This window comes from Ctenopharyngodon idella, chromosome 8 (genome assembly GCF_019924925.1).
Source record: "Ctenopharyngodon idella isolate HZGC_01 chromosome 8, HZGC01, whole genome shotgun sequence".
Lineage (NCBI taxonomy): Eukaryota > Metazoa > Chordata > Actinopteri > Cypriniformes > Xenocyprididae > Ctenopharyngodon > Ctenopharyngodon idella.
The window spans coordinates 11,731,723-11,803,811 of NC_067227.1; the positions used below are offsets into that span (position 1 = coordinate 11,731,723).

Sequence of the window (72,089 nt, forward strand, 5' to 3'; positions counted from 1 at the left end):
TCATAAAATGGAAATACTCAATAAAGTAGGCTAACTACGTTACTTCAGATGGTTGAATGGTTGGATTCCACAACTGGTAAAATAAAACATATATAAGACAATACAACATTTACTGTAGGAGCCATACAATTTACTGGTGACTTAATCTAAAAAACTGTTCTATTGCGCTTCTGATTTGGCAGTGAAATTCGCCGATTTTGGGTGCGTAAGATGTGAAGGATTCTATGGTCCAGTTAGTATTTTCACCGGAGCGCCATCTAGTGGCTGTTGCCCAAAAAATATTGAAGTGTTGCCTCTTGGGTTCTATACTCTTCTGTTCGCACTGTGCGTACCATGAGAGGGCGCTAATTAATGCCGTTTTTATTTTTTACATAATTTTTAAATTGATTATTAAAAACTTTCTGTGACATATTAAGAAAGCCTGAGAGAATGAGAATAAATAAAGGTGTGCGTTTGTGTGTTGTAAAGTCAAATGTATTTATGTGCGTGCAAGGGTGGGCGTGGGGGATATGGGTGAAAAGAAATCTGATTGGATAGTTTAGTTTAGTCGCTTTTTCCACACATGAAAAATGACATTACAGATAGTAAATGTTTAAAAACAGGCTGTTTAAACGTTTAAAAACATTTTAAACATGTTTAAACGCTCTCTAAAACAGCTAAACTTGATTAACATTTGCAAAAGGCCTAAAACTATTGAGTAGCCTAGGGATGGAGAAATGAAGCCTCTTAAATATTTAAAGCTTTTCTATGAATGTTTCGGGAAAAGTTTCAGAGCATTAAGAGTGTCGAAAACAGTGCCATCTTGTGGCAGGTAAAATTTACAGCAGCCATAAACCCGAGTGCGCTGCTCCGTTGTTTTATCCATTAAGCACAAATAAAAGCCTGACGACGCTAAATGCGTTTTCTGATAATATAATTCACATATTAAATTGTGGCAATAAATTAAATGTAACAACAAAAACAATAATTATAATAATACTAATAATACCTACTGTTTAAGGCAAGTAAATTGTGCTGTTATTTTATTGTTTACAAGACAGAATATATGACAATGTAATATATTTTTTGTTATATAGCCTATTTAAAATGTTAGTAAATGGATTTGAACTTTGTAGTGGTCTGGGTTCAAACATTCCGACACGCAAAGTGAAGCTTTCACGTGACTGTTAAGAAAGTGAAGCTTTGTTGTTCGTTAATCACGTTTCTCTGAAAACAATACGTACACACATTTCGGGACAAAGCCACTCAGAGATAACGTTAAAAAATGTGAATCAGTTTCTCTAAGTGCGTCCACAGGAAAGAGACAGTCGATCAGTCGATTTGGACAGCATTAGCATTAGCATTGATTCAATAGTGTTTGCGGACAGGAAAAAAAAAAGGAGGGGGGTGGGGTGGAGTGCTAGTTCTGTGCGTACCCTGAGATAAAGGATATCGAGTCGGCGACAGCTCCAGATATTTAGCATGCTAGATATTTGTCTGGCGTCAGCGAGGTGTCGGCGATGCATCAGCGGGCCTCTTTGATGCGTTGTTGAGTAGTTCACACATAAAGATTGGTGAGCGCCGATCACTCGCTGATTTCCCCCCCGATCACAGCCTGACCTGTCGGCGAGCTCGTTAACTGGCAAATCGGGCTTAAATCGGGCTTAAAATCCTGTAGTGTAAACTAGGCATTACTTGTAACCGATTTAGCAGATCATTTGTTTCAGATTAAAAATGTCGACACAATGTAGAGTACTTGCTATGTATGTTTGGAGACCAGCAATATATAATTTTAAATATGAATCCATTTTGTTCCGTTCTCTGCTTGTTGATGTCATTATACAGCAAGAATGTTGTGACAGTTGGTCGGTGTTATATTTGCCCCTCCTTCACTCTGATTGGACGGCTGGCTAAAAAGTGACAGTGATGAGCGCAGCGTTTTACCAAAGTCCCTTTAAGACAAGTCATTTCACTCTGAGGCCATCTTTGAAACGCCACTCGTGCAACTCCTATCTCTTTGAAAGGGAAACATCAAATTCTCCAAAGCTGTTTGCCAAGCTTTCGATTAAATTTCATATTTGTAATCACCAATGAAATCTGACAACAACTGTCTAATTTTTTTTTTTTCCAAATGCTTGAATCATAACAAAAAAATGGTATTTTTCAGGCTGGATCAAGCTAATGCGCATGCGCAGACCTAAATGCGCGTCTCTTGTGCCTCATTTCAGAGGCGCGCGTCTGACTGTTTCTATAGAAACCGGTGCTTCTAACAGCCGCTGCAGTGACGCAATGACTTTACCAGTCAGCGATTGGCTTGTAAGGGTGGACCTCCTACAGGGGTTCAGGCTGTAGGGTTGCCGAGTGACTAAAGAAACGTTATCCGCAAGATGGCAGAAAACTGTACATTTCTTGTCTATAACCACCCACTGCAACTTATACCAACGACGGAAATAAGCGCAGTTATAATAGCAAAATATGTGGGAGAGCGTTGCTACAGTGTGACAATATTGTATTGCAATAGGGAGCACATTAATGTTAATACTAAATCAAAACTAGTTAGCACATCATTTGTAATAGAAAGGGTTTAATGACAATATCTGATTATGGTTACACTTAACATAGTTACAAAATAGATGTATGAGATGATAAAATCATATACCATTAATCGTACCCAGCATGTATGTCAAAAGTTACCTGAGAGAGAGAGAGAGTGAAAGAGAAAGAGAGAGAAAGAGAGAGAGAGAGAGAGAGAGAGAGAGAGAGAGAGAGAGGGCCAGAGAGAGTGCCCAAGAAAAGCCAAGAATCAAAGACCCAGAGCAACAGTTACAATCCTCTTTTATCCCTTCCTTGACCATGTGACTGAAACCAAAATATGAGACATTCAAACTGACCAATCAGGAAATTAAAACTTCCCCCACTGTACTAAAGGTGTGACCATTTGTAGACCCCCGATGTACACACATCTTGGCCTACAGGGCTTGATCACTGTCAACACCTTTGAGCCTTCCAAATGGCCCTTGTAGCAAGAGAGAGGGGGTTGAGACAGTAAAGCAAATGTCTTTGTTCATTTTAAAATATCTTTAGATATTTTCAATTCTTACAGGCTGTTATTTAGAAGGCGGGATTTATTCCTCCATATTGCGCGTTGCACTTTCTCCCATTCGAAACAATATGAGTGACACGTCTTGTGTTATTCTGCTTGTTAACTGGCAAATCGGGCTTAAATCGGGCTTAAAATCCTGTAGTGTAAACTAGGCATTACTTGTAACCGATTTAGCAGATCATTTGTTTCAGATTAAAAATGTCGACACAATGTAGAGTACTTGCTATGTATGTTTGGAGACCAGCAATATATAATTTTAAATATGAATCCATTTTGTTCCGTTCTCTGCTTGTTGATGTCATTATACAGCAAGAATGTTGTGACAGTTGGTCGGTGTTATATTTGCCCCTCCTTCACTCTGATTGGACGGCTGGCTAAAAAGTGACAGTGATGAGCGCAGCGTTTTACCAAAGTCCCTTTAAGACAAGTCATTTCACTCTGAGGCCATCTTTGAAACGCCTCTCGTGCAACTCCTATCTCTTTGAAAGGGAAACATCAAATTCTCCAAAGCTGTTTGCCAAGATTTCGATTAAATTTCATATTTGTAATCACCAATGAAATCTGACAACAACTGTCTAATATTTTTTTTTTCCAAATGCTTGAATCATAACAAAAAAATGGTATTTTTCAGGCTGGATCAAGCTAATGTGCATGCGCAGACCTAAATGCGCGTCTCTTGTGCCTCATTTCAGAAGCGCGCGTCTGACTGTTTCTATAGAAACCGGTGCTTCTAACAGCCGCTGCAGTGATGCAATGACTTTACCAGTCAGCGATTGGCTGTTATTTAGAAGGCGGGACTTATTCCGCCATATTGCGCGTTGCACTTTCTCCCATTCGAAACAATATGAGTGACACATCTTGTGTTATTCTATAGTCTTTGGTTTTACTCAAAGTTGAACATTCTTCAACTTGAGGCGACCAGTAAAAAACGGCGAGCTCTCAGCGCTTGAGCTTGAAAAGGATGCTCAGCTCCTCCCTAAAAAAACATTAAAAAACGCAGCTCTCCCATTGAAAACAACTGGAAAAGTACACTAGCCGCTGGAAAAAAACGCTTTGGTGGACACGGAGCCTAGTCTCAGATGGGTGTGTGTAGTGGTGAGTAGGCCTACGGTGCACAATTGCGACCATCCTGCCAATTTTGGGATTTATGGTCTCTGACACCCTTACACTTCGGTGCTCGGATCCATGATTATTTAAATTAGTCACACTGAATAATGTAACAATTCATCAGATTGATAACTTTTTTTTTGTTTTCAAATGAAAGCAGTATGCTGCCTAGCAACACTTGACACTTATCCCTGCACTAATTGGTTGAACAGTTATCTTAGACATCCATCTCATGAACATGAACGAAAAACTGACAACTGGGATTCAGTGTGAGTGAAAATGTCAGTGCAAAAGCTCTTGAGTTGTCATCTTATATTGGCACTGGCTGCATTCCTTGTAGCAGAAAGTGGTAAGTAACATGAGAGGTATCGAAGCAATATAATTAAATATCAACAATAATTTTATTATTATTGTTATGATTGCTAGTAGTAGTAGTAGTAGTAATAGTAGTAGTAGTGGTGGTGGTGGTGCAATATTATCTTAAGAAGGATGACTCTAATGGTGATGGACCTGCTAAGGGAAATATTACTTGACAAGTACTTTTTATAAAGACAAGCATATACTGCAATTGACTGATGTATCCAAGTTCTTCTGTTTCTTTCTTCTTAACATATTTATCTGACATTTTGTTCTCCGTCTACATTCTGTTTCAGCTAATGTATATTACCGATACCGTATGTCAAGATGCATCTACAGCTCCTCTAATATCAGTGACATGGTGTATTTTAACAACTATTACTTCAATAAATATTTATTCATACAATTCGACAGCACTCTGGGGAGGTTTGTGGGGTTTAATGAGTATGGAATGAAACTTGCGGAGATCTGGAACAATGACACCACTGTGCATGAAGAAAGAGCTGTTGTGGACTGGTTCTGCAAAGTTTGTGCTCAAATCTTTGACTCCAATATCTGTGAGAAATCAGGTATGTGGCACAAGATTCTTCTTTCGTTTTTACTGTCAACTTGTAGAGCATATGTTAGTATCTAGAAAATAATTATTAACAAATTTTTGAATCACCAGAAATGGTAAGCATTAAATAGAAGCATTTGAAAAAAATTTTAATTTTAAAAACTTATTGTGAATAAAAATAATTAATATTTACAGGGATTCTTCAATTGACCTTTCTTTTGTCAAATTAACCACACACACACACACACATACACACACACACACTCTTTGGGTTTCCATGTTTTATGGGGACTTTCCTTAGACATAATGATTTTTATACTGTACGTACTGTGTATTTAGGTTGTTGCTCTTCTTGATTCAGTGAAACCGAAGGTTAAGCTCAGTTCAGTGATGCAGGCTGGTGGCAAACATCCAGCAGTGCTGATGTGTAGTGCATATGAATTTTATCCTCCACACATCAAAGTGTCCTGGCTGAGAGATGGTAAACTGATGACCTCTGAAGTGACCTCAACAATGGAGCTGGCTGATGGAGACTGGTACTACCAGATCCACTCTGAGCTAGAGTACACCCCCAAATCTGGAGAGAAGATCTCCTGTATGGTTGAGCATGCCAGCTTCAATAAACCCATGATTTATGACTGGGGTAAGAGGAGATACTCACCTACTCTCATCTTAGTACTACTTTTGTGGACAGCATAATTTGACACACCAGTGTACCCTACAGATCCATCTCTCCCTGAGTCTGAGAGGAATAAAATTGCTATTGGAGCTTCTGGTCTGGTGCTGGGGATCATCATGGCAGCTGCTGGACTCATTTATTACAAGAAGAAATCAACAGGTTAGTGAGAATATTTCAAAATGACATTAGTCTATTTACATCATTCTTGTTAATGCAACATATATAAAATGTAACATATATAAATATTTTTTTTCTTGACAGGGAGGATCCTAGTACCTCATTGATGATGGTATATTTCAAATAAATGCTGATAACTCGTGCACATAATTAATAATTAGGCCTATACATATTTCAGGTCCTCATTCTGACTGCAAGGGGACTGAAGAATGAGGAATGAAGAATGAAGCATTGTCCTTTATGACATAATTATCATACACAATCCTAATTTGCACAATCCTTTAGCTGATGCTTTGTTTCTAAAATTTAAAACAAGGAAAACAACAATGATATAAATATAGCATAAAATCTGATACTTATTTTTTCTTGAAAGCATTGTATGAATATAATATCATATTTGAGTAAGACAATGACAATGAGTCTTTGTTCTCACTAAGTTTGTCTCTATTTGTACACAATAATGTACATAGAAGTAGAGTAGTTTGTTAATGTTGAAACTCATGAGTCTTTGTTGCTATATGCTGTATACATGAAACAACTAAAGCATATCTGATGAACATATTTTACTTCTTTATTTTAAGAAAACTGATTAGAAGTGAATGTGTAAACTTGCATCTAATTGGTCTTAATTTTTAGGAATGACATACTTCTGTGTAGGAAACTGTCCCGTATATGTCCCTATAATGAGGCTGACTTCAAAATGTTGAGATAAACATGTTCTTGATTTTCATGTTCTGTATGTACATTTCTTCCATAAATGTTTCTTTGTAAATGGTTTTGAAGTTTTTAAGCAAACCAATATTGATACAAATGCAGTACCCTGTGAAGTGGTTTAGTTTACCACCATTGTTGCAGCTTTTGTTGAATGCATAGCACCTACTTTTCTACCGGTACAGTTTAAGCAGCGCGTTTTTTGTGCAGCATATATTTCTGTTTTTAGGGCCCGAGCACCGATGGTATGAGGACCCTATTGTAATAGCTCATTCGATTATTCTTCTTCTCTGAAATGAATCGCATTTAAAGGCCTAAACATGCTCGAAAACTCATGAAACTTTGCACACGCGCTAGAAGTGGTGAAAATTTACGTCTGATATGGGTTTCAGAATTAGATGTGACAAAATGCCTCGATAGTGCCACCTACAAAATTTCAATTAAGCGCCCTTCGCGCTACATTTCACGTACTAGTATGAAATTTGGTAGATGTAACAGCCCAATACAAAACAGTCCCTGGGTGCAAAATCTGAAAACCCAACAGGAAGTGAGATATTTTGAATTTTCTCTGTAAAATTTTTGCAGTTTTTGCCATTTCCAGACATACTTTAATGAACTCCTCCTACAGATTTTATCAGAACATTGTATGTAAAATGATGGTGTTTAATGCAGTTGTTGATTATCAAACAATGAAATGTGGGCTGTGACTGAATATTATAAAAAGCTGAATATTATGAAGGTATATCTTCACCATGACAGTAACTTTCACATGATTAAAAGACCTTCCTTTTTACTCCATGAGCTTTTGTATGAGGAAGCATCACTAACTTAAATATCCGATGCAGGTTTGGCTGTGTTTGTGAAAGTCATGCATCTCTGGTATTTAAAAACTGGTTTACCATGATTCTTGCAAACAGGTTCTTTTACAGAAGCACTGAAGCTTGTAATCATGGGAAAGATTTGGGGGAACTATGGGGAAGTTTTGAACAAACTTCCCTATAGTTTCAGTATTCAACAATGGACCCTTTTCACAGACTGAACATTGCTCTCTTTCCATACATAAATAAAAAATATATGTTTTTGTTTTGATTTAGATCATTTAAAAGTAGATGCTTAAATGTTTCTATATTGCGCATGTCTGTTTAACAAGTATTCACTGAGTTTGGTTTCATTTTTGTGACGCACTCCAGAAAAAAAGTTAATGAAGACTGTGATGGAAGAAAGCACACTCTGTTTGTTTTCTGTATTTTACAAAGGCACAATATTTTGTTTTGATTGTTGACATAAATAAAAGTAAATCCTTTACAGTTTTGAATGATGTATTGCTTTTATCTGTATGATCATAAATGACAGAGTCATTTGCAAAAAAAAAAAAAATCTACCACAATGCCCTGTGTTTGTTGACCCCAGAGGGATAAACAGTGTTTTACATGCTTGTTTCACGAGTTCACACGTAAAAATAATGCGTATCAGATAGTAATAGTATCCGTATTTGGCATGCTGTCCAAACAGAGGGCTCTGAGCTCTGTATTTGGCACAAACCCAGAGTACTCCCCCCGTATTTCAGGTTAGGAAAGTAACCAGGTGAGAGTGAGGAGTTACAGGGATGCTGAAAAACTGTTGAGGAATATGGTGGAGTCGACTGTGTTTATATATAGGCCTCCACTCATGCTGATTGGGTAGATATGTTGATTACTATTGTTGACAGCTGGAATGATGTGATGATTGGATACATTATTTGAATGTGTTCCTCCTGAACTTTGTTAATAAAACATCATTTAATGAACCTTAAACAATTATTGCACATGCATGTGGACACTAACAGATTACAGGTGGTAGACAATTAAAGACATAGTTAGAGTAACTTAGGAAACTAAAGAGACCTTTCTATTGACTGAAAAACACCAGAAGAAAGATGCCCAGGGTCCCTGATTACCTGTGTGAATATGGTGCAGGAGGCATGATGACTGCAGATGTAAACAGAGCAATAAACTGCAATGTAAAATGCCCTAGACAGTGCTACAGGGAGATGGGAAGGACAGCTGATCGCCCTTGCAGGGGCAACCTACGTGTAACCATAGACGTGTTTGAGAATTTGCAAGTGTCTTGGTGGAAAAGTAGAGTAACATCTCACAGCAAGAAATGAAAGCTCTAGCGTAAGTTCTGCCAGGAAGACTCAATGTTACATCACCTATTAGTTTAGATCTACCCAATCATTATCTTACACTTGGAGTATGAAAGATCGCTGACACATGTCTGAGTCTGCAGATGTTGACGCCAACCTTCACTTCCGGCACAGGCTTTAGCTTGTTTAAAATCCAGTCTGACTTTATCATTATCTATTAAATTACTGATAAGTTTTATCTAAAACTTAAGCTCCAGTGAACCGCAATGTTCTCACGATGGATGTACAGGCCTATTTTGTGATTATCTAAATAATCACAGAAAATGTTAGTTTGATTTGCTTTAATGAAAAAATGATAATTTTAGACAGGATATGTTAAATGTTACAGTGTCATTTAAGTTTATGTCAGCCTATCAACATGTTCATTGAGCTGTCACGGCAATGAGAGAAAAATCCCGTTCAATTTCAGAAGCATGCAGGTCCTAGGGTTTCTATTTGTTTTCGTATTTAGTTCAGTATATCATCAAAGGGACTATCATCAAAGACACGGCTGCAATCCTCACCATTCTCGCGTCATCACTACAGATCACCCATTTCATCTCAGTGATATTTTCATCATTTTTTACACTTTGATGTCAATTGAGTGTAGAATCGTAGGCTACTCTTTTGCTCTCTCTTTACACATACATAATAAGCAGTATTATGCAATCGCACGTATTGGAGACAGCTGTTCAACGTGAGTGCTCGTTGTGCTCGTTCGCATAACTTCTAGCACGTTTATGATCCACGTGACACTGGTACCATTCGTTTAAGAAAAACATAAAACAAAGAATGTCGTACAATAATCGGCTCTATCGTTGCAAGGCTCGGGGAAACCCTAATCATAACCTTAAAGCAACACACACCCAGATCATCGTAATCAGGAAATGAATAATTTAAATGTTAAATAACACTGCATAGTCTTCACATAAAATGTATAGCCTAATTAATCTGTGACAAGGCACAATCTCGGTGTGAAATCGCGGGCGCGACTGCTAACAAGAAACTGATATCAGTGCCACGTGAGTCCCAGGGGTTAGCTAAAGGAATGAGGACGATTCATTCAACTGAAATACTTGCAAGCGCTGAAATACTAGGCTACTCGTACAGGGGTGCGTTTCCCAGAAGCATCGTTAGCCAACTAACATCGCAAGTTCCGTCGTTACTTACATAGCTCAACGATTTGGTGTTTCCCGAAACCACAGTTCAAACGAACATTCGCAAACTGCATCGCAAACTTGTGTGGTTGGAACGACAGCTCTCGAGCTGTATTTAGAAGCATAGTTTCTTGTTTTTATGACATGTGGACTTAATAAATCGTTATCTTGAGCAAAATAAGCAAGCTGACATTAAGTACAATGTATATCTTTTATTTCGAATATATACAAATGTCATTTCTATGTTTTAGTTTGTCAAGAGATTTAAAGCACTGTTTTTGGACAGTGCGCATGTGCATACGTGCTCTAGTACGTCAGAACAAGCATTTGATCTAATCTGGAAATAAAGCAAAATAACTGAGGAAAATGAGAATTAGTCCTCTAATGCCATGTCTGTAATTTATAGCAAAAAATCTAGCATTAATTCGATCTCAAACAGATTCATTTAAAGAAGTTATTGCTAACCACCTGCGTGACGTCATTCACCAACGTGGTTGAACGACAAGTTTGCGACAGTACAGTTTCGGGAAACAGTCGTGACTAGCTAGTTGATTTGTTCAGCGATGCATTGTACTATGGTAGTTCAGCAGCGAGTTACATCGTTGTTTGGGAAACGCACCCCAGGTCAGTATTTGATGAATCAAAATTGTGATGTAACGCAGCGCTGTTTTACTTGGTCTAACGTTATACTATCATTCTAAAATGCTTTTGAGCGTTTAAAGTCGTAATGCCATTCTATGTTTTAGTCTGTTGACTGTATTAGATTATAATATCATACTGATATTCTTACATTCATTGTGTTGAGCTTCATAACATTAATTCACTTTATGTACTTTTGCTTCCTTTCTATTTACGTGCAAGAGCGGCATCTCTGTCAAATCGAATTTCTTCGCAAAGCTCTCGTCATCTCGGATACGCCACGCTGTTATTGATCCTCGCTCCGTTCTCATTTTATTCCGAAGTTTGCTTGCCATGCTCCATAATGTTAGATAAAACAACAGCCTGCTGCCACACATCATACAACTGTTAATGTCTGTTTTCATGGTATTGAACAACAATGCTCACATTATTATCGTTTTGCAAAGGTTTGCTAGCTTTTGCAGGATTTCAATAGCTAGCTAAGGTTAGTTAGAGCGATATCAAGTGAAGCGTTTTCCTTTCTGCAATGGCATTGTACGACATGGTTTCCCAGTCTTTATCTGTCTATTTTTAGTATTCTTGTACTTATCTGTCATGCTATCTGGTTAATTTTCTTTTGGGGGTTCTCTTGGCAGGTTCTGACGGCTAGATGGAGTCCTGTAGGCTAAGTTCTATCAAGCCATTAGTGGGAGTTACACCCAAGCATATCGAATTTCAGTACTTTTAACGAGTCTTTTCTTTAAACACTATATACCTTCCATTTATTTAACTAAAATATCTGCCTTCCGTTCGCAATGCAGTGGTTTAAAATTCTCCTAACAGCAGATGGAGAGGACTGCTGTGTTCCAACTTGTATGCTCATCATTAATTAGGTACTTTTTATGCAAATACTGGTGGTGGTGGTGTTATGTTTTATCTCAATTTTTACTAATTATGATTCAGTTCAGTTAGTCTATAGCTTTCACAACTTTTCTGTGGCCTATTGTGGCCTCTGCAAGGTGAGGTAATGTGACCTTGTCTCTATGTGGCTTGTGGCCTCGTCTCTATGTGGCCTAACGTGGCCGTTGTCGCCGTTCAAGGCTATCGCGTCTATGTGGCCTAACGTGGCCGTTGTCGCTGTTCAAGGCTATCATGTCTATGTGGCCTAACATGGCCGTTGTCGCCGTTCAAGGCTATCGTGTCTATGTGGCCTAACATGGCCGTTGTCGCCGTTCAAGGCTATCGTGTCTATGTGGCCCAATGTGGCCGTTGTCGCCGTTCAAGGCTATCATGTCTATGTGGCCTAACGTGGCCGTTGTCGCTGTTCAAGGCTATCATGTCTATGTGGCCTAACATGGCCGTTGTCGCCGTTCAAGGCTATCGTGTCTATGTGGCCCAACATGGCCGTTGTCGCCGTTCAAGTCTATTGTGTCTACGTGGCCCAATGTGGCTGTTGTCGCCGTTCAAGGCTATCGTGTCTATGTGGCCTAACATGGCCGTTGTCGCCGTTCAAGGCTATCGTGTCTATGTGGCCCAACATGGCCGTTGTCGCCGTTCAAGTCTATTGTGTCTACGTGGCCCAATGTGGCTGTTGTCGCCGTTCAAGGCTATCGTGTCTATGTGGCCTAACATGGCCGTTGTCGCCGTTCAAGGCTATCGTGTTTATGTGGCCCAACATGGCCGTTGTCGCCGTTCAAGTCTATTGTGTCTACGTGGCCTAATGTGGCCGTTGTCGCCGTGCAAAGCTATCGTGTCTATGTGGCCCAACATGGCCGTTGTCGCCGTTCAAGGCTATCATGTCTATGTGGCCTAACGTGGCCGTTGTCGCCGTTCAAGGCTATCGTGTCTATGTAGCCCAACATGGCCGTTGTTGCCGTTCAAGTCTATTGTGTCTACGTGGCCCAATGTGGCTGTTGTCGCCGTTCAAGGCTATCGTGTCTATGTGGCCTAACATGGCCGTTGTCGCCGTTCAAGGCTATCGTGTCTATGTGGCCCAACATGGCCGTTGTCGCCGTTCAAGTCTATTGTGTCTACGTGGCCCAATGTGGCTGTTGTCGCCGTTCAAGGCTATCGTGTCTATGTGGCCTAACATGGCCGTTGTCGCCGTTCAAGGCTATCGTGTTTATGTGGCCCAACATGGCCGTTGTCGCCGTTCAAGTCTATTGTGTCTACGTGGCCTAATGTGGCCGTTGTCGCCGTGCAAAGCTATCGTGTCTATGTGGCCCAACATGGCTGTTGTCGCCGTTCAAGGCTATCATGTCTATGTGGCCTAACGTGGCCGTTGTCGCCGTTCAAGGCTATCGTGTCTATGTGGCCCAACATGGCCGTTGTCGCCGTTCAAGTCTATTGTGTCTACGTGGCCCAATGTGGCTGTTGTCGCCGTTCAAGGCTATCGTGTCTATGTGGCCTAACATGGCCGTTGTCGCCGTTCAAGGCTATCGTGTCTATGTGGCCCAACATGGCCGTTGTCGCCGTTCAAGTCTATTGTGTCTACGTGGCCCAATGTGGCTGTTGTCGCCGTTCAAGGCTATCGTGTCTATGTGGCCTAACATGGCCGTTGTCGCCGTTCAAGGCTATCGTGTTTATGTGGCCCAACATGGCCGTTGTCGCCGTTCAAGTCTATTGTGTCTACGTGGCCTAATGTGGCCGTTGTCGCCGTGCAAAGCTATCGTGTCTATGTGGCCCAACATGGCTGTTGTCGCCGTTCAAGGCTATCATGTCTATGTGGCCTAACGTGGCCGTTGTCGCCGTTCAAGGCTATTGTGTCTATGTGGCCTAATGTGGCCGTTGTCGCCATTCAAGGCTATCGTGTCTATGTGGCCTTTGTCTCTCTGTAGCTATTGTTGTCTTACATTCTTGGTCTTTTCTCTTTTTTCTTGTCTTCCTCTCATCATGTCTTATGTTGCGCTCTTACTGCTTTCACCATTTTCTCACACCATGGTGAAGTGGCTCTCTTCCACTGATAAGCATTATGGTCTTTTCATGTTTAATTAATTTTTATCTCTGTTTCAGGAACTGCAAGATTCACCACTGGTGGGTATATATTTCCTCTTACAGTTCTTAAGGATTGGGGGGGTAGGCTCAGTCGTGGTGGGATAATTCTCCTTCACCATTTTTGGGGGTCGGCTATGCCCCTTCATCTTAAAGCAGGAAATGCAGAGTCCGCAACCCTTTAGGATGTGAGCTACGGACGGGGCCTACGCCAAAGAACTTTATCTTACAACATTTTGCTTGCTGATTGTTAATAAATATCGTTGTTACGTTATCTTGCCTCCCGAGTCTTTCTGGTAGAACTAGCCGATCTAGTGCCAGAGCAGATACTGACTGCTGTACAGTTTTGATATTGACCCAGTTTATTCAGTTTATGTCTCAGTTGTTGAACTTTTCATAATAATACAAATAAAATAAAAGTAGTTGAATGTGAGAGGACATTTCTCTCTCTTTTTTTTTTTTGCTGAGTTTATAATAATGAATATAACATTAAATGTATTTGTTGGGCCTGATCATGCCAAAAGACTTGCTGGTATGGTATCACATTGTCCTTTAAAATGGTGACCAGGACCACAACTGATTTCATCAGTGAAGCATTTTCAAAGAATTGACTACAAAACCAGATGCCACTACCTTTGGTGTTAGTTGTTAAAAAGTTATACTCTATACAATTTTAAGAGGGAGCAGTCGGGTAAGATAAGCCATAGTAAGGACTTTCTTTACACAACACATCAGTAATAGCAGTGCTTGACTGACATTATTTAAACTTTTAAATTGAGTCAATACACATAATGTCACTGCAACCACATCTACATGGTCTGAGAAATTCTGCTGAAGAGACACTTACATGATCTGTTTCTAGAATTGTGAGCATATTTGCAACTCGGCCTCATGAGATTTATACAAGGCAGCAAAATCAAAAAGATTAAAAAAAAAAATATATATATTGCATGAGGTCCTGCAGAAACATTCAACTCAAAGCTACTGCCGTGATTCATAACCATGTTTTTACCAAACGCTTTACAAACTTTAGGGCCAAACTTTAAGACCTCTTGACACAGAGAAAAAGGAACAGCCCTGTCACGTTCATCAGCTGGAGTGCCCTTGAGAGCCATCAGGGGGCACTCCACCCCAGTCTTGTCACTTTCACAAACTACATTTCCCATAATCCATTGTCTGGACTCATCAATGATTGCTTTCAGCTGTGTCTCAACATCTTGTTACATTGCATATAAAGCCTAGTTTATCAGTCACTCCTGGTTTACCAGTCACTCTTAGGTTTCTGTCACAGTAATAAATTACATTTTGAAATCTATTGAAATAGAAAGGTTCTTTTAAATTGTAGTAATATTTCACAACTGTTCCACCAATAAATGTAGCTTTGGTGTATGTACTGTATCTGACAATTATAGGTCTACAATTTATCATTTATTAATCATAGTTCATGATTTTGATATCCAATAAATTTAGATTGAAATAGTTGTATAAATCTAAATTATTATTTTAATTATCCCCCCCCCCCCCCCCCCCCATTCCTTCCTTAAATCTTAAAACACAACACAATGCAACATGTAATTAAAAATATGGGCAAAACACCTGTGATAAATCAGAAAATCCTTTAATTTTAACAACACATTTGGCTGTATATTTATGCTGCTGAGCTGGCATCTGCAAGCCCTTTCACACCAGACATGTTTTTCCTGTTTATACAGTTTCAGAGTTATAATAGTTTAAGTTTTGGCGAGTTTTTGTGTGGATTTATAGTTTATGGACTGTTTTGATTTCGATAATTACATCTAGAAAGGGCACCGATAAAAGATTTTTGAAAGCGAAACTAATGTGATGATTGCCTCAGCCAGCGAAGCAGTGGAGAGCGGACGCAATGGAGAGGAGAGGATGTTATGTATACTGTATTACTGCAATACTCATTTTTTGATAGAATTATTATTATTTTGAAATGTGAAAGCACAGCAACCAATCTGATAAAATATTATTTGACCAAAAAAAAAAATGTCAAAACTACGTTTAAGATATGGAAAGGTTGCTTGCACAGCAGTCTGCAAGTATGCAGACTTGAATAAAATTGTCATTTCAATAAATCTACATTTTGATATTGTGAAATGGATATTATTACAGTGCAAAAACTATGCATAAACAGTGATTTCTTTGTTTCAGTTGCTGTTGAAGATGAGCAGCAGCAGCTGGCACAGCTGGCATCTCCAGGAGGCACCCGGATGATGCTGAAATGTCAACCTTCTTCATCAACCTATTCCTCAATCAGTTTATTATAAAGAATATAACAAGAAAAAATAAACATAAAATTATAAAAGAATGCCTATTTTCCTATTCATATTTTGTAAAAATTGTATAGGGTCGCTAACGACCCGAGGTGTGTATCAGTGTATGTATGACTCTGGCCAGCACTGTAGAATAATAAAGAAGATGCTGTAAGACAGGAGTACTGGCTGCAGTCTTCGACAATATTTAATTGATTCTGACTATTTTCTTTCATTTCAATGTATTCACAACATTAACGTTTTTAACTTTACAGGACAACCATTATTTGTTTCTTTGTAAAACAACCTGTTTCAATAAATACATTTACATTCCAATAAAGGCCTTTCAAATGTTATTTGTGTCTTCAGTTCTGTAACATATTACTATCAAACACAATACATTCACCTTTTACAGGGTTTAATCAAACATCATGTATTTCACATCACTATAACATTCACGAGACATTAATCTCATTTTTAAACTTTCACAAATGAATATGACATTTCGTTAATCCTCGTGTTTTACATGTATGTCGCCATTTTGGCTCAAACTCATCTGCGCTTACACTGCCATTTTGGCTCTAGATAGCTTCCAGTTGCAAACGCAAAATTAACTCATTTAAACTTTCTCATCCAATAACAATCAACATTATAAACTCTTTAAAACATTTTCACACATATATTGTCTCATATTTCACTTCACTTCACATATTTGTCCCTCCGATTTGGGAAAGTTTCTGGGTTTTCCTGAGATTGGAGTGGATTATGCACACTTCTTGAACAACATTCCATGTTGGGTTTTAGAAATGTGGTGTGATGATTGCTTCGCTGGCCGAGGCAATCATCACATTAGTTTCGCTTTCAAAAATCTTTTATCGGTGCCATCGATGCTTCCCTTTCTAGATGAATGCTGTGCAATAAAATTTCTTTATGTGAGGTAGGTTGTGATTTGGTAGAGATTTGTGGAGACAGTCCCATGGCACAAATTCAACCATTGACCTTAAACAGTTTTATTTCTCCCCCTGCTTTCCAGCTGCACATTCCAGAGACTTTCTCTTAAACCAGAAGAAACTTCAGTAACTTCACTCATAAACCAACCCATTAACAAACAATGGTCTCAAAATTGCTGTCAATAAGCTGAATTAATCACCAGTATTTTCCTTAGATATATACTTTGTATCATGTATGTTTTATATAACCTGCAGAGTTCTTTCTGTGTGTAAAAAGTTACTGCAGCCAGATTCTTATGAACTTCTACCTCAATTATATGAATTAATCACCAGTAGTTTCCTTAGATATATCTTATGTAGCATGTGTGTTTTTATATAACCTGTGGAGTTCTTTCTGTGGGTTAAACATTTGTTACAGCTAAACTCTCATGAAAGTCTACCTCAATTATAGGAAGTATATGCTATTAGTATCTGTTTGATGGGTGAATGATTTTCAGCATTTTGATACAAAGTAGATTTGTGTAGGATGCACCATATTTACACTATGAAAGTTGTTTTCTGAAAGCATTTATTACTAAAACTCTCAAAAGTTTGGGAGCACGTGATCATGAGGATATTATGATAATTGCATGCAAGAACAGGGCTGCGTTCAGCCCCGACAAAACATTGCAAAACTTTTTTTTAAATGAAAACGGTGGTATGTTGAACACCCTGTTCTGATGACGCAAGAGTTGCAACTATGGCAGCTGAAAAGGCCATTCTTTGTGTTCTTTTTGAAGAATTTTCGGAGCCTGATGAAATTGGTATAAATACATGTTTAATACTGCAAAATACACTCAACTGCCCTTGCTGTCCAGAATAAAAGAGAACATCCCAATCGAGTAAAGGGATTTGTGGAAACTGTGGTTCCTAATTATTGTGATCCAACATTTGCCTCACATTTCAGGATGAAAAGACAAACATTTCAGGTGAAGGATAATCCACTTACCTCCGACACTGTTTTATGATCTATATGACCTTATTATTTTTATTGTGAGTATTAGGCTTATCATTATTGCTGATCACTGTTGGTGTGCTATGATATTGTAATATTTACCATTACATAATTTGAGGAGTTTAGAAATGTTTATGTGTCACTCCACAATACAATAGCAAAATATATAAATATGTATAGTATTTTTATGTTACATTAATCAGTGTCTAGCACACCTTCCTAAGGGAATGATATGGACCAGAAACATTGCAATTACTAAATGATATTTAGACAGACTTAAAGAAGTTCCAGATCTATACTTGTGCTCTTATTATTTCAGTTATTTTGCCTTTAATGTAAATAAATATGTGCTAACAATATACTTGCTCTTGTGAATTTATTTTGATGTTAATTACATTTACTTACAAATTCCCACTGTATATAGCAGTATGTGCATCAGTGTGTAGGCTATACAACAGCCATTGTGTATGAAATTTGGTTTATAAATAAACTTGCCTTGCAATGAAGCTAAAAATATAAACAACTACATCATTATGTTGATATGCTATATATTTACTATAAAACTCTTATGACAAACATGTCTTCTAATATCTTCAATTGTTGCGTATACCGAGATGCAGCAGACACATATGTAAACGACTTTACTTGGACCCATTGTGCGAGCTGTCTCTTTAATACTGCGTGGTTTATATACATGTTGCTGCTGATTGGGCTGACATTTTTGACACACCCACCAAACAAGAGAAAACGTATCTCAAACCCCATTGCACATCGTTTCCAGGAAACATGTCGTTCAACCTGGAAACTGTAGCAAAACGTTGCATTTGAGCTTGAACGTGCCTCAGGAGAACGGGCAGTAGGACTCGCCCAAGACAATAGGGACTTTAAGCAGCAAGTGCTGATACAACGGCAACATCATTCTGGCATTCTGTTGCGCATGCGCGAATTTAACTGCTACTTCTTGACGTTCTACTGTAATCGTCTTTTACGGGTGAATAGCCGATTTGCCCTAGTCAATACGAGACAGATTAGATTAGTAAATGCTGTTTTATGGTTATGTGCTATTTTAATAGTATCTGTATGTCATTTAATGCCAAAAGTGTAAGGATGTCACCCTTGTCTGGACTTGAACCCAGGTCTCTGGTGTTCTAAGTTTGGCATGTTCTCTACTGAGCTAACTCCCAGACAATGGAACTTAAGAGCAGAAGAGTAATGAGTCAAGAGACTTGAGTCTTCCAAAAAATAAAAATAGTCTTCACTTGAGAAGCCAAAGAACAAAGTACAAATGAACTAGGATAGCAGAGCTTCCATAAAACAGAGAAACAAAAATAGACACATGGGTCAAAAAGTACAATAAGGCACAAAACTTATCTTGAGATCTGGAGACTGGAGAACATAGGCTCAAGATTGAACATAATGGCAGGGAACAAGCACACTTATAAAGGGCAAGACACAGGTGAAGGGAATCAGGGCTAATGAGGAGAGTTCTGAGTGCAATTAAATACAATAGCACCATCTGCAGGAGTGGAGAGCACTGAGCTTGGGGTTAAAGTGCCATCTGGAGACCTGGAGGGAGCATGACATGGAAGCTTAAGGAGGGCGGCCCCTGCAGGCTAGGAGTGGAGCGGCAGCCCAGAGATTGGATCTTTACAGAAGCCCCTTCCCTAGGAACGGCACCTGACGTTCTTCTAACTGTTCCCTTTGGCTTGGCGAAACTCTAAGATGAGAGTCGGGTCTAAAATATCTTCCAGGACCGCTCCTCTGGGCCAAAGCCCTCCCAATCCACAAGATATTGAACTTTCCCATGAACCCTTCAAGAATCCATCAGCCTGTGGACCATGTAAGCTGGCTGGCCATCAATGATGCGAGGTACTGGGGCGGGCTTCCTAGCTGGAGACAGAGTAGAACAAACAACAGGTTTTAAATGGGAAACATGAAAAGTGGGATGAATCTTCATGGACCTGGGCAGAAGGAGTCGATAGGAAACTGGGTTAATCTTCTTAAGGATCTTGAAAGGGCCAATGTATCGTGGGGCCAGCTTGCGGGACTCCACCCACAATGGAAGTTCTCTGGTTGAGAGCCATACCCTTTGTCCCGGGAAAAGCGTGGGTCCTACCCTTCGGTGTCGGTTTGCCTGCCTCCGTTGTTGTCGGGCAGCCCTCAATAAGGCAATACGTGCTCTTTGCCAGGAACGCCGGCACCGGCGGAACAGCTGTGTGGCAGCTGGAACATCAACCTCTGGTTCCTGTCCGGGAAGGGGGAGGGAAACCATACTGACACTCAAAAGGGGACATACCTAGTGAGGAATGGTAAAGGGTATTATGTGCAAATTCAGCCCATATTAAATGAGAGCTCCATGTGGATTGGTTGTCTGCAACCAGGCACCTCAGTGTCTTTTCAATTTCTTGATTTACCCTCTCAGTTTGGCCATTTGACTGGGGGTGGAAGCCGGAGGACAGGCTGATGGAAGATCCGATGAGTCAGCCAAACGCCTTCCAGAACCAGGAAGTACACTGCGGGCCCCGATCAGAAACCATATCCTGGGGAAAGCCGTGGATTCCGAACACATGCTTCATCAATAGTTCCGCAGATTGGCTAGCTGTGGGGAGCTTGGACAAAGGAAGGAGTTGACAAGTCTTAGAAAATCTGTCTACCACTACAAGGATTACCGTGTTTCCTTGAGACTGTGGCAAGCCTGTAATGAAGTCCAAGGAAATGTGGGACCAAGGGCGTCTTGGAATGGGCAGCGGGTGCAGCAGACCATGAGGGTGGGTCCTTGGCTCCTTGTTCTGAGCACAGACGGAGCAAGTGGCAACAAAAGCCCAGACGTCCCTGTGCAATCTAGGCCACCAGAATTTTCTCTGGATGTGCTTGCATGTCTTAGTGATCCCAGGGTGTCCAGAAGTGAGAGAAGCATGAGCCCACTGCAAAACCTTAGAACGTAGAAGGTTAGGAACAAAGAGACACCCTGGAGGGCCATTACCTGGACCTGGCTGCTGCCGTTGGGCCCTCTTAACTGCTATTTCAATATCCCATTGTATGGGAGCTACCACTCTGGAAGTGGGGAGAATGGGTTCTGGACAACACTCCACTTCTGGTGGTTCAAACTGCCTTGAGAGTGCGTCTGGCTTGAGATTCTTAGAACCTGGGCGATAGGAGAGAGTAAAGTTAAACTGATTAAAAAAAAAGAGGGCTCAGCGGGTTTGTCGGGCATTCAGTCTCTTTGCCTGCTGGATGTAAGTGAGATTTTTGTGGTCCGTCCAGATGAGGAATGGCTGTTTGTCCCCCTCCAGCCAGTGCCTCCACTCCTCTAAAGCCATCTTGACAGCCAGCAGCTCCCGGTTCCCAATATCATAATTCCTCTGTGTTGGGGTAAGCTGACGAGAGAAGAAAGCACACGGGTGAAGCTTGTCATCGCACTTACTTCTCTGTGACAAGACAGCGCCTACTCCCACGTCAGAGGCGTCCACCTCCAACACAAAAGGGAGCTCTGGATCAGGGAGGGTTAAGATTGGGGCAGATGTAAAGAGCTGTTTTAGTCTGTTGAAGGTGTGATCTGCTCTGCTGGTTCACACAAATGGCCTAGTTGAATTCCTGGTCAATGCGGAAAGAGGCTCGGCAACAGAACTGAAGTTTCTAATGAATCTTCTATAAAAATTGGAAAATCCCAGAAAGCGCTGTACCTGCTTCACTGAAGTTGGTCGAGGCCATTCCAAACTTGCTTGTATCTTGCCTGGATCCATCTGAAGGCTGCCTTTTGATACTGTGAAGCTGAGGAAGGAAATTTCTGGAACATGAAATTCGCTCTTTTCCAACTTTACATAAAGCTTATGTTTCAGTAGCTGGGCCAAGACCTGTTTGACCTGCTGAACATGCTCTTCGTAATTGCAGGAGAAAAATCTAAATATCATCCAGAGAGACAAACACAAATATATTCAGCATTTCTCTGAGAACATCATTAATAAAGGCTTGGAAGATGGCTGGTGCATTGACCAGGCCAAATGGCATTACCTGGTATTCGTAGTGGCCTGTCGGGGTGTTGAATGCTGTCTTTCACTCCTCCCCCTCACGGATTCTAAAATATCTAATTTATCTAATTAAAACCCCGATAGTCTATGCAGGGTCGGAGACCCCCGTCCTTCTTTTCAACGAAGAAAAAGCCGGCCCCTGCAGGTGAGGTGGATGGACGGATGAATCCACAGTCCAAGGCTTCTTTGAGATTTGTCCATGGCTAATCTCTCAGGGCCAGAGAGGGAATAGAGCCTTCCACGTGGTGGGCAAGTACCAGGAACTAATTCAATAGTACAGTCATAAGCTCTATGAGGTGGTAGTGTGGCAGCTTGGGTTTTACTGAAGACTTCCTTGAGGTCCGCATACTCCTGGGGGACTCGGGATAACTCAGGATAATGAGCAAGAGACTTGGTTGCGACTGGCTCCATTTTGGGAACGGCCATGACTTCTGTGGATTGGGTCTAATGGGAAATAAATGCAGATCTCCTCCTGGAGATGTCTAGTGAGGGTTCTGAAAATGTCTCTAATAGCTTGGAAGAATGGCAGAAGGCATTATCTAAAATTTGGCAGTCAGTTTCCCAAGTTCTAATGACCCCTTGGGACCAGTCAATGTGTGGGTTGTGTAAAGTCAGCCAAGGGAAGCCGAGGACTTTAACCCCACTGAGCTTGGGGTTAAAGTGCCATCTGGAGACCTGGAGGGAGCATGACATGGAAGCTTAAGGAGGGCACCCCCTGCAGGCTAGGAGTGGAACAGCAGCCCAGAGATTGGATCTTTACAAAAAGCAACCATTCTCTTGCTATTATTTAAATGTAATTTATTTTTTACTATGTCAAATGATTAAATAATCCATTATGCCCTCCTCTTTGTTGTTGCTTAGCGATTTTTGCGTTCTTTAGCTATGGCATTTGACAGTTTACTTCCGGTCGTCGTTGCCGTTCCATCAACAGCAGTTGCTTAAAGGGTTAGTTCACCCAAAAATGAAAATAATGTCATTTATTACTCACCCTCATGTCGTTCTACAGCCATAAGACCTTCGTTGATCTTCCAAACACAAATTAAGATATTGTTGATGAAATCTTATAGCTCAGTGAGGCCTCCATAGACAGTAATGCCATTCAAACTCTTAAGGTTCATTAAGGTACTAAAAACATTTGAAAAAGTTCATGTGAGTTCAGTGGTTCTATCTTAAAATTATAAAGCGACAAGAATACTTTTTGTGCGCCAAAAAAAAAAAAAACAGAATAAAGACTTTCCAACAATATCTATATGGGCCGATTTCAAAACACTCCGAGCTTTACGAATCGAATCAGTGAATCGGAGCACCAAAGTCATGTGATTTCAGCAGTTTAGTCGTTTCATAGGAGATCTGAATCACTGATTTGAAACAAAAGATTCATAAAGCTTACAAGCTTCATGAAACAGTGAAATCTGCCCATTTAGATATTGTTGAAAAGTCGTTATTTTGTTTTTTTGGCACACAAAAAAATATTCTTGTCACTTTATAACATTAAGATAGAACCACTGGAAGGTCAGGTTGCACACATTGGGCCTCATTCATGAAACTTTCATAAACACTGTATATTTGCAAGTAAAATGGACTTTCCTGAAAACTCTACTCCAGATTCACAATACTTCATAAACCTAGGATATGATAGTTAGACGTGTGTATGGTAATGAATTACAATCATTCGTAAATAGGGCATATGTGCAAGCTCATTTAGAATTAGAATAATTCCTGCTTATGAATTACAACTAAGCAAATTAAGTGTCCAGGAATGCTGTGGAATCTTCTGGGCCCAGTTGTTCAAAAGTAATCTGATCAGATTTTAATCTGATCATATTGGATCAAATCTTGATGGGTTGTTCAAAAGAAAAAAAGGATTCTGAAATCGGATTATGTCACAAAATCCAATCTTGGTATTAATCTGGATCAAATCATCAGTTTTTGTTCTTCAAAACTTTTTAGTAAGATTGGGATATTTTTGATCCAAAAAAAAAACAACAAAAAAAACAGGATTATCCTGATCCAAGCAGGAGGGTGAATTTCAGGAACGAATATGTAATAAAAATGTTAAAACTGATCAAAGAATACAACATAAAATCATGTAATATATACAGTATCTCACAGAAGTGAGTACACCCCTCACATTTTTGTAAATATTTTATTATAACTTTTCATGTGACAACACTGAAGAAATGACACTTTGCTACAATGTATAGTGTGTACAGCTTGTATAACAGTGTAAATTTGCTGTCCCCTCAAAATAACTCAACACACAGCCATTAATGTCTAAACCACTGGCCACAAAAGTGAGTACACCCCTAAGTGAAAATGTCCAAATTGGGCCCAATTAGCAATTTTCTCTCCCCGGTGTCATGTGACTCGTTAGTGTTACAAGGTCTCAGGTGTGAATGGGGAGCAAGTTTGTTAAATTTTGTGTTATCGCTCTCACTCTCTCATACTGGTCACTGGAAGTTCAACATGGCACCTCATGGCAAAGAACTCTGAGGATCTGAAAAAAAGAATTGTTGCTCTACATAAAGATGGCGTAGGCTATAAGAAGATTGCCAAGACCCTGAAACTGAGCTGCAGCACGGTGGCAAAGACCATACAGCGGTTTAACAGGACAGGTTCCACTCAGAACAGGCCTCGCCATGGTCGACCAAAGAAGTTGAGTGCACATGCTCAGCGTCAAATCCAGAGGTTGTGTTAGGAAAATAGACGTATGAGTGCTGTCCGCATTGCTGCAGAGGTTGAAGGGGTGGGGGGGTCAGCCTGTCAGTGCTCAGACCATATGCGGCACACTGCATCAGATTGGTCTGCATGGCTGTCGTCCCTTAAGGAAGCCTCTTCTAAAGATGATGCACAAGAAAGCCCACAAACAGTTTGCTGAAGACAAGCAGACTAAGGACATGGATTACTGGAACCATGTCCTGTGGTCTGATGAGACCAAGATAAACTTATTTGGTTCAGATAGTGTCAAGCGTGTGTGGCGGCAACCAGGTGAGGAGTACAAAGACAAGTGTGTCTTGCCTACAGTCAAGCATGGTGGTGGGAGTGTCATGGTCTGGGGCTGCATGAGTGCTGCCGGCACTGGGGAGCTACAGTTCATTGAGGGAACCATGAATGCCAACATGTACTGTGACATACTAAAGCAGAGCATGTTCCCCTCCCTTCGGAGACTGGGCCGCAGGGCAGTATTCCAACATGATAACGACCCCAAACACTCCTCCAAGACGACCACTGCCTTGCTAAAGAATCTGAGGGTAAAGGTGATGGACTGGCCAAGCATGTCTCCAGACCTAAACCCTATTGGAGGAGTGCAAGGTCTCTAACATCCACCAGCTCCGTGATGTCGTCATGGAGGAGTGGAAGAGGACTCCAGTGGCAACCTGTGAAGCTCTGGTGAACTCCATGCCCAAGTGGGTTAAGACAGTGCTGGAAAATAATGGTGGCCACACAAAATATTGACACTTTGGGCCCAGTTCGGACATTTTCACTTAGGGGTGTACTCACTTTTGTGGCCAGCGGTTTAGACATTAATGGCTGTGTGTTGAGTTATTTTGAGGGGACAGCAAATTTACACTGTTATATAAGCTGTACACTCACTACTTTACATTGTAGCAAAGTGTCATTTCTTCAGTGTTGTCACATGAAAAGATATAATAAAATATTTACAAAAATGTGAGGGGTGTACTTACTTCTGTGAGATACTGTACATACATTTATATTTTTTATTTTGCTATTGATTAGTTTAACTGTTAAAGCAATAAAGTAGAAGTTGATATTAGAATAACTATTAAGCCTTTCAGTAGCTACAGTAAAGTAAAAAAAAAAAAAAAAAAAGAAAAAAGAAAAGAGATTTTGGCACCATAAAATAACCCCCTAAACAGTTATTGATATCAAACAAAAATCATATTTAATTTTGATAAATATGATATTTAATAAAGTGTTTTTTTTTTTTTTTGTTTGTTTTTTACCACTGCATAAACTACATTGGCACTATTGTTAGAGATGAACCACTAAAATGTATTTTCTGACAGTTGAATCCTTAATTGCTTATTTTGGTTGTGGGTCATGTGAGGGGCTAAAAATGTGAGATGTAAAATATGAGATGGGAGGAAAAATTAATTTTAATGTTTTCTCGCAAATGTTTTGCATTCAGAAACTTTGCATTCACTCTCAAAACCTTTGAGTTCTTTGCAAATGAACACAAAGTTTTGTTGAACTTTTTGAACAACTGAGCCCAGTATATTGCATAAATGCAAAAGAGTGTAATTGGCCTTATGCCTAACAAAATGCCAGGAGCTCTTCCGAAAACAACCAGCCGGGGGCGCTCGAGAGCGCTTTGGAGATGTAACGTTTTTCCAGCTGAGACACTTTGGTGGCTATGATTTGGAACATCCCTGGCAGAATGTGTTTCTAGTATCTGATTTTGCAGATACGGTAGTATGTTTTATAAACAATTACTGAATATAAAAATGCAACCAACAATATTCTCCACATATATCTGATATTTTTCAGCAGCAGTTTCTGACAGATGTTAAAAGACCCCAACCTCCTCAGAAAATATAGTCTGCTCTCCCCTTTCTTATAGAGGGAGTGAATGCTTTCAGACCAGTCCAGTCTATCATCATGCAACAGTCCCAGGTATTTATATATAGGTACTCACTATCTTAACACTGACCCCTCCATGAGGTAGTCCATGATCCAGTTCACCAATTTTTTTTGTACTAACTAACATTTTGAAAACATGAACACTTTCATGAATCCAAAAATTTATGTCAGAGCAGCTTTACAAGCGATTATTTATTTATTATTATTCTTTTTTTTTTTTTTTTTTTGGTTTATGATTTTTAAACGATTGTCAGTGTCAGAGCAATGTTAAGTTAGTAGTGTTCTTGCTTTTAGTTAATCATCAAGAAAAAAGGGTTTAATCCAAAGTTCCTGTCTTTTTGCAGTTAAACAACATTTTGTTACTGCAGTTTTGTTAGATAAGATTAGCTGCCTAACAGCTGAATGAGGAAACACTTCTATTCCTCTTAGATACAGCAATGTCACCGTGTGAGTCAAACTCTGAGTGGATGATACAAAAGCACTAAAAGAGGAAAAAATACCTGCTTATTTCACCTCAGTTAAAATTTTCTCAGATGACTGTTCAACACTCATCAAGATGGAGCTGTATATAATCATTTTCACCCTAACCATTGTTCTTTCAACTAGTGCTGAATGTAAGTTGAAGTTTTTTAATTGCTTAGGTACTATATTCATAAGTGGTAAAATAGCAAACTTGTAACTAATCATTTGTTACACCTATCGTTCATTCAAAACCTGTTTGTGCTTTCATTAGAGTTGAATGTTTCAATAAACGTTTCTGTTACACAGCAATTGTTTACATATTGTGTAAAGTAATCAGAAGATTTGGTTTATAATTTTTTCATTGCTTAAGTATTATTGACAAGTAAATTTCAAAACTCAGTACAAAATGTCTCTGAGAACTATGTAATAAGAACATTTGACTTAATCAGCAAAACAAAATTTACAACAATCCAAATTAATTTAAAAGCAGTGTAGTAACAATGCAACATGTGTTTATATCACCTTTAGAGGTGCTAATAAGAAATTTTAACAGTACAATTAACAATTAACACACTGTAAAAAAAATAAAAATAAAAAAAATCCCCGTAAAATTTTCAGTAAAAAATCAGCAGCTGTGGTTGCCAGAACATTATCGTAAAAAATATGGTAGCTACATTTTAGTTTTTAAGGGACAGCACTTAGCTTACTGTCTATTTTACAGTTCAAAACCGTGTAATTTAAAGGTTTATATTGTAATAAGTATGGTTCATAACTGTTTATTTTACGTACTGTGAAAAAAAAAATCTGTTAAATTTATGGTAAAAAACCTGGCAGCTGTAGCCAGAAATTTACCATGAAAAATACGGTAGCAACATTTTAGGTTTTACAGATTTAACTTAAATTTACAGTTAAAAAAAAACACTTAAGTGATGTAATGTTAATTTACCAACCTATTGAATCTGTTTTGTACCTTTGTAATACACTGACAACACCAAACACAGTGTTGATGAGAGTCACATGATGAATTAAAGCTCATCACAAGCAGCTTCTCCACAAGCTGATAAGGACAATACTAATATATAGAAGGTGCACACCATGTCATTCAATGTACGTTTTTTCACTTTAAATTATACAATGACTTATTTTTCATTTCCAAAAACTGTAAATTTATTAAATGTACCGTTAGATATATTACAGTTATTCACCGTACTTTTTACAAAACAATTAACTGTTTTTCACCATAGCATTTTTCCAATCTTTTACCGTTAAAAATCACAATAATTTTTACAGTGCACAACCTTCTGAATACATCATAATCGTAAATTATGGACTTTAAATTCTGGATAAACTACGGATTTTAAATTATTATAAATATGAGATATTAAAATATAGAAAAAAGATATGTCAAAAGAATATAATAAAAAAAAGTAGGTGATTTACAAACCACTCTCAGCAACAAGAAAAGCTTTTTTGGTTGTTTGTTTGTTTTTTACATTTTGAAGCATTTTGAAAGTGCTTTCTTTGAAGATGTATCTAGCCAGGTGTACATATGTCACGAATGTGGCTCCCGCACCTCCTCCTCCGCACCACCGGAGGGAGCCGTCACCTGAATATTGACTGGTTTTCATTCGGACTACGTTTCCCATAGGCCCTCATTCCTGGGACTGATTGCGCACACACCTGCACCTCATCACACTCACACTATTTAAGTCACACACACACACTCATCGCGAAGTCTTGATTTGCCCCGGTGATCATTACTGAGCGTTTTCTTGTGGATTGTTTCTCTGTTGCTGTTGGACTGTATATTCCCTGTGATTCTCTGCCGCCTGCCCAGATCTGTGCTTGTGTACTGGACTGTGTTTGCTTGCCGCCTGCCCTGATCTCTGCCAGTGACCCGACTCTGTTTGTCTGCCGCCTGCCTCGACTATTGCCTGTCCCTGTTTATGCCTTTGCCCTTGCCCCTGTCTGCATTGGTGATTATCTTAATAAAAGCTGCAAATGGATCCCCACTCTGTCGACCCTTCATTACAACATACTATAATACTTTTTAAAATGAATAAGATCAGCTAACATATAGGCACAGTTGTAGGCAGACAATAGGCACAGCTGAAAAGTACTGCACATATAAACTAAAGTCAAATAAATTGGCCCCACTTTATATTAGGTGGCCTTAACTACTTTGTACTTAATGTAATATATGTAATGTAATATAACTTATGTAATTAATAATTTGATACAATGCACTTATTGTGTACATACATGTTTTTACATTGTACTTATATTTTAAAAATACTTGCATGTAATTATATCTGTAATTAATTTCTGTAATTACATTTATACACTGAACAAAATTATAAACGCAACACTTTTGTTTTTGCCCCCATTTTTCATGAGCTGCGGTCTGGGGGGGGTCCGAAAACCAGTCACTATCTGGTGTGACCACCATTTGCCTCACGCAGTGCAACACATCTCCTTCACATAGAGTTAATCAGGTTGTTGATTGTGGCCTGTGGAATGTTGGTCCACTCCTCTTCAATGGCTGTGCGAAGTTTCTGGATATTGGCAGGAACTGGAACACACTATCGAATATGCCAATCCAGAGCATCCCAAACATGCTCAATGGGTGACACGTCTGGTGAGCATGCTGGATCATGCTGCAACATGAGGTGATGGTCGTGGACGAATGGCACAACAATGGGCCTCAGGATCTCATTACGGTATCTCTGTGCAATCAAAATGCCATCCATAAAATGCACCTGTGTTCGTTGTCCATAAAATACGCCTGCGATATATGTAGTGATTTTTACTTTCGCCCATCCAAGGATGCGAAGTAAAATAGGGATTGGTACTCACGTCACCAGTGACGTTGTAATTTTTGGATCACACGTCTCTTAAGGTGTGGTTATGAGTACATCAGATGACCACTGCCCCCCTTTTCCTAGTTCAGGGCACCAGTCAAGGTCTTTACCTTGGCAGTATGAGAACACTCCCAACAGGGGCTTTCATTCATTTGGAATTAATGTAAAGTGGTCAGCTGATTTATCTGAAAGATTGGTGAGATTGCTAACTTGTAGAGCCTTTTCTGTATTATCAGCACAAGGAAGACACAAGTGTAATAAAAAAGAATAACTAACACAACTACTAAATGAATACCATGAATGATAAAGGAATAAAGTGCATAAGATACATAAAATACAAGTGATTAAGTTGGTGTGGCTTTATTAAGTTGGATAATTACGTTATCTTATGGAAAGATAAACTGTTTCTCTGAAAAATAATAAGGTGGAGAACCTTATTATGCACTAAACAAATAAACGAAAGATTATTTGTTATTAACTAACATCAGCTATATTACATCTAATGGGAATTAGGAAATTATATACTGATAATATAGAACAATGCCAAGGTCTCTGGAAAGAGGTCCGATGACGGTGACGTCTTCCACTGGTTGTGCTGGGTGACAATGCAGTGGGGAGAGGAGCCAGAATCTGTTTCAACAGTCTTGAACCCGAAGCTCTGCGGGATGCTGATCTCCGGAAGCACCAAAGAGTCCTAAAATCTGGAACACGCAGATGAGGCCCTGGCGTAGGTGCAGAAGGTCCTTAACAATCTGGAACACGCAGACGAAGGTACCTTGGAAGCAAGGTTTGCTCTCCTGAGCTTAACCTTGTTGCAAATGTTGTTACTGTCTCACTGGATGGAAACTCTGAATGTAGTGTTTGTTAATGTCCCCAGAAGACCCAAAGACCCAGAATGGTTAAAAGACCCAGAACGGTATATCTGTTATGTCTATCCTCGTGCAGGACAGACTCAGAACGGTGTATCTGTTAATGTCTATCCTCATGCAGGACAGACTCAGAACGGTGTATCTGTTAATGTCTATCCTCGTGCAGGACAGACTCAGAACGGTGTATCTGTTAATGTCTATCCTCGTGCAGGACAGACTCAGAACGGTGTATCTGTTAATGTCTATCCCCGTGCAGGACAGACTCAGAACGGTGTATCTGTTAATGTCTATCCTCATGCAGGACAGACTCAGACCAAGGAATGTCTGTTGAAAGGGTACCTTTATCCCTTTCTGATGAGGAGAAGATTGCAATTTGGCGCTTCTCCATTTGAGTGTTGTGATTGGCTGCTGGCATCAGAGGGGACACACACAGTGTGGCCCACCCTTCTTTCCCCTGTGGAACTCATTTGAATAAAGCACAAAGTTGAAAGTCTTTACAGTGTCTTTAAAGTTTACCAATGCATTTCTCACTTTCCAAACCACCACCAGAATACCTTTGACAATATCCCAAACAAATAGAGACTAAATATGATGGGAAAAGTTTGAACTGTCATGCATTCATTCAATTGTAAATTAACAGCTGAATTTGTGTCAGATGTTGCACTACAAATAGCTGTCACTGAGAATACTTATTTCTGTGAACAAGTATGAAATGGATGTGTGTAGTTTGCATCAGTTCTAAGATTTTCAAACATAGTTTTGAATGGCTTTGGATGGATCTTTGTGATCTCTCTTTGCTTCACCCATTGCTGCTGAGGTCCCAAGGAATTTTTATGGCAGTCTCTGGCCAACCTTAGGAAGTAGTCTCTAGATGGGTGAAGGGCAGAAACTGCATGTGGACCAATGAGAAGTCCTGTCCTTCCCAGGCTTGGTACAAGAGGTCTTCTTCTTGCCCTCTAAGAGAGGTCTGGATGTTGTCCTTACATCTTTATCTGATGGCGTTGGACAGTTTGTTTGTGTTAGTCCACCAAGATCCAATCAAAATGTAGCAAACCTTTGTCTGCTGTTACGGACAGAGAGGGGCCCAACCATAAACTGGGCCCTGGAATGTGCTGTTCACTACATATATCATTTCTAATAAATACTGCAATATTTCATACAAAGATTTAGACAGAATTGTGAACAATATTTGAGAGAAATAGGCCTTTGTGTACATAGAAAAAGTCTTAGATCTTTGAGTTCAGCTCATGAAAAATGGGGGCAAAAACAAAAGTGTTGCGTTTATAATTTTGTTCAGTGTAATTACACTGTTGACCCATCCCTTACACCTTAACTCCTTAAACTTACCCATATCACTAAACCTGTCCCTAACTTTACCCATATCCCACCTCAATAACAGCAAAAGTGTTTTGCAATACAATATGAACACATTTTTTTTGTTTTGTTTTTTTTTAAATGGGACCGCATGTTTTACTATCTATGTGTGCCTTGGCTACTTTGCCGACCGGCTTAACGCTAGTGATCTACGACTATGTGCGCCTTGGCAACATTGCCGACCGGCTTAGCACTAGTAAGACTATGTGTGCCTTGGATACTTTGCCGACCGGCTTAACGCTAGTGATCTACGACTAAGTGCGCCTTGGCAACCTTGCCGACCGGCTTAGCACTAGTAAGACTATGTGCGCCTTGGATACTTTGCTGATCGGCTTAACGCTAGTGATCTACGACTATGTGCGCCTTGGCTACCTTGCCGACCGGCTTAGCACTAGTGATCTAAGACTATGTGCGCCTTGGCTACCTTGCCGACCGGCTTAACGCTAGTGATCTACGACTATGTGCGCCTTGGCTACCTTGCCGACCGGCTTAGAACTAGTGATCTAAGACTATGTGCGCCTTGACTACCTTGCTGACCGGTTTAACACTAGTAAAACTATGTGAGCCTTGGCTACCTTGCCAACCGGCTTAGCATTAGTGATCTAAGACTATATGCACATTGGCTACCTTGCCGACCGGCTTAGCACTAGTGATCTAAGACTATGTGCACCTTGGCTACCTTGCCGACTGGCTTAGCACTAGTGATCTAAGACTATGTGCGCCTTGGCTACCTTGCTGACCGGCTTAACGCTAGTGATCTACGACTATGTGCGCCTTGGCTACCTTGCTGACCAGCTTAGCACTAGTAAGACTATGTGCGCCTTGGCTACCTTGCCGACTGGCTTAGCACTAGTGATCTAAGACTATGAGCGCCTTGGCTACCTTGCCGACCGGCTTAACACTAGTGATCTAAGACTATGTGCACCTTGGCTGCCTTGCCGACTGGCTTAACGCTAGTGATCTAAGACTATGTGCACCTTGGCTACCTTGCCGACTGGCTTAGCACTAGTGATCTAAGACTATGTTCGCCTTGGCTACCTTGCCGACTGGCTTAGCACTAGTGATCTACGACTATGTGCACCTTGGCTACCTTGCTGACCGGTTTAGCACTAGTAAGACTATGTGCGCCTTGGCTACCTTGCCAACCGGCTTAGCATTAGTGATCTACGACTATGTGCGCCTTGGCTACCTTGCCGACCGGCTTAGAACTAGTGTTCTAAGACTATGTGCGCCTTGACTACCTTGCTGACCGGTTTAGCACTAGTAAAACTATGTGAGCCTTGGCTACCTTGCCAACCGGCTTAGCATTAGTGATCTAAGACTATGTGCACATTGGCTACCTTGCCGACCGGCTTAGCACTAGTGATCTAAGACTATGTGCACCTTGGCTACCTTGCCGACTGGCTTAGCACTAGTGATCTAAGACTATGTGCACCTTGGCTACCTTGCTGACTGGCTTAGCACTAGTGATCTAAGACTATGTTCGCCTTGGCTACCTTGCCGACTGGCTTAGCACTAGTGATCTAAGACTATGTTCGCCTTGGCTACCTTGCCGACTGGCTTAGCACTAGTGATCTAAGACTATTTGCGCCTTGGCTACCTTGCCGACCGGCTTAACGCTAGTGATCTACGACTATGTGCGCCTTGGCTACCTTGCTGACCAGCTTAGCACTAGTAAGACTATGTGCGCCTTGGCTACCTTGCCGACTGGCTTAGCACTAGTGATCTAAAACTATGTGCGCCTTGACTACCCTGCTGACTGGCTTAGCACTAGTGATCTAAGACTATGAGCGCCTTGGCTACCTTGCCGACCGGCTTAACACTAGTGATCTAAGACTATGTGCACCTTGGCTGCCTTGCCGACCGGTTTAACGCTAGTGATCTACGACTATGTGCAACTTGGCTACCTTGCTGACCGGTTTAGCACTAGTAAGACTATGTTCGCCTTGGCTACCTTGCCGACTGGCTTAGCACTAGTGATCTAACACTATGTTCGCCTTGGCTACCTTGCCGACTGGCTTAGCACTAGTGATCTAAGACTATGTGCGCCTTGGCTACCTTGCCGACTGGCTTAGCACTAGTGATCTAAGACTATGTGCGCCTTGGCTACCTTGCCGACCGGCTTAACGCTAGTGATCTATGACTATGTGCGCCTTGGCTACCTTGCTGACCGGCTTAGCACTAGTAAGACTATGTGCGCCTTGGCTACGTTGCCGACCGGCTTAGCACTAGTGATCTAAGACTATGTGCACATTGGCTACCTTGCCGACTGGCTTAGCACTAGTGATCTAAGACTATGTGCACCTTGGCTACCTTGCCGACTGGCTTAGCACTAGTGATCTAAGATTATGTGCACCTTGGCTACCTTGCCGACTGGCTTAGCACTAGTGATCTAAGACTATGTTCGCCTTGGCTACTTTGCCGACCGGCTTAACACTAGAAATGCATGCTTTGTGTTCTCATGAGCAATAAATAATGTTGCAAGCTGAACGGTAGGAACCCAGCACCACTGTGCCTGATAAACTTTATAACAATCCAGCTTTTGCTTGGACGCCACCAGATTATAAACAAACATGATGTTTAGTATTAACTGTATTGATAGTTCTTTTAAGTGACTCTGAGTCAGACACATGAGCATCTGACTGCACACATTTAGCATTGCTAATAAACATAGCTCTTGAAAATGAATGTGTCATTGAGTAATACCGCTAGATATGGTGGACGCCGATAAAGCGCAATGCTTATATCACTTTCATCGTTTCATAGACGTGCTAGACAGCGTATTAAATAGCGGAAACAACAATAGACTGCTGCTGCATAACCATGCAGTAAAACTGCTGTTTATATGCTTCAGTGATACACTCGTGCATCTGATGACATGACACTACTTTACACCTGTAAGAAAGCTCATTTAGGAATTGATACCGGACCAGACAAAAGCGCATATGTGGAATAAAAGATAATTTTACTTATCTAAGATGTTGATTCAGGTGCCATCTGAAAGAACGCTGCAGACTGCTAACAGCTATCAATGCCAAATATTTGAATGTTTGAGCAGCGAGCTAATTGGCCGCTGATGCAACAGCAACCAGTCAGCTGTGCTGTGTAGATAATGATGTGATCGCTACCAAGAGTTAAGGACCCATCAACCTGCAACGTTAGAGTTTCTCGCAAGAACTTTGTATTTATCACACAATAATGTAACACACTTTTTTTCCATATGCGTACATAGATATGTACGGAGGAAATTGTCTTTATTTACAATCAAAACCACTAGAAACAAGGAACAACAGAAGCCAGGCTATGTGTCAACGAAAACTACAAACCAAAGGAAAACACAGGGCTATTTATGCATAAGGGCAATCAAGGAACTAAACGAGACACTGTCACACCATGACCTGTCCAGCAGAGGGAGACAGGGAGCACAAGACCAAACTCCTCCTGGGCCTATACCATGAAGCCGGTTTAGGTGGACAGCTATGAAACTAGGTATGTTTCATTTTAGTTTGTGCCAACCCTGGGTTTTAGGTATGAAATTGGCTCAGTTTTGAGCAGTGTTCATCACCATACTAACTTACGTTCTGCTGCTAACCTGCTCCAGGGCAGGGTATGTTCTGGGTAAGAGACCTCAAACTGAAATTGCACCAATCAGCTGTGAGCAAAGTGACACATGCCTGACACAATCACTCCCCCAGTTTCCCTTGCTCTGTCAAATCTCATGTTGACTGTTTAACAATTGGGCCCAAGCCTCCGTTACTAATTCTAAAACATCACTTTAGAACTAGCAATGAACCCAGTGGGCAACTGATGCTGAAAAGACATCAAATTGACTTCAAACATTGACGTCAAAAAAAGGTCAAATATGCAAATCAAACTGATGTCAAAAAATTTGATGTCCACACCAAAATAACAACACAAAATGCTGAGAAGTTTGAAAATGTCTAACAAATGTTTCTATTTATTTCCTATAATAACAATTAATAGTAGTGAACACACAAGCTGCAAACCATGGACACTCACAGAGCAGTGGGCAGCCATTTTGCTGTGGTGCCCAGGGATCAATTGTGGGTTAGGTGCCTTGCTCAAGGGCACCTCAGTCATTTCCTGCCGGTATTGAAAATCTAACCCGCAACCTTCAGGTTACCAGTCTGACTCTCTAACCATTAGGCCACGACTGCCCCAATCCTGCACATGTTAAACTTATATCTAAATAGGTTACGTTTTAAAAGAAAATCTACATTGTTCTTAAGGGGGGCATCTTCCCCCATCTTCCCCCGAAACCTGGCAGCTATTTGAAAATTTGTTTAGACATTTCCAGAGATGTGAGCTCCAGGCTGTCAGTGGCCGTTCAGCACTCGCATCCGCCGAGAACAGCTTTACCTCAGTTAGTCCTTCGGGAATTTGCCGCTGGCTATGTAGATAGTCATTTTTACTATCTACGTTTTGGGAATATCAAATGGGCAATCCTTGGTCTTATTAATCTATTACTTGTTCCAGAGCAAATCGATTTGGCTAAGGGCAGAGTTAAGTTTCATAACTGTCAGTCCTTGATTCTGATTGGTCCATAGCTGTATTTTATTTACGGTAAAGCATGACTATGACTGCTTCACCCAACCACAGAACCACACATCACAGCAATCTGAGGATAGCAGCGCCAGCCAGGCCAGCAGCCTCAGACTCGAAGTTGGTGCTGACGATCACATACTCCGCTTTGCCTAACAACGCCCTTCAGCTGTGACTTATTCACTATACAGCACAGACTCTCGCACCTTATTGCTTACTTATAAAACGGTTAGTTCCAGTCCTTGATTCTGATTGATCAATAGCATAGCACGACTATGACCCCTTCACCAAACGGTTCTGTGTATCACTGCGCAACATCCTTAGCAACCACCCTTAGCAACATAAACTTTTGTTGGTTCTTATTTGAAGAAATTAAATTAAATTAAATTTATATTTGAAATCACCAATGAAATCTGACAACAACTGTCTCATAAATTTTGTTTCTAAACACTCAAATCATGACAAAAATTGTATTTTTCAGGCTGGATCAAGCTAATGCGCATGCACAGTCCTAAATGCGGGTCTCTTGTGCCTCATTTCGGAGGGGCGCGTCTGACTGTTTCTGTAGGAACCGGAGCTTCTAACGGCCACTGCAGTGACGCGATGACTTTACCAATCGGCGATTGGCTCTTATTTAGAAGGCGGGACTTATTCCGCCATATTGCGCGTTGCACTTTCGCCCATTCAAAACAATACGAGTGACACGTCTTGTGTTATTTTATAGTCTTTGGGCTAGTGCTTTATGGTGAATAAGTCACAGCTGAAGGGGTTGCAGGCACTCTGCTTCAGTCGTTCCTAACAATGCCCTTCAACCATGACTTATCACCATACAGCACAGCCTCTCGCACCTTATTGCTTACACATAATACAATAATCTTCAATGAAGCAACTTAGCATTCCTTCCCAGTGGGCACCTTGATATCAATTTGATGTTAAATATTAGTCAAGACTTAATCAATGCAGTATAACATATTTTTTTAAATTCAGTTTGGACGGCTATTTTTTCCAGTGGTATTTGGGTGAAAACAGAAAGTTAATCCCATGCTGAAATTGGTTTAATGTATATATTGGCCAAAATGTTTGTCTTTCAATTTACATCAATCCATGTCATGTTTTAGACATCAAATTGATGTCATATTGACATCACGTTGACATCAGTAATTAGTATGTTTGGCGTACGTCGTCTGATTGATTAAGTTTAAATAGAATTTTTTTTTTGAACTGTAGCCTCGAAACGCATCCATTTGGCACGTCTAAAAAATTCAATGGCTGAAATAGCTCAGTTGGGAGAGCATTAAACTGAAAATCTAAAGGTTATTGGTTCAACCCTGGGTTTCGGCAAAGGAAGCATGTGTTTGTGTGTAAGAACAGCAAAACTGTCTAAGGCACCAGGCTCAAGAAGTTTCAATCTGATGTGAAATGTGCAACAATGTGAAATTTTAACAAAATAAGAGAGATCATACAAAATACATGTTATTTTTTGTTTAGTACTGTCCTGAGTAATATATTTTACATAAAAGATATTTATAGTCCACAAGAAAAAAAAAAGCTGAATTTATTAAAATGGCCTCGTTCAAAAGTTTGTGAACCATTGATTCTTAATGCTGTGTGTGGTTAACTGGATGATCTATGATCTATTTTTTTTTTTATTTTTGTGAAGGTTGTTCATGAGTCCCTTGTTTGTTCTGAGCAGTTAAACTGCCCAATATTCTTCAGAAAAATCTTCCAGGTCCTGTGGATTCTTCAGTTTTCAAGCATTTTTGCATATTTGAGCCCTTTACAGCAGTGACTGCATGATTTTGAGATCTGTCTTTTCACAATGAGGATAATTGAGGGACTCAAGCACTCAAACACAACTATTAAAAAAGGTTCAAACATTCACTGATGCTCCAGAAGGAAATCTGAATTTGAAGATCAAGGTAAATTGTACTTAATTTTTCTTCCGGGGAAACATGCAAGTATCTTCTGTTGCTTCCGAAGGGTAGTACTAAATGAAAAAAAAAAAAAGATATTTAAACAAAATAAGAAAAATTGGGACATCTTCATCCTGTTCATAAGTTTTCACCCCCCGGCTCTTAATGCATCGCATTTCCTTCTGGAGCATCAGTGAACATTTGAACCTTTTTTAATAGTTGTGTTTGAGTCCCTCAATATACTATATACAGTATAAACATCTTTTATGTAAAATATCTTACTCAGGACAGTACTAAACAAAAAATAACATGCATTTTGTATGATCTCTCTTATTTTGTTAAAATTATTCACAATTTCAGTTTCTGCAAGTGGTTCACATACTTTTTCTTGCAACTGTATATATGAAGTGAAATATATAACCTCATTAATTTCTACCCCAAATTCAAGTGTAGCATTAGTTCTGGCAGGTCAAGCTTGCATTAGTTGACTCTCAGCTGATCCACACCTACCTATAGGAATATGACGTTCATTCAGCTATCAGCAGCTTATCGCGTTGCTCAGGAGCAAATTACTCTTCTCCATCCCCAACTCGACCTCTGAAATTCCTTAAAACTACTCTTGAAACTACATTCTGTGACACAATAGCACTAGCATTTGTAAAATTATAGTGGGTTTGTTCTTCTGCCATTAAAGCTCAACTACCATTTACAGCTACTGTCATGGTATACGCTCCTGACTCCCTGTTCATTCATTATTAGTTCAGTGAGTGAATGGCCCTGTGCATGACCTTCTAGTGTGTGTATGAGTTCCTTTGTTATGGTGGACATCATGGGAATTCCCTGTTCACTTGTGGCCCATGCCTGGATTTATTTGACAGCACTACAGCACCGCTGTGAGCATTTTATGACAAAAAGCTTGCAGACCCCTGCTTTATTAGATTTATTGGACATTGTTGCCTATTGCAAGTCGACTGTGAATCTATATCCTCTTCACTCCCCTCTGAATGTGCTTTAATTCTGGAACATTTATTTATTTGTTTGTTTGTTTGTTTGTTTGTTTTTGTTAGTTGTCAATATAAGGTTTAGTAAATTGTTACATAATATACAGGGGCTGGCGATATGAACAAAATCTGGTAATGCTTACAGCCTGCAAAGTAATGCGTAAGTAAAACAAATTTACAGCATACCTTTTGGTAATTATAGTGTACCTATAAAGTATGTACTTGTAGGTATTAGGGAACAATATGTAGAGTTTGGGAAATAAAGGGGTAACAGCCTGGAAAATTAAGAAAAATATAATTATACTGGAAGTATTTAGGCGGAGTCATCCGCTATGTGACTCTGTGCCAAGCACCGTTGCCTCAGAACCATGGTTATGTTGAGTAACCCGTTCCCTTTCAAGATTGGTTCACTCGACATTGCATCACAGCTGACGCTATAGGGAATGTATAAAATCCCCGCCGTGTAAAAACGACACCATCCCCAAATCCACTGCCCAACACAGGGCTAAAGCCATGGCATTAGGCCAATGCAAAAAGAAGTTAAAGCAACAACATATTGGTGCATACACAACATACAATCGGCTCAGACAAGTGGATTACAGTACACAACGTGCAAGCACATGTATGAGGGCGGTGTGAGTAAATAATAACAATGTTACTCACTCAGTGAGGCAATGAGCCGCTGGCTGAAGCCCATAATCACCATGCCAATGCTAAACACTGCCGGTTGTGCAATGTATATAATTTTTCAAAAAAATCCGAAAATAGAGAGCGAATAGTACCACAACAGCACACTAGTGTAGGAGATATTGCAGTAGCCATTTCAGATCCCAAATGGAATTTATTTAAACACTCGACTGTTGTTATGAGTTTGGAGTAAAAACACGTGATGTTTGGCATATTTTGCTTTTTAAATGCACATCATAAGTGACTTAAACTCACAGCGCTTGCAGAGATGGAGCAGCATTTATGATCTGATCACACTTCCGCTCCTCACTATGAAACATTTATTGTCTAGTGTAACGGAGGCCAGCTAGTAGTCACTGTGCAAGTAAACCTCACTCCTCTGATCTCAAGAGCTGCTCTAGCGACTGACGTTAGAGGTTGCAGCCTTTAACCTCCTTGTTAGAGCGTCTGACTCCCACGCCGGAGACCCAGGTTCGAGGCCCGTGCAGAGCGGGCACATGACATGCAATAAAAAATGAAATCATGCGCACGATTTACTAATTCATTCCCTCATTTTACAAAATTGTGCGTATGACTTACTAATTCATTCTCTCAATTTAATATTTTGTTCCCTCGGAGCGCATGATTTATATATCGAGGGAACAAAATAGTACTATTTTTTTCCTGCATGTCATGTCCGGGGCTCTGTTAAGAGTCAGTGATAGATTATGTGTATGTACAGTATCTCACAAAAGTGAGTACACCCCTCACATTTTTGTAAATATTTTATTACATCTTTTCATGTGACAACACTGAAGAAATGACACTTTGCTACAATGTAAAGTAGTGAGTGTACAGCTTGTATAACAGTGTAAATTTGCTGTCCCCTCAAAATAACTCAACACACAGCCATTAATGTCTAAACCGCTGGCCACAAAACTGAGTACACCCCTAAGTGAAAATGTCCAAACTGGGCCCAATTAGCCATTTTCTCTCCCCGGTGTCAAGTAACTCGTTAGTGTTACAAGGTCTCAGGTGTGAATGGGGAGCAGGTGTGTTAAATTTTGTGTTATCGTTCTCACTCTCTCATACTGGTCACTGTAAGTTCAACATGGCACCTCATGGCAAAGAACTCTCTGAGGATCTGAAAAAAAGAATTGTTGCTCTACATAAAGATGGCGTAGGCTATAAGAAGATTGCCAAGACCCTGAAACTGAGCTGCAGCACGTGGCCAAGACCATACAGCGGTTTAACAGGACAGGTTCCACTCAGAACAGGCCTCGCCATGGTTGACCAAAGAAGTTGAGTGCACATGCTCAGCGTCATATCCGGAGGTTGTGTTTGGGAAATAGATGTATGAGTGCTGCCAGCATTGCTGCAGATGTTGAAGGGGTGGGGGGTCAGCCTGTCAGTGCTCAGACCATACGCCGCACACTGCATCAAATTGGTCTGCATGGCTGTCGTCCCAGAAGGAAGCCTCTTCTAAAGATGATGCACAAGAAAGCCCGTAAACAGTTTGCTGAAGACAAGCAGACTAAGGACATGGATTACTGGAACCATGTCCTGTGGTCTGATGAGACCAAGATAAACTTATTTGGTTCAAATGGTGTCAAGCGTGAGTGGCGGCAACCAGGTGAGGAGTACAAAGACAAGTGTGTCTTGCCTACAGTCAAGCATGGTGGTGGGAGTGTCATGGTCTGGGGCTGCATGAGTGCTGCCGGCACTGGGGAGCTACAGTTCATTGAGGGAACCATGAATGCCAACATGTACTGTGACATACTAAAGCAGAGCATGTTCCTCTCTCTTCGGAGACTGGGCCACAGGGCAGTATTCCAACATGATAACGACCCCAAACACTCCTCCAAGACGACCACTGCCTTGCTAAAGAATCTGAGGGTAAAGGTGATGGACTGGCCAAGCATGTCTCCAGACCTAAACCCTATTGGAGGAGTGCAAGGTCTCTAACATCCACCAGCTCCGTGATGTCGTCATGGAGGAGTGGAAGAGGACTCCAGTGGCAACCTGTGAAGCTCTGGTGAACTCCATGCCCAAGTGGGTTAAGACAGTGCTGGAAAATAATGGTGGCCACACAAAATATTGACACTTTGGGCCCAGTTTGGACATTTTCACTTAGGGGTGTACTCACTTTTGTGGCCAGCGGTTTAGACATTAATGGCTGTGTGTTGAGTTATTTTGAGGGGACAGCAAATTTACACTGTTATACAAGCTGTACACTCACTACTTTACATTGTAGCAAAGTGTCATTTCTTCAGTGTTGTCACATGAAAAGATATAATAAAATATTTACAAAAATATGAGGGGTGTACTCACTTCTGTGAGATACTGTATTTTTGTTGTACTTATCCTGTAACTTCATGGAACAAGAGGATAAGAGACACCACTTTAATTTATAGCCTACAGATGTTACACTTACCCTGTAACTTAATAATGCAGAACTACCCTCATGCATTATGAGTGCTTTGGTCTGCAGGACGGCCATCACATGCAAGGCGGAGACGGCCTGTCCAGCGGCACTGTGAGGCTTAGCAGCCAGATCTGCTGTCATCTCATAGGCACTAGACGGGAGCCATGGACAATTTCTCCAGGTGGCGGCACTTTGTGGGCATAAATGCACCGCAATTGCACACTTCACTTGGGTAATCCCCACAAACCTCCTGACAGCCCCACCATTGAGGTTAGTGAGAGAGGAAGAACTTTTGAACAGATTTTGGCACTAATTTGTTTCCATACTGCCAAAGCTGTTCATGCACCTCCGGGACGAAAAGCACGGGGCAGGGCGAGGCAATCTTTGCATCGCGCTGCGAGCCCAGAAATCAATCATCCAACCGCGACCACTCAGAACGAGTCAGAGCGCATGGCAGCCCGGGCAAGCATGGCTATCAACTCTGAGTCCAATTCAGCATGAACAAACACCACCGAAGTGGGAAGCTCAGCATTATCTTCCTCTCCAGAGGACAATAGCCCTCTCACCGATGCAGCTATCAACATCTGATCCTCATCCAGAGCATTGAATGAAGCTCTAGGTTGCCGTGACAGCCCATGCTGTCAGCCGGCAGCTTGGCGGCATACGACACACTAGAGGTGCGGGACATCTGTGGGGATTTACCCGGTGGAAAAATCTCCCACTGTAACCCTCAGAAATCCCAAAATTGTTAACCAGATTGGTGGCTGGGTAATACGTGTTGCGACCAGCAAATACTCATAATGAGAACATGAACCATCCACAAATGCAGTCTTAACATGCTAGGCATGTGAAACAGTGATTGTAGCCATCAGATGAGGACAGGAAGCCAGATGAGGACAGGAATAAATGGATGGAGAGGCATCTTTAAAAACACGCTCGTCACCCATGCTTGCTCTTTCTGGAAATCTGCTCTGAACGCCGAAGTGCTGAGGGGTGAAACGCTGCACTTCTCTGTACACAGCAAGCTGGATGCGAATCACTGCTGGATGTGCCCTCACACCAGCAGAGAGATCTTCCACAATGAGCTGCTTCAAAGCAATTAAAATGGCTGTTTTCAGAGATTATCTCCTTTTTAGGGGTGGTGGCGTAAATGGCCCGCGGGCCGGCAGTTTGAGACTACTGCTTTAGAGAAATTTAGGATGAAAGGAATGAGCGATTGCTGTCACAACCGCTCGGATTCAAAGCAAAGCATGAATGAAGTGGTTTAGTTACCACTTGGAGGTGATTGGGCTCCCAGGCAAGACCCCAATACATCATAGACGTAACGTCGAATATGACTGATTAAATGGGACCTGGTGTTTACACCATGGCATTACAGATGTTTTCCTTTTTTATTCCCACTAGATGGCACTAATCTGCATTGAACAATTGGAATTTAAAGGCATTGGAATTTTAAATCATAATTATTGCATAAATATTAATTAGTACCATGAAATTCTCTCAAAATACAAAAGATAAAAAGATTATTGAATATATTACATCGATTTTACTAAAAAAGAAAAAGTTACATTTCAGGTGTTTGGTCAGTGTGACCCCCAAATGAACAATACCAGAGGGCTAACTTTTAAATAACGTCCTGTTATTGTAGTATTTCAGCCCTGAAAGCTATGCGATATTTACATTGCAATATAGATATGGAAAATCTCTATCGATTGACATCAGCAAGAAATATATTGTATCATATTTTCTCAGCTATCCAATGTAAATAAATTGTTAACCTCAAAAATTGAGCTTATTGTATTTATATGTTTTATGATGCTCAATCTTTTTCAGTTAAACATGAAGCTTTCGAATTCGCTGCATGCTCTGATATGGAAGAAGAGTATTACATTGGATATGATGAAGAGGAGGTGGCGCATGTTGACTTTAAACAGAAGAGAGGAGTAGCAACATTACCTGATTTTGCAGGATCTATAACATTTTATGAAATTGGTGCTGATGCAATAGTAGGATGCAAACGTGACTTACCAGGATTTATTAACATTTTCAAGAGCCTACCACTAGAAATGGGTAAGTCATGAGAATGTGCTGTGAACTTTTACATTTTTATAGTTTTAAATGACACTTTAATGGTTTATAAAGGGTTTTCATAAGCAGTATCACGTAAGCAACAGTGTGTTATTGCTATATCAGCAGTGTCCAAAAAATGTCACAAAATTATGTTTCTGAAGCTACATTCTTACACCACTGGTTCAGGATCTTTTGATGCAAAAAAAAGTGTCCAAACCTCTGTCACTATCACTAATTTGAAAACATAATGTCAGAACCAGCAACGATGGATTAAGTCATTTCTGAGAAGTAACAGAAAGCAGAATGTGTGCATGTTACATCAGATATATGACAAATTCAATACAATAGTACTGAATACAGTAGAAGACAATAGTGTCATTATACAGTTATTCACTTTAAGTAAATTCAAAGCAGATTCATTTCAGTTTATAACATTTAAACTCACGCAAAATGTATACAAAAACAAGATAGTTCCTGACATCCGGGTATGTTAATCGAAGTCTGTGATCCATACTTGGGCTACCAAGTCATATGGATCTATGTTATTTATAGTCTTTAATTTGTCCAAATACCATTGCTTGGCATTGGCATTTAGTCCCAGTATAGGGATAAACTAAACATGGAGCAATTCCTCGAGACCCACACCCGTGGATTTTTACATTTGGCGTGCTGCATTAACTTCCCGGACAGCTCTCTGTGCATTTTATTATTTTTATTTTTATTTTTATTATTATTATTATTATTATTATTATTATTATTATTACACCAGCCTGAACACAGAAATGAAAGCGAGCCTGCCCGGTGTGGGTCCCCGGGGGAATTTCGGTGAGTTTTTGGAGTGGTGCTGGTGAGCTGCTGGTCCCCATTCACCATCTGCCCCGCTGATGAGGACGTCTCCAGCCCCGCTCCTGTTCCAGAGCCCAGCCAGCCACCTCCCATGCCTTGCAAGGAGTGAATGCCAGAGCCCACCACAGATGGAGAGCTCAAGCTTTCCGAGATGCACGAGTCAGTGCCAGAAGTAAAGAGGACTAAGCCAACCATCGGCCTGGAGCCCAAGCACCACAAAAGTCTGACCAGGTGTGTGAGCCGGCAAGGAGGAAAGATATTTATGAGATATCTGCTGAGCTCCATCTCTCCATCCCTTCGTCTCGGCCTTCCCTTCGGCTTCACCTCGGTCCTCAGTCCCACTGGCTCCACTTCAGTCCTCTGGAACCCTGGCTCCATTAAAATTATAAAAATATTAGAAGACTACAAGAGATTTTTGACCTTTCAAACTATATTTCTATTCATAAAAGAATCCTGAAAAAATGTATCAGAAAAAAAAACAACAACAAACAAACAGTAATATCACAGGAATAAATTACATTTTAAAGTATATTCAAAGAGAACATTTATTTTAACTGTAATAATATTCTACAATAATCAAGCATAGTGTTAGATCTGGCAGATCTCAAATCAACTGACCCATGTCTACCTATAGGAATGTGAAATTTATCACAGCATCCAAGCCATTCATTATTATCAGCCGCTTCATGTTTCAGTGTTGCACAGGAGCTAATTGGACACCGAATTTCTGCGGGAAAATCAGTATCTCAATAGGAATCGATTGGGGATATTCACATGAGGGACACGTTCCCCATGCTGAATTTGCATCGGAAATTCATGAACTTGTGCCTCAAAAGTTTATATAATGCATAATAAGATATATTTGCTTACTTGACTGAACTAAAGAATGAACAAATAACATTATCTGTGTTTAGATCTAGATGCACCCCAGACTTCAATCTATCCAAAGGATGATGTGCAGCTGGGTGTTCAGAACACCCTTGTCTGTCATGTGACTGGCTTCTTTCCTCCATCTGTCAACATCTCATGGACTAAGAATAATGTTAATGTGACAGAGGGCATGAGTTTAAGTCAGTACCGTCCAAGGACAGATGATACCTTCAACATCTTTTCCACTCTTAAGTTTACACCTGCTGAAGGAGACATTTACAGCTGCACGGTGAACCACAAAGCCCTCCAAGGGCAACCTCAGACCAAAATATGGGGTGAGTTTGATTTTCAAATGGAATGAAAATTAGACAGTACAGCTTTTTTTCTGTTACAAAAAATAACCTGTTAATCTTTTATCCTATGTATGTATTTTTCAGATGTTGATGTTGCCCTCCCAAGTGTTGGTCCAGATGTGTTCTGTGGAGTGGGTGTGACTCTTGGGCTGTTGGGAGTAGCTGTGGGAACGTTTTTCCTCAATAAAGGACTGTAACTGACTATGAAGCCATGGAAGCAAACTTTGAAAATATCTATTAATTGTTCTACTACTGAGCAATTTGACAAAAATGCTAAAATTAATACACGTGACATTCTGCTTGACAGGTGACCATATTTTGGTTTTTAAAAAAGAGGACAGGGTGGGGGTTGTAAATGCATTTACAACGATGTAATTGAACTTTAATACATAAAGTAATACATTATTTCCATTCAACTTGTGGCCCTTAACAATAAAATAGGTTAGTAACAAACAAATTGTTTAAAAAAAAACTGTTTATTTTCATGGCCATAGGTTAAAATAAAATAAAAAATCACTTGCCATAAAAAAAATATATATGTATTTTAGTCAAAAATAATTTAAGTCCTCCTGATAGTATACTTTCCTGAAGGTAGAATCTTTCCCAACAGTCCTTGATTACCAATCAAGTAGGCATGAAAGTCTTTGCAAGACGTGTTTAAAGTTGTATTGTGTACACAGAAGCCCCTGCTATGTTTCCATCCAACTATTTTATGCGCATTTTGGAATATCGCATAAAAATTGATGGATGGACCCCAAGAACACCAAGATGTGCAAGCAAATGCTGTTTTGGTCATTTTGTAATGCCTGAGCAAAGTCTGTCGGTAAAGTGGTTCAGTATAATTCCCTCCCAGAAGCGCCTCACACGATTGCGTTCACAAACACCAGGGGCCTGTACCATGATGGTAGTTGAACAAACTCAGGATTATAGGATTAGTTTTGAGCTGACAAAACCAAACCACTCCAATCCGGCTTTGTTGGTACCATGATGCTGATCATCAACTTTCTCTGTCAACTCAGGCTTTGATCCTGAGTTTGTGGAGCGCGTGCACATGAATGCGTGACATCAGTGGTGAACAGCCAATCACATGCCTTGCAACAGAGAGAAACTCTGATTCACTTCTCGCAAGAGAGCCAGCGTGATTCAAAACTCTTTTGCTGAAGGTTAAGAGATTGAAGAAAATGAAGAATTCAAACGCATTTACACTAAAGAAAATACTTGTCCATGAAAGAGGAAAAATAAAAGAAATGATCTTGCTCTATCAGTGCAAGTGAAACTTGTGAAGTTAGTTTATATAGTTGCTTGATAATATATAGCAATAGAGACTCAAACATGTAAGGTCACATGTAGTCATTTTTAAAGAGTTATCTATTTATTATACAGCTTATTTATATTACATATGATCTGTATATATTAATATTCATTTAAACTAAATGCTTAATAATAACTGTTAAACTAAAATTGCTTGTGTGTAATGGATTAATAATAATATAGATCATATAATAATTATATAAATCATAAAATAATTCTAATTATCATTAAAGCCAGACAATTTCATCTTTAAATATTTGTTTTTACTATATAGTGACCTTTAATTTGGAGGAAGTGAAACCAGTGGCGTGACTTTATTGCATTGGATGTGTCAGTATCACTTTGCTCACATCTGATTGGTCCAATTTCGGTTTGAGATCTCTTATCCAGAACATAACCTGCCCCGGAGCAGGTTAGCTGTGGAGCGTAAGTTACTATGGTGATTAACACCGCTAAAAGCCAAGTCACTTTCATGGTACCTAAAACCCAGGATTGGCGCAAACTGATCTGGCTAGCCAGTGAATCCGGCTTCATGGTACAGGCCCCAGGCATCTGAATGCAAGATAACATGACAGTGTTTATTGTGTTTCATCTGCACGCTCTGAGGCGCAAGTAATTTATTATATACAGAAATCATTATATACAATGGCTTCTACTGCAGCAACTTCCATTTTTTCTTAGTGATATTTATCGCCAGTTTGTCAGGAAGTGACAATTTTGTTCTCTTTGACTCACAGGATGGAAACGCTGCTTTATTTGCAAATGTTTTATGCGATATTCCAAATTTGCGCCCAAGTTAAATTCGCAACTTTAGATGGAAACATAGCAACTCAGCAGACAAGTGATTCCTTTCCTTTGTCCACTGGCTTTGCATCAGTGAAAAACTCTCTCTACATTTGCATTGTGAGTAGGAATAGCGACTGTAGAATGCAAAAGTTGAATCCCGTACAATTTGGGCGATTTAGAAATCCTGGCCAGATGCATTTTTTAGATCAAAAAGTGGAAAAAAAGGACGTATGGTCACCCTAATGAATACACCCTAATGAATTCAGATTTAATCAACATTTTATTGCCTCTCAAATACTTCAAAGCATGATAAACGTTGCTTTCTATGAAACACCAAACATGCTTATATTAAAGCTCTAAAAGCCTATAATTGAATTAAAAAAAAAAAAAAGCAATTCATAAGAAGTAATCTAAACTCTTATAACATAGTCATAAATTATTGTTTTGAATAACATTAATTAAAAAAAAAAAAAAACACTTTCTCATTGTAACCCTTTCATACTAGTTGTAGTTTTTGGACTTAAAGGGGACCTATTATGCATAATTCACTTTTATAAGGTGCTTGAACTCCGATGTGTGTCTGCAGAAAAACCAGCCTATAATGGTAAAAATCCACTCACTCATTTTTTTTTTTATAATTCCCATAAATCAAAAGCAGTCTCTTCAAACGTGCTGATTCACATTGCCCCCTACAATGACGTCTTTGTAGGAAGAAGCCCCGCCCACAGCCGGTGACAATCTGCCTTATTAGCATAGACACAGCCCTGAGTGAGTCCGCCATTTCTGTATCCTCACTTTAGCAGCTGAGTTGTACAATGTCTACGCCAAAGAGGCATTACAACTTACAAGTGTTGTGTTTTGGGATGTACCAATGTACATAAGAGTCTCCATAAACTCCCTCCATCTGAGTCACTGAGGACATTGTGGCTAAATTTAATTTTCGAAGGAAATGTCCTGAAGAAAGTCGCTAGTCTTATATGTTTGCTCTAATCATTTTTGACTGCTGCACAAACGAGGGGCTTTTCAAAGTAGGATTTTTAAAAAGTTTGAAAGATGGGTCAATACACTTCGTGCGCAAACTTCAGATCCAGACAAAGTAAGTATCACACCTCATATGTTGTGAGTCCTTGCAAATTGCCTTTCTGGAAGAGCTTGTTGGCACTCTGTACGGCTAATGTTGTGCTTACTACCATTGTCTCTGCCTGTTTTCACTAATGTTGCCTTCATGTGCTATCGAGATTATCGTAAATACGAGTTTCCTGGGTAAAAATTGCACATGAATGCCCTTTGAAGTCGCCCACTTTTGTTTTTGCAGGTATGCCGGAGCATGAGCTTTTGAAACTCCACCCTCTTCTTGATAGGGGGCCGGGAGCACCAGCTCATTTGCATTTAAAGAGACACACACAAAAACGGCACGTTTTTGCTCACCCCCAAAAAGTGGCAATTCTAACATGCTATAAAAATGATCTGTAGGGTCTTTCGAGCTAAAAAACTTCTCACACACATACACTGTGGGGACATCAGAGACTTATTTTGCATCTTGCAAAAGGGCAAAATAGGTCCCCTTTAAATGTTTCATGCAAAATGAAAAGAAAAAAAAAACATTGAAATTACACATACATTTAAAAATGAGATGTAAATGAATTTTAAATCACATTACAGTGTAATTATTGTAATTCTTTGCTGCTGTAAGGGAAAATATGTGTTTTGGTTGGGTTTTGTTCATGTTTTAGCTCAGTTTCCTTGGTTTTCATCTGTTTCTATGTTTTTTTATATAGTTTGATTCATTTGCACACCTGGTATTCATTGCGTTGATTGGTTAAGAATGTCTATTTTTGTGTTTTCATCAGTTCATGGTCTGTCTTAATCGTGATACAGTTAATTGCTCTGTTCCAGTTTTTGAAAGTTTTTTTTTTTTTTTGCCATAATATATTGTTTCTTTTCATTTTTTAATAAACCTTTTACTTCTGTACTTCACTTCCATTCTGTCATCTTTATTTTGCAACCACGTTGTGACAGATGCTATTTTCAGAAGCTAATTGTTTTCCTCCTTGATAAACATTACCAAAGATGGGTATAAGGTACTTTGAATTCAGAGAGGCTAAATCACTGTTTGGAAGCATCCGAATATGCTTGTTATAGCAGACTAAGAAACATTATGTTAAAAGAGTATAACACAGTATACTCTACAGTATCAGCCAATCTGATGATATTTGCTGCTCATTTTTTGCACCACTTTCAGAGAAAGCTGGATGCGATGTGAGACCTTAGGTGATGAACTGACCACTTTTACTTGTAAGCATACTCAGTCTATCCAAACTTCGACTAACTTTACCTTGATGAACCCCTTAATTAGTGACACAATACAGAAAACCAATTCTTCTTTGTGCTGGTTAGAACCTGCACCCACATTCCTTTTAAAGCACTGTACCTCTGTTATTTCTGCTCCAATCTTACACCTTGTAAACATGTCTCTCATCTCTGCCACTGTCCCAACACCACTCAAGACAGCTGCCGTTACTCCCATTCTCAAAAAATAAAAGGTAAATGTGACGAGCAGGGCGGGCGAGAGCCGTGAGGGAACGGCGCGAGGCCGGTGACGCGAGGGTTAACGAGCTCCACCTGTGAGGCGCACCGGCCTCGAGTCTCTCACGGCTCTCGCCCGCCCTGCTCGTCACAGTAAAACTTTCTATGAAGCTTGTATTTATAATGTATTATAAGGGTATTCTTAATGCATTATAATACATGCATAATGCCTTATAAACAACCTTATAATATGTTGTATCATCTTATAAATAATCATAACAACAGGTACAATACATTATAATTAGTGCTGTCAATCGATTAAAAAAATTAACTAGATTAATCACATTTTTTCTGTGATTAATTGTGATTAATCGCAATTAAAAACTTCAGTTTTATACGTTTTTAATATATTTTATAATGTAATAATTTCACAGTTAATCTCCAAATTAATGTAGAAACAACATAAAGACATACATAAACAACATAAACAACATATTTTATTCAATGGCATCTTTTTATGAATGAAGGCCAGTATCAGTGATACTAATACTGCTACTGATGTCTCGATGAAATAGATTTTTCCCCCAATTTTAAACATGAATTATAACCATTCAACGTTACAGTTCAGGGGTGTCAAACATATGGCCTGTGGGCCAAATACAGCCCATAAAGGTGTCCAATCCAGCCTGGAGGATGATAAATAAAAAATAGAGATGCACTGGTCCACTGGCCATAAATCCGATATCCGAGTTTTATTTTGGCCGATCTCCATTCTGGACTTGCAAACAAACTGCTTTGCAATCATTTCCCTAAATTGTAATTTGTGTGGAAATATTACGAAGTCGGTAAACAGGACGTTAACACAGGCACACGCTGAATACGGACACAAAGAAGAGAACAGAAGCGCCAGCAGAGAAAGTACTGAACCAGGCAAAAGCTCATTGTTCATGAAATAAATACACATATTGAATTGGGGTTTATATTCTTTGTAAGGTCCGCCCAATCTGTCCAACGGCGGTTTCCCACAGGACGGGGAAGGTTTCTTGCGCGTTCGGTCTTTTCAGTGTGGCAAAGTAGTTTAATTCCAAGTAAACTTTTATCTGACTCCATTTTATTATGACGTCGAATTTAGTTTAGAATGTCAACTGATTATTGGTCATTTGTATAATAATTTAGCTCTACATTTGATTATTTAACTCTTTGCTCTTACTGTACTCATTTATTTGGATTCTTATAACGCTTTGAGTCTCGCACTGGCCGGGTATACGATCTCAAATACACAAACTCGTCAGTCTTGGTCATTAGACAGAGGCGATGACTAATACTTTTAGACACCGCACCATGCTTGCTTATTTCTAAAAGTATGTTATTTAGTCCCCATAGATCTGAACACACTGAATTAAAGTAATACTATATCTATCCAGAGGTCATGACCATTTCCATAGAACCAAGCTGACCAATCTAACCTTTCTAATGGTAACTTTATATAATCATGCCGTGGTTTCCCCCGTACACTTAGTTAGAATAATATTACAATAATCAGAGGATGAGGCTCACCCTATTCAGATTGGTCTGACAACCCTATGTTGTTCTGAACGGAAATGGTTCTGAACCGTTATTAGCCTACACAGTCTAAGTATACATAACTAATGCCAATGTGTTAGTCGGAGCTCTAAAATATCAGTTGGTGTGCCCCACTGCTCCACCTTAACTGTACTTTAGTCCGTTACTAACCTGAGCGTAGATTTGTGGGATTATGGATTTATAATCTACTAGAGTCAGTAATTTCAGAGTACGTCAGAATAAAATCAAATATAACAATTTATTAGTCAGGTAAATGTATAATGCCAATTACATAATCAATTCAAAGATGATCAATACAAAACATCAGATGCTCAGAAACAGAGTAAAAGATGCATACCTGACATTAGGAAAATACATATGGCTGAGTACCTGAAGGACACTCAGCAATGTGGGCTGATCTGACTACAGAATCGTGCTGAGCCTCCTGCAACATCTCTTTAAAAACTCAGAAACTTCTTTCAAATGGAAACATGAGTTCACAATGGGAATTTGCATTAATCAGGGTCCCAGACTGAGTAGTTTACACCTTTTGGGGACAGAAGGCCATTTGCATGAAAGACCCTGTGAAGGTGGACACACCCATTACAGAGAGCAAAATATCTCTAAAATCTTAAAACCTTTATTACCTTCTGGTTTACTTCTGTGGGAATAAAACCTTTGTACCAGTTGCACTGAGACATTTCAAATGATACCAAACATGTATAATGTTGTATGATAACTGTTTACATTCAACCACATAGATTTTGGGTGAATTTCAGGTCATCTCTGCATGTAAAAAGAAGAGATGGGGGAAGAGGGGGGTGAAGGAAAGGAAATGTAGATTAAGGCAATGCTGAGGTGATTGACTCGGTGTGATTGCGTCTCGGATGGGGATGCTAATTTTGCAAGAAAGAGTTCAAATGTTAATTTCCTTTGTTTTCTCAAAGAGTAGCCCTCTCTTGGTCTAGACAGTCCAGCATCAGTCTTACAGTTTTCCCTCCTTGACCCCGTGGGTCAAATTCTGGCGGGTCCCATGGGGTCACTGTTAAACGTTTGTTGTAGTCCTTGAGATGTAGCTCAAATTTGTCTTTACAAGGTTAGCAGCTGTAGAAACCTTCAGAGTGCTCTGTGTTCACCTGCAGAATACCCAGTCTCACCGGGTATATGTAGCTTGAGTTCAGCAGGTGGATGGGGGGGATAGGGATGGGATGATCATCTGACCCTTCTTGACCAATCCTGTCACCTCCAACGGTGCGGTTATCTGGGCAGACTCCAATAGGTGAAGGGGTTCTCCTTAGTTACGCACTGCTTTGAGTGAGACACCTGAAAAGCATCTTAACGGCCACTTGACGACTGAATGCCGATGAACTTAATGAACTCAAAACTATAAGGAAATGCATAAAAAAACATAATGCATCAAAACAAAAACAAAGTCAGTTAATGTCAGCAAGTGCAATTGGTACATCTGGTCTCAAGTGTTTTTCAAGGTCATGTATGGTAGGGTAGTCCCATTTAAGCATCCAATTCTTCACTACCACTGTGATGGAGTTTAATGGTAGTGGAATTTAAGTATTCTTGGTCTGAATTACTCAAAGGAAATGCAGCAGAAAGTCAGTATAAATTACATATTTAAATAGATGGTATGCATCAATAAACCATATAATAACAGTAATAATATTCAACCACAATTGAGGGATATTTATATATAATAATCACTGTTTGTTCAGGAATCTTCCAAAGCAAGCCACCTATGCAGAACTAATACTTTGAATAAGTGACTTGAACATGCTTAGTCAGACAAGAATGGAGATGGTGCTTTCCTTGCAACAGTTTGGTGTGTGTGTGTCCGTGTGTCTATCTCACAAAACACAAACCACAGTGGAGCTATATACTTTATTTTGGCAGCTGTTACAGAAACATTCTTACAATAAATCTAATTTAACCTTGAGATTTGAAGTCCTATTAGATAGTTGTGTAAATATCAAAGCTATTTGCAATAATAACTCTTAATTTCTGATAGGAATGCAAAAAAAATCAGTAGTTATTGATTTTTTGAATAGAATAACGAGACACAAACCTCTACATTCAATTGCTGTGCCCCCTTTTATTTTTGAAAAGTGTGCATACACATACAAACTTTAGTCCAAGTGCGTACATTTGGAGAAACACATTTACCTTATATTTCATTAGAATAGAACCAGGGCCATACGCAGAGTTTCATAATTACGAGGTCACAAAATGTAGTTTGATAAGGGGGTTTGGGTGCATGCTCCACCGAGAAAATTTAGATTCCCCTGGTGTACATATATCCGTTTTAAGGCAAACAAAAAGTTACGCATTTCTTCTGATTGCTGTTCACGCAAGACCTCACCCAGCCCCAGAGCCGGCACAGTTGTGCCGGCAGGCCTTAAAACAGCAAGCCATGTGTACCTTCCTCGACCATACGAGAGTCAAACTAACACTGCGAGTTGATACTGATTTATAAGCAGACCAGTATCAACTCAAGAATGTGCATAAGAGTTTTATTTAACTAAATCACTAACACATATCTAATCTAAACAAACACATACACACAGATCACATACATGGGAAATGAGAAAGTGAATGAAACCGTAACAGAGGAATGGAGCTATGAAAAGAGTCATTTAACCAGCTGAAGGAAAAAAAAAAAAAAAAAAAAAAAAAAAAAAAACACACAACATCAGTTTCGTATTACAAAGCACCTTTGTTAACAAAGGGGTTCACAACTTAATACTAAATCACTGTTTAGTGTTCAAATGTATGATATTTGCAATTGCCTTAGCTGTTGAAGAGGGTCCAGATATGCAGTCTCTGGATAAATTCTTGATGGTTTCATTCAATGGGCTGAAGTTGCTATCGATTTATTCTGCGTTGAGCGGGTTCTGGAGCTGGCTCGTTTGCTGGAACGGACTCTGGAGTAGGCTCGATGGCTGGAGCGGACTCTTGAGCAGGATGGTCATCTAGCCCACACCAAAAGACGGTCTTCAGGGTGTCATCGTTCCAGCACACCAAATGAGAAAGTTAGAGAAACTCCCCAACATAGTCCTCAAGCGGGCAGCCATCTTGGAACAGGGTGAGCAGACGGTCAGTGGGTTTCACCGGGGTGAGAAGAATGCCCATTTTAGTTTTTTTGGTCTGGTCTTCTGTCACACTGCTGTGTAGACAATCCAACACAAACACAATGATGAAGAGAGAATACAATCTTTAATAAATCCAAAGACATAAATCCAAACATGAAGAGTATTACTCACACATAACATTGAGAAGACCAGACAAAGAACAACAGAAAAGCAGGAACTTAAGTAGTTTGGATAACAAGGTGATTAATGAGACACAGCTGATAAACATGAACTAATAATGATGGTGACCATGGAAACCAAGTGGCGGGACCTTAACAAAGGAACACAGGAACCAATGAAAATCCAAACAAAGAGTCCAAAATATATAGACATGTGACAAAAACCTGCCAGATTTGTTAATAACCACTAGTTGAAAAGTCACTGTATACTACCTTATGCTATTATAGTTACTAATGTCATACAGTGTGCAGTTACCGAGGGTTGTTTATTAGGGAAGTTTCGGTAAGAAAAAAAAAAACACAGCTTTTATTTAAATTAGGCATTGGATAATGTAAAAACTGTCCAGATTGATAACTGGACAGCGTTTGTGTTGACAAATGAAAGCAGGATACTACCTAGTAACATCTGATATTTATACCTGGAGTAACTGGTTGGACAGTCATCTTAAAAATACACCTGACATGAACATAAAGCACTGACAGCAATCAGCTGGGATTTAGTGCAAGTGAAAATGTCATTGCTAAATCACTTGAGTTGTCATCTCATTTTGATACTTTCTTTATTGACTGGAGCAGATAGTGGTAAGTAAGATGAGAGTAATATAATTAAATATCAACAATAATTGCATTATTACTAGTAGTAGTAGATGTAAAATTATTTAAATTAAATACTGCAGCATTTTTTAAGAAGGGTGACTTGTTTGATGGTCCTCTAAGGATGGATATTCTAAATATTACATTAAAGTTCTTCTCTTTTTTCTTTTCTGGTTGGCGTTTATCTGAAAAACATAACTGTGATTGTACTGCCTCTTTATTCTTTTTCAGCTGATGACTATTACATGAGACGGTCAAGATGCATCTACAGCTCTCCTGATTACAGTGACATGGCGTATATTGACAGCTTTTACTTAAATAAATTTATATTCACACAGTTCAACAGTACTTTGAATAAGTTTGTGGGGTTTAGTGAAATTGGAATGGGAATTGCTGAGCAATGGAACAATAACTCCTTTGTGCTAACAGAGAGAAATGGTGTTAATTTATGCAAAATCATTATTAAGTCTGAGGACAAACCTGAACATGTTAAAGTAGGTAAGTGGGTCAAAACTCTTCTCTGATCTTTACTGTTTCTCATGGAATTCTTTTTTTTAACATTTATGTTATTTCTACATGAGCATATGCTACTAACTTATTAATGGAAAAATGTTTTAATGTTACCATGAATGATCAAATCTAGCAACTAAGAATTAAATTATAAAAACCTATTGGATAATAATAATTTATATTCGTCTGATTTCTTCAATTACCATTTATCACCTCGACCTGCAATACAAACACATACATATGAGGCGTGTTGAAAATTGAGTATTTAGGATGTCTTTCTTTGATTCAGTGAAACCGGAGGTTAAGCTCAGTTCAGTGACACGGGCTGGTGGCAGACATCCAGCAGTGTTGATGTGTAGTGCATATGAATTTTATCCTCCACACATCAAAGTGTCCTGGCTAAGAGATGATAAACTGATGACCTCTGAAGTGACCTCAACAATGGAGCTGGCTGATGGAGACTGGTTCTACCAGATCCACTCTGAGCTGGAGTACACCCCCAAATCTGGAGAGAAGATCTCCTGTATGGTTGAGCATGCCAGCTTCAATAAACCCATAATTTATGACTGGGGTAAAAGGAGATGCTCACCTACGGTCATATTCTAGTTGTGTTTGTGGTCAGCACAATTTTACACATGATTGTACTCCACAGATCCATCTCTCACTGAGTCTGAGAGGAATAAAATCGCTGTTGGAGCTTCTTGTCTGGTGCTGGGAATGATCATAGCAGCTGCTGGACTCATTTACTACAAGAAGAAATTAGCAGGTCAGTGGATATTAGAATAATTCAGAATATTATAATCTGTGTACATCATCCCTGTACATGCATGTAACATGTTATTCTTTTTTTTTTTTTTCTTTGACAGGAAGGATCCTAGTACCTCATTAATGATGATAGATTTCTCACTAAACTTTGATAGCTCACTTGTCAAACTCAGTCACTTGATCAATAAATATACATATTTTAGGTCTTCATTATGACTAAGGGGACTAATAATGAATAACGGACTATGTGTGACATTAGCTTTGTGACATGATCATGACTTACTAGTACACGGTTATGTATGTGGGTCCTGGGGACCCACCGCTCTGCACATTTTCTATGTCTCTCTTATCTGACACACTCAGGGTATGTTTACACGACAACAATGTAGTAAAAACGGAAAAGTTTTTCCTTTGCCTTTTTGAACAACGTTGATCCATGAAAATAATTTAAAATGCTGTTATGCATGCCAGACCAGTGGTTAGCAATGTCACTTTGAAAAAACAAACAAACAAAAAACACTACGTTCCTGTGCACATATGCATTCTTCTACAGAGCAGTGAATACAAACAATCAAGATGCATGCACATGACGTCACCATTTTCACGTCTTTGTAGATTAGATTGAAAACCATTGATCCAGTTTACTAAACGCCACTTAAAACGAGTGTTCACAAGATTTAAAGATACAAACATTTTAGAGACAGTAAAACAGATGTTTTATTCATTACTGTGTACAGAATTTTCAAAACTCAAATATGTTGTTTCAATCCAACCCAAGTAGATCTGAGAAAGCAGTGGCTGGTAAACAAACAAGATTATTTCATCACAGGGAGTCAGTGATCTAAACCAGTCAACGAAATGCTGCAGTGTGTGTGAGACCTGATAAATAAGTCAGGGAGAACCTTTTTTTATTTAGCATTAAATGATGGAATAATGACTGGAATAAGCACCAACGCATACAAGCAAATATATTTTTAGCAGTCAAATTCATTTATAAATGAAAACTCAACATGAAAACAAGAATGTAATATATTCAGTATTTTAAAAACACTGTTAATGAAACGACCATCACTGGACTGCTGCAAGTTCTAATTTTTATTTATAATTCAGAATCCATATTCGGAAAGAACTATTATATATGTACATGAAAAATTGAGCAGGTTCGAAAATTAAAATAATGTTAATGCAGAGAACATTATTCAATGTTTTAAACAACTGACAACTGTAAAAAAGTCTGTCCGTATGTAGGTGCGCTGAACACTGTACTGGAAACACCTGAGGCGTAAGTAGAACATGGAAGTAGTTGTGCAAGTACTCCATTTATCCTTTGACACAGCTATCATATACAAACCTAACTTCCAATCCTTTAACTGATGCTTGATTTCTAAAATGTAAAATAAGAAAAATAACAATGATAGGAAATTGGAATATAGCACAAAATCTGATACTTTTTTTCTGTTAAGCATTATACGAATATAAGATCATATTTGAGTAGCTATAAGATCTCATTCATCATTGACAATGATGTAAATGATACTTGATATATTGTTCTTGCTAAGTTCATCTTTTGTATTTGTACACAATAATGTACTGTTCGCTTTGATTCTGAATTGAAAGACACTACTACAAAGGTACACATGCACAATTACAGTTTGTTCAGTGTTGTTTATTGTATTAAGGTATTACATTATGTTGTTGTAATTGTTTATGCAGTGTGTTTGCTTGTGATTTGACCAAACCGAAAGGATTGTTATGAAGCTTTTTTTTTCCGGTTATTATTTCCAAGTGAATGGAAGACCCCAATATAACAATGTCTATTCAAATATTTTGTTGACCAATCTGTCAAGTATTATCTCAGGAGGATGAGTGAGTTGTTGTGTTGATGTGTTATGTGAATTGTACCATATTGTTTGGATGGCTTTGTTGTAGCTGCTGTCTTTGAATGAAATCACTTCTCAAAGTCTTGTGATTTTTGATGCCAGAATTAGACTTTATTCTTCAAAGAAATAAAGCCAATCAAGCATCCTACAGGAGCAACTGCCCAGTCCTCCTCACACTCAAATATACAGTATATGTACATATTCACTCATATGGCTTAAATTATTTGTGTCCGGTCACAGCTTGCGTGACCTGTTTCAGTCTATGGTCACAACAGCTACAACTACCAGAGGAAGGCCAACGAAACACTCTCAAAAGGTTCACAACAGGGTTACAATATGTCTGGGATATGTGGTGCTGTTAGCTGTTACAACAGTCATCAGAGAAACCCCGAACTACAATTTTATTCGATTCCAAAGGAGTTAGATCGGCGGAAGAAATGGTTGGATTCATTCAGCAGGGACCACACCACACTGGCAGCCAAACAGCAGTGTACAACATTAATAACTGCTAGGACTGTAATTTACATAACATTATAATGAGAACACTATTGTAATAAAACGTTGTGAATTCTCTGTGTTGTTGTTTCAGTGCGTTGTTATGGGAAGAGCACGTCTTTGGGAAATACACTGTATAGAGCAATACTCTAATGGAATTAGTGGGCTAAAGTCAGTCACACCTCAACTTTCTTCCAAATAACGCACATTTCATTCATAATATTATAAATACAGGCCTATAGTTCCTGCACATTTTTGTTTTTCTGAATTGTGTTAAATGGCTAATAAAAATAGGTAATACAAAACGATTATGTGGTCACCAACGTGAAATGGTTTAGTCTTGACTTCTGGTCGTGAGTGACAGTGTTGGGGGGATGGGAAATCTGCTGATTGTCGAGTGCCAAATAAACACAGAGATGGACAGGAAAAGGTCAAAGCCATGGTGCCCAATTTAGAAAAAAAAAAAAAGAAGAGGAGAAACGAGCAAAAGATAAAGGTATGCAACTATGTTCTCTCTGTATGATTATAACGGTATCCATGTCATGAATGAAGGGCTAATGTTAATTGGTGGGCAATAACTCGTTTGATAGCCTTTTTGCTATGATGCTTGCTATGCTTATACAACAATAATTCGGTTTTAACTCAACAAACACGAGATCTAATTTCACCATAATACTGTGCTTTGCAACAAAACTGTTACAAGTTCAGTTATTATTTATTTCCATCAGTTGGGTTAAAGTTAGATTTTCTCTTTAGTGTGTTTTCACATGTTGTGCTAATATTTAGAATATTTATTCTATATTTTATTTGTATATTAATCTTAATATTTTATATTATTGTTGCTCTCTGATCTTGTTACATTTTTTATATATCTGATTGTATATATTTTTGGCACATTTATGTATATAGTGTATATTTATTTAAGTTCTGATAACTTATACAGTCATATTTTGTGCAGAATTGTGTTCATTGTCTTTTGGGAATGTTGGAGGTGGAGATTGTTCACCTTAAAAAGTGTGTTTTTTGTTGTAATTGCAATAGTTAAATAACTGAATTCTCTTAAGTGTGTTTTTCAAATGTTCTAATGAAGGATTTGTGCAATTGAGAAATATAATTTCCTCTTTCATTTATGTTGTTATAATAAAATAGGCCTATAACTGTTTGTGCAGAATTTTGTGGGGTTTTTTTGCGCTCGAAGCGCGTCTCGCCCAGGGTGTAATTCAATGTAGAACCGCCAGTCTGGTGGCATACTGTAGAAATGTCTTTAAGGGACAAAAGTTGGAGGAAATAAAATAAGGATCACGAACAATAACAGATTTTTTTCTCAAATCATCTCATTTTGATAACAACATTACTGTTTGAGCTATACGCGCACTGAAGCTGAAGAGATGAACACCCATAAACTGAAGCGCTTTGCTAGAAGGTTAATTAACTCAACAGAACCAACGTGATCTCCTGAGAAAACGTGTGTATTTTTACGTAAATTGTGCTTCTACCACACGTACATTTACATGTGTTTTCATACACACAAAAACTTACAACATTGACGTATATAGCACTAAAACGTAAAAATACTTACGTATTAACAGCAAAAAACGTAAATCATGTAACGTAAAGTGTGAATATGAATTCCCATTAATATTAAAATCGTGGCTTTAAAGATGTTTTTAGTCGAATTTATTGAAAGCAGTTTACTCATCTACTTAATGTGAAATAACATTTCTGTTCGTGACTTGTGCTGCTCGTTTCCGAGGATTACATAATGCTAAACAAGACTACAATTTGAAACCTTATGAATAAAATTTCTGTAATTGTTTAACCATTTTGTAATATTTAGTTTGTTTGCTGTGAGACACAGAAGGCGTTTTCTCCTATGCAGCAACTGACAATAGAACCACCAAAGCACAACATAAATTCACAAATCACATCCATTTTATTTGTTCGCTGTACTCCAAATCTTTAGAATCCGTATGTTTGTAAGGAACAGATCCAAATTCAGCCCTTTATCCATCGATATTCATCTTCATTCTCAGCAACAGCGACCGTCACAGTCAAAGCTCGCGCTCGTTATGATCCAAATTTGAAAGTAGCGCCACCCTCGAGAAGCGTTACGACATGGTTTACGGCACTGATATCGAACGCTCATTGGTTCTCACCTGCTTCGTCACAGATTGCGACATGCCGTGTTTCAGTGGATTGACATTTGAAATGAGTGTCGCGCCTTCACGGAGAGAAGCCGGATTTATCATATGTTCATGGATTGATAAGTTAAATTCTGCTCTGTACCCTATAAAAAACTATTACCGCCAGAGAGGACTGTGACTGGAACTCATCATCATTTGAACTACTTTTTGGTACCACTTTTGACATTTTCGCAAAAAATAAATTATTGTGATTGCGCTTGTTTGTCTGTCATTCTTTTATTTATAACAGTAGGTAGTTTAAAGAAATGGTTATGGGTAGGTTTAGGGGTAGGTGTAGGATTAGTGGCTCAAAATATCGTTTTAATGTTATTTTTACTAAAATTGTCATTTTCATACACATTTTTGTTCTTTATGTATTATTCTTTTAACATTCTGTATAAAATGGGTAGGTTTAGGTTCGGGATGGGGTTTAGGGATCTTACATTTATCTACAAAACGATAAAATGGAAATTATACATATATCTTTATGACATGAAAGTTTTACGTTTTTTCGCTGTAAAAACGTAAGTATTTGTACGTTTTAGAGCCATAATTACGTCAATATTGTACGTTTTAGAACCTGTCTAAACGTACAAAAATGTACGTTGTGTCTTTGAAAGTTACGTATTAATACCTACGTTTTAACAATGAGACCAGGCTGACAGAACACATCCTATATAGGGTAAGTCATATATTAATACAAGATAAACATAATATTACAACTTAAATTTGCACAAAATCATGCACGCATGAACTTGAACTAGTCAGAATAGCTGTTGTGGATGCGTTCTTCCTGTAACAACACGCCGAAACACAGCAACTAAAATTCAATAGTGTATACAATTAAAATTTTATTAATATGACTGCCACAATCGTAGATAATGTTTTGTGTTGTTGTTTGAGTGCTCGCGCTGAAGCTAGATGATCATCAATACAACAGAGGGCTGCTGTGTTAGTTGCCATCTTGGACACAAATATGGCGGCGGGCATTCATACTCAACGAGATTTGGCTATTAAGTACCTACTCTTTTAGCTCGTTAAGTAAGTACTTGAAATTTAGTACCTACTCATTGAGTAGGCGGTTTCGGACGCAGCGACAGGCTGATCTCTCACATTCAGTTCCGGTTGATGCGCAGGCTGGCTTGATTTAAGTATTTGAGTTTTTGTGAGGATTTATAGTTTATGGACTGTTTTGATTTCGATAATCACATCTAGCAACGGAAAAAGCATTGATGGCATGGATAAAAGAGATCTTTAAAAGCGAAACTAAAGTGATTATTGCCTCGGCCAGCGACGCAATGGGGAGGACGCACGAGAGGAGAGGACTCTGCGTTTGGTATGTATAAACTGTATTACTGCATTTAATGCTTATACTCATTTTTGATTTAATTATTATTATTTTAAAATGTGAAAGAACAGCAACCAATATGATAAACTATTATTTGACCAAAAAAATGTCAAAACTATACGTTTGGGATATGGCAAGGCTACTTGCACACTGCACAGCTGTCTGCAAGTATGCAAACTTGAATAGAATTGCCATTTCAGTAAATCTACATTTTGATATTGTGAAATGGGTATTATTACAGTGCAAAAAAACTGTGTGTATAAACAGTAATTTCTTTGTTTCAGTTTCTGTTGAAGATTAGTGAGCAGCAGCAGCAGCTGGCACAGCTGGCATCACATCTCCAGGAGGCGGGTGATGCTGAGGTGATGCTCAACACGGGTGACAAAAATGATGCACATATAAGGAATTATACAAATCTGGAGGATGTTCTAGATTGTAATAGAGTCTTGTGTCTCCTGAAAGAATAAAACTGATCAAAATTTTTGTTTGTTTGCTTATTATAGCACAGACAAAATATACTATAATATATATATATATATATATATATATCACTTTCAGCAGTGTTTTATGTATTTTCAAAGGGTTTTCTTTAAAATAACACTGCGATATTGGATTTATACCACTGTAAATGGTATGGGGAGACTTTTTATTTAGGTATACTATATACAATATATACTATAATTTTTTTTATTACTTTTAGGAGTGTTTTATGTAACTTCAAAGGGCTTTAAAATGACACCAAGATTTTGTATTTAGAGCACTGTATGTGGGTATGGGAAGCTTTTCAATTTGGGTACGCCAAATCCAGGCGGAAATCCCCAAAATGGTCTCAGTGCTTAGGAGGTTAATGATCAGGCAAGTTTAATATATGGTGGTTCGACGGTGAGCCTGAAGTGGTGGTCCGATATCTGGAAATCTGATCTTACTATCTGGGCTTTTGCTTACAATTTGGTCCCCTCCCACATTGAAAATGTCTCCTGCGCACCTGGCAGTAGCCCTGCGTTTTTGCCATTTTGGGGTGAAAGCGACTCGGCAGTCCACTAGTTTCTATGGCAATATCAGCTGCTTTGTTAAAAAAAAGTACATTAAAGCTAAAATCCAACCTCAATGATGACATCACAGAATAAAATACTATCGCTAGTGATCATCAAATCTTTTTAACAGTTTATTTAACAGACTTTGTGTTTAAGTGTTCCACTTTTTTCACAAAACCTTAGCTCTCTAGAAACCCGGTCAGTTTGGGTTAAAATTCTTTTAAGTTTAAGTATTGGCATTATAAACACTGAATTAATACCAACATATGAAATTAAATCAAGGACATGCATCAGAAAAATTGGGAATGTTGGACAAGATGTTCAAGATGTTTCAAATCTTTGAAAAATTCCAGTCTGGTTTCAGAACACGACACAGCACTGAATCCGCTCTGCTGAAAGTACAGAACGCTATTCTCTTGTCCCTTGATGCGAAAAAAGCCTGTGCTGCTGGTTATGTTGGACCTTACTGCAGCGTTCGACACCGTGGACCATTCAGTCCTTCTGAGATGTCTGGCTCAACAGGTTGGCCTTCAGGGAACTGTGCTGCAGTGGTTTAGGTCATATTTAACAGATAGGACATTCTCTGTTATGATTGATGACCTTTCCTCCTATTCAGCTCCTATGACATCTGGTGTGGGGACACAGGGATCCATTTTGGGCCCTGTTCTATTCTCTCTGTATATGCTGCCTTTAGGTTCAATTATTTCAAATCACAATGTGTCCTTCCATCTGTATGCAGATTATTTACAAATCTATCTGCCGGTTGTCCCCAATTCTTCTGACAGTCTTGAATCCATAAACAGATGTTTAGATGACATCAAATTGTGGCTGTTTTAGAACTTTCTCTGTTTGAATGTGGACAAAACAGAATGTATTGTTTTTGGCACATCCGACCTGCCCAGCGTCTCAGCTCCTGGTCTTGTTGCGTTGACCCCCCCATTTTAATCACGTTGTGAAAAATTTGGAGGTTAAATTAGACAGCAGTCTAAAATTTGATAAGCAAATTGATTCTGTGGTCAGGGCAAGCTTCTTTCAGCTCCGCCTCCTAGCAAAGGTTAAACCCTTCTTGAGCCGTTGTGACCCGGAGAAAGCTATCCATGCTTTTGTTAGTTCCCGCATAGACTACTGTAATGCGCTCTATGTGGGAATTAACCAAGCTGGTCTTCACCGTTTGCAGCTTGTGCAAAATACTGCGGCCCGCCTGCTCACTAACAGTCGGAAACACGAGCACATCACACCTGTCTTATGCTCCCTGCACTGGCTTCCTGTCCAGTTCAGAATTTATTTTAAAATTTTGACATTTGTTTTTAATGTAGTCAATGGCCTTGCACCTTCCTATTTTTGTGAGATTTTGAGCCCTCACCGACCCAGCAGAGCTCTACGATCTGCTGGGCAACATCTGCTGGAGGTCCCCCGGTCCCAGTGCAAACAGTGGGGCGATCGTTCTTTTGCAGTGGCCGATCCAAAACTCTGGAACTCTCTGCCCATTGATTTACGTTCCATCACTGACCTGCCTTTGTTCAAAGCCAAACTTAAAACCCACTTATTTAGAATGGCTTTTAACAATTAGTGGCCTTGTGACACTTCTCTTTTGCACTGTTATTTGTTATTATCATTATTATTTATTTATTTATTTTATTTTTTTGTTAATGTTGTACAGCACTTTGGGCAGCTTTGGTTGTTGGAAGGTGCTAGAAATAAAATTTGATTGATTGATTGATTGATTGATTGATTGACAATAAATATATAACAGAATATAACAGCTTGACAGTAAACTGTTTTTGCAGTGTTGTCTTATATTAATGTCTGTTAAAGCAAGACTACTGTATGTAAACAAAAAAACACAGCCACTGTGTCCAAAAGTGGCAATTAGGGGATAACAGACACAGCAATGCATCATGTTTTATAAGATCATTATGTTTGTAGCGTGATCCAGGGGATTAAAACGTATTTCAGACCTAGTGGAGTAATTTACTATTACTATATTAATCCACTAGGTCTGCCTATATACGTTTTGGATCACGTTACAAACATGAAGATCTTAACTTTATTAATTATTAATTTATTAATTTACTATTAATAGTAAATATGTAAAGTTGCATAAAATGGAAATACTCAATAAAGTAGGCTAACTACGTTACCTCAGATGTGTAATGGTTGGATTCCACAACTGAGCCCATAAAACATAGGTTAAGACAATACAACATTACCTGTAGATGTCATTTTGGGTGCGTAAGATGTGATGGATTCTATTGTCCAGTTGGCATTTTCACCCCAAAATGGAAAGTTACGTATTAATATCTACGTATTAACAATGAGACCAGGCTGAGCATATACACCAAGGGCATGGCTCATCTTTATTCATCTTCTTTGTCCTCATTTGAGGTACTTGAATCAGCATCCTTGTAAATTCCAATTTGGTTTATAAGGCCAATCCTGATAATATATACTTTGGTTGCCCTTTCCGTTATCTTGACATCTTTGCATTTCCATTTGCTTAACTGTGACTTTGATAACTAGTGACCTTAATAAGGGAAGTACACAACAAGATAATAAACCCCCTATCAATATTGCAACACATTCCTAATTTAGCAAACCATGCTCCCAATGCTCCAAACTTTGAATCAAACCACTCCCGTGGGAAAACCGCAGACTTGGCAACACTGTTTCCATGGCCGAGCAGCTGCATCCAAAGCGTCAGATGCAGTGGTGTAAAGCACGCAGCCACTGGACTCTAGAGCAGTGGAGACGTGTTCTCTGAGTGACAAATCACGCTTCTCTGTCTGGCAATACGATGGACGAGTCTGGGTTTGGCGGTTGCCAGGAGAACGGTACTTGCCTGACTGCATTGTGTTGAGTGTAAAGTTTGGTGGAGGGGGGATTATGGTGTGGGGTTGTTTTTCAGGGGTTGGGCATGGCCCCTTAGTTCCAGTGAAAGGAACTCTTAATGCTTCAGCATACCAAGACATTTTGGACAATTTCATGCTCCCAAATGTGTGGGTCATGTTCCTGTTCCAACATGACTGCGCACCAGTGCACAAAGCAAGGTCCATAAAGACATGAATGTGTGAGTTTGGTGTGGAGGAACTTGACTGGCCTGCACAGAGTCCTGACCTCAACCCAATAGAACACCTTTGGGATGAATTAGAGCAGAGACTGCATCCCAGGCCTTCTCGCCAACATCACTGTCTGACCCCACAAATGCGCTTCTAGAAGAATGGTCAATAATTCCCATAAACACACTCCTTAACCTTGTGGAAAGCCTACCTAGAAGAGTTGAGGCTGTTATAGCTGCAAAGGGTGGGCCAACTCCATATTAAACCCTACATGTTAAGAATGGGATGTCATTAAAGTTCATGTGCACGTAAAGGCAGGCGTCCCAAAACTTTTGGCAATATAGTGCATGTCCCTCCCCTCATTGGTACTGTAGGAATCTCTTTCAACTGGTTTGTGGCTCTCAGTTTCTCAGGAAAAATGCCACCAATTAAACCCAAATCAATAGATAGATATAACCTTTGGAGAGAGAAAGAGAGAGAGAGAGAGAGAGAGGCTTGTTAGTACTTGCACTAAGTGCAAATTGTCATAGGCTGTTTACACTATGTGTAAATAACATGAAATTATCTTCTTGCAAATAGCGTTATTATACTTAGTGTAAATAGTGGTCGATATTACTACCAGGTACACGTGTTTGAGAACTTGCAAGAGTCTTGGTGGAAGAGTGGAGTAACATCTCAAACTCTGTGAGACATATTGTCTGTGAAATTTGTTCAGTTTATATCTCAGTTGTTGAATCTTTTCATGTTCATTTAAATGTTTACACATGCCATTTGCTGGGGAAAAAACTGTTGAAAGTTATAGGACATTCACATGAGTGTAACTTCGTTTCTTATGAGGAAGTAGCAAACTTTAAAAATACCATGCATGTTTGGTGTTCATGACAGTCATGGATCTCTGGGGTTTCAAAACTGGTTTAACATGATTGTTGTAAACATACAACAGTTTTTTTTTTGTTTTGTTTTGTTTTTTTTGTGTGTTTGTTTTGTTTTGATTTGTTTTTTAAAGGAAGCTTGTGTTCATGGGGAAATTTTGGGAGAACTATGAGGAAGTTTTGATCAGAACCAAAACTTCCCCATAGTTTCATAATTCAGTAATCACAACAATGGACCCTTTATACAGACTGTACTTTGTGGTAAAGTGGCATTAATGAACAGAAAACTAGTTATTTCTGCTGCTTTCTAAAACAGTAGGCTGAAGGAATGATGGTAAATTTGACAACTTCTTCTTCTCTGACTTCCGTATTTAATCTCTCTACATTTTTTCATCTTTTGGAGAGTTGTGGACACAATAATATGACTTTTTTCCCTTCATTTGAAGCAAATGGAAACGCAAAAAATCATATTTGCTGTAGTCTCACATTACACCACTATAGAGGTTTACACATGACTTCTGCTTCTGAGAACCATGGAAAAGGGTCCATAGTTGTACTGTTTTGATGAGCAATTGTGCCAGAGGTTTGGTTGCACTTTATTTTACAGTATGTGCACTTACGTGTACTTACCTAAGAAATTACTGGTTAATATAAGGTAACTACATGGGTTAAGGTTATGTTAAGGGAAGGTTCAGGGTTACCTAGTTATTACCAAGTTATTTCAATTACTATAATAAGTACATAGTATGTACATGGGGAACAGGACTGTAAAATAAAGTGCTACCGGATAATTTATTCTGAGATTTTGCAAAAATATTGCATAATGTAAATCTTTCACATAGCAAACCCTTAAATCAAATAGCTTCTAACTACAAAAATATAATTACCAATTTTCAGTTATCCAAACTTTAAAGATTCCCCATCTATATGCTTTTTGTAAGATTGCGATACAGCTGGTGTAATATTGTTACCTAGAGGTTGTAAATACAAATGACAGGCCTTTGTCTCTAATGAAGCACACTTCTGACACTTCTGAATTTTGTCAGGAAATCAGCTTATATATTGTTTTTTTTCTCTCTCTTTTAAAATTCATTTTTTAATTTAAAATTAAACTCTATGTAGCCATCCAGTTCTATTTTAATGGATTTTCATGAAAAATAAAACATGCAGGTTAAACGTGTACTAAAATTCACAATTTAAGTAAGTATACTTTTATCATAAAGTACTTAAAGCTACATTTTATATATTTTAATGTGGGTAAAAAGTGCTACTAATGACATACTAATAGTGTACTTGATTGTACTTGTCACAGTTTGCAGGTTCACTGGTTTACTCTGTCTCTCTGTGAGTGTGTGTGGCTTATCAGCGCCGCTATTTAATGTCTGTGCATTTTGCCGTGTCGTCCTGGCTATGTTTGAGTCTCTCATTCCTTGTTCCTGTTCTGGATAATTCGCATCAAGGCAGTTTTGGATTACCTGTTGGATTCTTGTTGGAGGACTGGTTTCTCTATTGCAGTCTCTGCGCTACCAAGAAATACTTTGCCATCTGCGTCCACGACCCCCTGAATTTTCTCTAGAACTGTCTTTTCCTTTTTATTAAAATCAATTATTCCTTCTGTTAATGAATGCAGTATTGGGAACATCTTAGTTTTGGACCATGCCTGGGTGTGTTTACAGTTGAGGCCTTACACAGAGAGGAAAAAAATTATATAGATGGCGTTATAATACATCTCTTAAAAAAATCCAGCATTCTTTAAAAACAGAAATTAATGTTTACATAGAAACTAACTGATCAATGGTATTCTCGGTGGGAGTGGCATGAGATGCTCTTAAGGCAGTTATTAAGGGTTGTATCATTCAAATTGCTTCACATTCCAAAAAAACTTGTTGGAAGCTGAAAAATAGCATTAAGAGGGCTGAAACAAAGATGAAATGTCTAGTGACATCTAGTGGTCCTAGAGAATTAACTCAACTAAAATACATATAGCACCATTCAGTCTCAAAAGATGATTGAATGATTTAATGAATGATTTAATGAGTTGATATTTACTCCTTAATGAAAAAAGATTTCCTGTGATATGGATAGATGGCTGGAAAAATCAATGAAATTAAAGTGTTTTTTTTTTAGGCCAAACTGAATTGTCTATCCTCTTGACACAATAAAGTCACTCTCCCAGTTTCTCCTACTGCAGATATAAAGATCACTACATAGTAAAAGATTTTTAAATACAAAATTGTCTGTCTTTTAACCCACAGTTAAATTTTTGAGCTGTTGGAAATATAAGGTAACCCCTCTTTTTTTTTTTTTTTTTTCTTGAAATTTGTGACTTTTTCTCATTTAGGGTCATGAACGTGCATGCAAAATTTCAGCACGCTAATGTATTTTGACAAAATTAAGAATGTTAACCTGATTCAACTAAATGGCATTTAGTTAAAGGAACACTCCACTTTTTTTGAAAATAGGCTCATTTTCCAACTCCCCTAGAGTTAAACAGTTGAGTTTTACCGTTTTCGAATCCATTCAGCCGATCTCCGGGTCTGGCAGTACCACTTTTAGCATAGCTTAGCATAGTTCATTGAATCTGATTAGACCGTTAGCATCTCACTCAAAAATGACCAAAGAGTTTCGATATTTTTCCTATTTAAAACTTGACTCTTCTGTAGTTACATCGTGTACTAAGACCGACGGAAAATGAAAAGTTGCGATTTTCTAAGCTGATATGGCCAGGAACTATACTCTCATTCCGACGTAATAATCAAGGAACTTTGCTGCCATACCATGGGTGCAGCAGGCGCAATGATATTACGCAGCGCCTGTGACCCTCTGATTGCACAGGGAGTGTGCCTTGCAACCATTGAGACATTTGTGAGAGACGCTGCGTAATATTATTGCGCCTGCTGCAGCCATGGTACGACAGCAAATTTCCTTGATTAGAAAATCGCAACTTTTCATTTTCCGTCGGTCTTAGTACACAATGTAATTACAGAAGAGTCAAGTTTTAAATAGGAAAAATATCGAAACTCTTTGGTCATTTTTGAGCGAGATGCTAACGGTCTAATCAGATTCAATGAACTATGCTAAGCTATGCTAAAAGTGGTACCGCCAGACCCGGAGATCGGCTGAAT

The 72,089-nt window shown here is 39.2% G+C and overlaps 3 protein-coding genes across 3 annotated transcripts; all 3 read left to right on the top strand.

Moving 5' to 3' along the window:
• The first annotated feature begins 4,443 nt into the window (after positions 1 to 4,443).
• Positions 4,444 to 5,945, top strand: LOC127517139 (H-2 class II histocompatibility antigen, I-E beta chain-like). The gene is made up of 4 exons (XM_051902365.1): positions 4,444 to 4,538; positions 4,843 to 5,115; positions 5,464 to 5,745; positions 5,827 to 5,945. Exons 1-4 carry the CDS (start codon positions 4,469 to 4,471, stop codon positions 5,943 to 5,945), a joined length of 744 nt encoding a protein of 247 aa, XP_051758325.1. The 5' UTR covers positions 4,444 to 4,468.
• A 20,598-nt stretch (positions 5,946 to 26,543) lies between these two features.
• On the top strand, positions 26,544 to 50,980 carry LOC127517138 (HLA class II histocompatibility antigen, DP alpha 1 chain-like). Its single transcript, XM_051902364.1, has 4 exons — positions 26,544 to 27,063; positions 44,417 to 44,653; positions 46,414 to 46,704; positions 46,807 to 50,980. The coding sequence occupies exons 1-4, from the start codon at positions 27,006 to 27,008 to the stop codon at positions 46,917 to 46,919; spliced, it is 699 nt and encodes a 232-aa protein (XP_051758324.1). The 5' UTR covers positions 26,544 to 27,005; the 3' UTR covers positions 46,920 to 50,980.
• Positions 50,981 to 56,728: 5,748 nt separating this feature from the next.
• Positions 56,729 to 60,121, top strand: LOC127517134 (rano class II histocompatibility antigen, A beta chain-like). The gene is made up of 5 exons (XM_051902359.1): positions 56,729 to 56,809; positions 57,053 to 57,319; positions 57,621 to 57,902; positions 57,984 to 58,097; positions 58,198 to 60,121. Exons 1-5 carry the CDS (start codon positions 56,740 to 56,742, stop codon positions 58,218 to 58,220), a joined length of 756 nt encoding a protein of 251 aa, XP_051758319.1. The 5' UTR covers positions 56,729 to 56,739; the 3' UTR covers positions 58,221 to 60,121.
• Positions 60,122 to 72,089: the final 11,968 nt, after the last annotated feature.

Bases quoted from the DNA above. Each gene is read 5' to 3' on its own strand.
- LOC127517139 (XM_051902365.1), top strand. From the start codon at position 4,469: ATGTCAGTGCAAAAGCTCTTGAGTTGTCATCTTATATTGGCACTGGCT. The intron at 4,539-4,842 runs GTAAGTAACATG...ATTCTGTTTCAG, and splicing joins ATTCCTTGTAGCAGAAAGTG to CTAATGTATATTACCGATAC. The intron at 5,116-5,463 runs GTATGTGGCACA...TTCTTGATTCAG, and splicing joins CAATATCTGTGAGAAATCAG to TGAAACCGAAGGTTAAGCTC.
- LOC127517138 (XM_051902364.1), top strand. From the start codon at position 27,006: ATGGAGCTGTATATAATCATTTTCACCCTAACCATTGTTCTTTCAACT. The intron at 44,654-46,413 runs GTAAGTCATGAG...ATCTGTGTTTAG, and splicing joins GAGCCTACCACTAGAAATGG to ATCTAGATGCACCCCAGACT. The intron at 46,705-46,806 runs GTGAGTTTGATT...TGTATTTTTCAG, and splicing joins ACCTCAGACCAAAATATGGG to ATGTTGATGTTGCCCTCCCA.
- LOC127517134 (XM_051902359.1), top strand. From the start codon at position 56,740: ATGTCATTGCTAAATCACTTGAGTTGTCATCTCATTTTGATACTTTCT. The intron at 56,810-57,052 runs GTAAGTAAGATG...ATTCTTTTTCAG, and splicing joins ATTGACTGGAGCAGATAGTG to CTGATGACTATTACATGAGA. The intron at 57,320-57,620 runs GTAAGTGGGTCA...TCTTTGATTCAG, and splicing joins ACCTGAACATGTTAAAGTAG to TGAAACCGGAGGTTAAGCTC.